The sequence below is a fragment of the Pseudophryne corroboree genome, chromosome 1 (genome assembly GCF_028390025.1).
Source record: "Pseudophryne corroboree isolate aPseCor3 chromosome 1, aPseCor3.hap2, whole genome shotgun sequence".
NCBI classification, from domain to species: Eukaryota; Metazoa; Chordata; class Amphibia; order Anura; family Myobatrachidae; genus Pseudophryne; species Pseudophryne corroboree.
The window spans coordinates 207,343,165-207,415,253 of NC_086444.1; the positions used below are offsets into that span (position 1 = coordinate 207,343,165).

At 45.0% G+C, this 72,089-nt stretch overlaps 1 protein-coding gene and 2 pseudogenes across 1 annotated transcript in view; all 3 read right to left on the reverse strand.

Moving 5' to 3' along the window:
* Window positions 1-28,183: 28,183 nt before the first annotated feature.
* Window positions 28,184-28,302, reverse strand: LOC134945869 (5S ribosomal RNA; annotated as a pseudogene).
* A 14,073-nt stretch (window positions 28,303-42,375) lies between these two features.
* On the reverse strand, window positions 42,376-42,494 carry LOC134940133 (5S ribosomal RNA; annotated as a pseudogene).
* Window positions 42,495-71,879: 29,385 nt separating this feature from the next.
* Window positions 71,880-72,089, reverse strand: part of GIN1 (gypsy retrotransposon integrase 1) — a 3,189-nt gene continuing 2,979 nt past the window's right edge. Inside the window, exon 1 of the mRNA XM_063914515.1 lies at window positions 71,880-72,089. This exon is cut by the window's right edge and continues 2,979 nt beyond it. Within this exon, the coding sequence (XP_063770585.1) occupies window positions 71,880-72,089 (210 nt within the window).

The following is a 72,089-nucleotide window of genomic DNA, read 5'->3' on the forward strand; positions in this document are numbered from 1 at the left end:
AGCCGGCTGCTCAGCTTGTGCCTGTCCAAGCGTCTCACATGTCATCAGGGGCTCTAAAACGCCCGCTACCTCAGATGGCAGACACAGATGTTGACACGGATACCGACTCCAGTGTTGTCGACGACGATGAGACTAGTGTACCTTCCAATAGGGCCACCCGTTACATGTTTGAGGCAATTAAAAATGTATTACACATTTCTGATAATACCCCAGATACCACACAAAAAAAAAAAAAAAAAGGGTATTATGTTTGGTGACAGAAAACTACCAGTAGTTTTCCTGCATCTGAGGAATTGATATGAGGTGTGTGAGGAAGCGTGGACTTCCCCCGATAAGAAATTGATAATTTCTAAGCAGCGTACCCTTTTCCGCCAGAGGATAGGTCACGTTGGGAAATAACCCCTAGGGTAGATAAAGCGGTTACACGCTTATTAAAAAAGGTGGCACTACCGTCACGGATACGGCCGCCCTGAAGGACCTGCTGATAGAAAGCAGAAAACTACCCTTAAAGCTATATACACACACACGGGCATTATATTGAGACCTGCTATTGCCTCGGCATGGATGTGCAGTGCGGCAGCTGCGTGGTCAGATTACCTGTCGGATAATATTTATACTATAGATAGGGACAATATTTTGCTGAAAATAGAGCATATAAAAGACGCTGTCTTATACATGCGTGATGCACAGAGGGATATTTGCCGACTGGCATCACTAATAAGCGCTATGTAAAACCATTGCCGCCAGACGGGGGTTATGGACTCGGCAATGGTCGGGCGATGCCGATTCAAAACGGCACATGGAAGTTTGCCCTAGAAGGGGGTGGAACTGTTTGGGGATGGTCTTTCAGACCTCGTTTCCACAGCTACGGCTGGGAAATCAAAACTTTCGCCACAAGCTACCCCACAGCAAAAGTAAGCACTGTATTATCAGGTACAGTCTCTTCGGCCCCAGAAAAGTGGAGGGCTAGAGGCTCATCTTTTCTGCCAAGAGGAAAAGGTAGAGGGAAAAAGCTGCAGCACACAGCTAGTTCCCGGGAGCAGAAGTCCTCCCCTGCGTCCGGTAAGTCCACAGCATGACGCTGGGGCTGCTCAGGCGGACCCGGGTACGGTGGGGGCCCGTCTCAGAAATTTTCAGCGCACAGTGGGCTCTCTCACAGGTGGATCCCTGGGTTCTTCAAACATTGTCTCAGAGGTACAGGCTGGAATTCGAGACGTCTCCCCCCCGCCGTTTCCTAAAATCTGCCTTACCGGCAACTCCCTCTGCCAGGGAGGCAGTGTTGGTGGCTATCCAAAAAACTGTATTCACAGCAAGTGATTATCAAGGTACCCCTCCTTCAACAGGAAAAGGGTTACTTTTCCACAATGTTTGTGGTACCGAAACCGGACGGTTCGGTGAGACCCATCTTAAATTTAAAATCCTTGAACACATATAACAAAAGATTCAAGTTCAAGATGGAATCGCTCAGGGCGATTATTGCGATCCTGGACGAGGGGGATTACAGGGTCTCTCTGGACATCAAGGATACTTACCTGCATGTCCCCATTTACCCTCCTCACCAGGAGTACCTCAAGATTGTGGTACCGGACTGTCACTATCAGTTCCAGACGCTGCCGTTTGGATTATCCACGGCACCGAGGGTCTTTACCATGGGTAATGACCGAAATGATGATACTCCTTCGCAAGAAAGGAGTTTTAATTATCCCGTACTTGGACGATCTCCGGATAAAGGCGAGGTCCAAGGAACAGTTGGTAAGGGTGTAGCACTTTCTCGGGAAGTGCTGCAACAGCAGGACTGGATTCTCAATTCCAAAGTCACAGCTGGTCCCGACGACACGTCTTCTGTTCCTGGGAATGATTCTGGAAACAGACCAGAAAAAAAGTGTTTCTTCCAATGGAAAAAGCCGAGGAGTTGTCATCTCTAGTCAGAAACCTCCTAAGACCGGCACAGGTGTCGGTACATCAATGCACACGAGTCCTGGGAAAAATGGTAGCTTCGTACGAATAAATTCCATTCGGAAAGTTCCACGCAAGGATTTTCCAGTGGGACCTGTTGGACAAATGGTCCGGGTCCCATCTCCAGATACAGCAGCGGATAACCTGGTCGGCAAGAACCAGGGTGTCGCTGCGGTGGTGGCTGCAGAGGGCTCATCTACTAGAGGGCCGCAGATTCGGAATACAGGACTGGGTCCTGGTAAACACGGATGCCAGCCTTCGGGGCTGGGGTGCAGTCACACAGGGAGTAAAATTCCAAGGACTGTGGTCCAAACAGGAGATTTCACTTCACATAAATTTTCTGGAGCTAAGAGCCCTTTACAAGGCCATAAGCCAAACAAGGCCCCTGCTTCAAAACCAGCCGTACTGATCCAATCAGACAACATCACGGCGCTCGCCCATGTAAACAGGCAGGGCGGCACAAGAAGCAGGAGGGCAATGGCAGAAGCCACAAGGATTCCCCGTTGGGCGGAAAATCATGTGGTAGCACTGGCAGCAGTGTTCATTCCGGGAGTGGACAACTGGGAAGCAGACTTCCGCAGCAGACTCCACCCGGGAGAATAGGGACTTCATCCAGAAGTCTTTCCAAATGCTGATAAACCGTTGGGAAAGACCACAGGTGGACATGATGGCGTTCCGCCTCAATAAAAAAGATATTGCGCCAGGTCAAGGGAACCTCAGGCGATCGCTGTGGACGCTCTAGTGAAACCGCGGGCATACCAGTCGGTTTATGTGTTCCCTCCTCTCCCTCTCATACCCAAGGTACTGAGGATAATAAGGAAAAGAGGAGTAAGAACTATACTCATTGCTCCGGATTGGCCAAGAAGGGCTTGGTACCTGGAACTTCAGGAGTTGATCTCAGAGGACCCATGGCCTCTGCCACTCAGACAGGATCTGCTGCAGCAGGGGCCCTGTCTGTTCAAAGACTTACCGCGGCTGCATTGACGGCATGGCGGTTGAACACCGGATCCTGAGTGAAAAAGGCATTCCGGAGGAAGTCATTCTTATCCTGATCAAAGCCAGGAAGGATGTCAGCCTGAAGTGCAGACGTTGTAAGGGAGTGCTGCATATTCAGCCCCTTATTTGTGCCCCAGTGGCACCTTGGGATCTCAATGTGGTTTTGAAGTTCCTGGAATCACATTGGTTTGAGCCACTTAAAACCGTGGATTTGAAATATCTCACATGAAAAGTGGTCATGTGTTGGCTCTGGCTTCGGCCAGGCATGTGTCAGAATTGGCGGCTTTGTCATAAAAAAGCCCTTACCTGACTTTCCATATGGATAGGGCAGAGTTGAGGACTCGTCCTCACTTTCTCCCGAAGGTGGTATCAGGTTTTCACTTGTACCAACCTATTGTGGTGCCTGCGGCTACTAGGGACTTGGAGGATTCCAAGTTACTGGACGTAGTCAGGGCCCTGAAAAATTATATTTCCAGGATGGCTGGAGTCAGGAAAACTGACTCGCTGTTTATCCTAGATGCACCCAACATGCTGGGTGCTCCTGCTTCTAAGCAGACTATAGCGCGCTGGATTTGTAGCACTATTCAGCTTGCGCATTCTGCGGTGGAACTACCGCAGCCTAAATCTGTAAAAGCCCATTCCACATCTTGGGCGGCTGCCCGAGGGGTCTCGGCTTTACAACTTGGCCGAGCTGCTACTTGGTCAGGGGCAAACACTTTGCAAAATTCTACAAATTTGATACCCTGGCTGAGAAGGACCTTGAGTTCTCTCATTCGGTGCTGCAGAGTCATCCGCACTCTCCCGCCCGTTTGGGAGCTTTGGTATAATCCCCATGGTCCTTGCGGAGTCCCCAGCATCTACTAGGACGTCAGAGAAAATAAGATTTTACTCACCGGTAAATCTATTTCTCGTAGTCCGTAGTGGATGCTGGGCGCCCATCCCTAGTGCGGATTGTCTGCAATACTTGTAAATAGTTATTGTTACACAAATCGGGTTGTTATTGCGAACCATCTATTCAGAGGTTTAATTGTTATCATACTGTTAACCGGGGTTCCTATCACGAGTTATATGGTGTGATTGGTGTGGCTGGTATGAGTCTTACCCGGGATTCAAAATCCTTCCTTATTGTGTCAGCTCTTCCGGGCACAGTGTCCTAACTGAGGCTTGGAGGAGGGTCATAGGGGGAGGAGCCAGTGCACACCAGATAGTCCTAAAGCTTTCTTTAGATGTGCCCAGTCTCCTGCGGAGCCGTCTATTCCCCATGGTCCTTACGGAGTCCCCAGCATCCACTACGGACTACGAGAAATAGATTTACCGGTGAGTAAAATCTTATTTTTCAAATCATGTAAATAATAGCTTTTTAGAGCTAATTTGCTATGAATTTAGTGTTGTGTTCTTCCAAAAAAAGCAGTTACTAGATATAGGCAATGCTGTGACAGGCTGAGCTGGTGACAATGTAACAGAAAAAAACTGCAGCAAAAAAGAAACTTGATATGTACCAAAGAGATTTCTCAGTCTTCTGCATATTGGTGGTCATTCCGAGTTGATCGCTAGCTGCCGTTGTTCGCAGCGCAGCGATCAGGCTAAAAATTGGCACTTCTGCGCATGCGTATGCGGCACAATGCGCACGCGTGACGTACTTTCACAAAAGCCGATGCAGTTTCACACAAGGGCTAGCGACGTTTTTCAGTCGCACTGCTGGCCGCAGAGTGATTGACAGGAAGTGGGTGTTTCTGGGAGGTAACTGACCAATTTCGGGGAGTGTGTGTAAAAACGCAGGCGTGTCAGATACAAACGTAGGCGTGCCTGGGGAAACGCAGGCGTGGCTGGCCGAACGCAGGGCGTGTTCGTGACGTCAAAAGAGGAACTAAATAGTCTGCAGTGATCGCAAGGTAGGAGTAGGTCTGGAGCTACTCTAAAGCTGCACAGAATTGTTTTGTAGCCGCTGTGCGATCCTTTCGTTCGCACTTCTGCTAAGCTAAGATACACTCCCGGAGGGCGGCGGCTTAGCGTTTGCACGGCTGCTAAAAGCAGCTAGCAAGCGAACAACTCGGAATGAGGGCCATTAGGTGCTAATAATAATAGTGCTAAGTGACCCAGCTGCTACTAAGAAGAAATGCCACTTACCGTTGAGTTTCTTCTCCAGTGCAGATTTGGACGAGATGCATCATCGCTTGGAAAGTGATTAAATTGGAAAGTGAAAAAGTACCAGCCAATCAGGTCCTAACTGTCATGTCACAGGCTGTGTTTGCAAAAATGTCAGTTAGGAGCTGATTGGTTGGCACTTTTTCACTCTATTTTTATCAATTTCCAAGCCAAGATGCATCTGGCCCTTGGTCACCCTCAGCAGCTTCTGTGGGCTCGGTTGAAATGGAAGACACATATTGTGCATACATGGTTTACACATACCGCACATGTGCAGAAGTCATTCAAGATGCACTATGTGTCTCTGCTGACATTGCTGAGGGGGAGACTTTACCCTCTTTTGCACAAAGTCCCTAGTAAACAGCGCGGTAACAGCTACTGGTGAAGCAGGAGAGGCTTTTTCTTCACCGTTGGTGGAGTCTTAAGCTGGCTCCACACTAGAACGCTCTCAGCCCAATATGTAGTTTCCGGCCGAATTGGAACCAAATATCAGCAGGATCATTCAGTATGTATGCCCAATATGCCCCCACCCCGCTGTCATTAGTGATATCTTCTGGTTGGCCCTGCTGCAGGGTCAACCAGAAGATATCGCAAGCGATGCCATGATGCCGAATGCAGCATGGCATCCCGCTTCGCTCCATCACCCCCTGCACTGACAAGTGTGTATGCACTTGCCAATGCAGGTTCTTGTCCCCCACGATATGGGCTGGGTTCACATTGCTCTAGAGCACAGGTTCTCAAACTCGGTCCTCAGGACCCCACACAGTGCATGTTTTGCAGGTCTCACAGAATCACAAGTGAAATAATTAGTTCCACCTGTGGACCTTTTAAAATGTGTCAGTGAGTAATTAATACACCTGTGCACCTGCTGGGTTACCTGCAAAACATGCACTGTGTGGGGTCCTGAGGACCGAGTTTGAGAACCTATGCTCTAGAGCAGTGGTTCTCAAACTCGGTCCTCAGGACCCCACACAGTGCATGTTTTGCAGGTAACCCAGCAGGTGCACAGGTGTATTAATTAATCACTGACACATTTTAAAAGGTCCACAGGTGGAGTTAATTATGTCACTTGTGATTCTGTGAGGAGACCTGCAAAACATGCACTGTGTGGGGTCCTGAGGAACGAGTTTGAGAACCTGTGCTCTAGAGTGTACCCAACTTTAGGGCCTGATTCAGGGATTTCAACAATGCTGCTGTTTGTGCAGTTTAGCTACTGTCAGTACACTGCGCATGTGTTGCAGATGCAGTCACAGTGTTCATGTGCCAAGGTCCCTTTGCAAAGTCACTTTCAGTAAGGATTTCTTTGCACAGTGATTGTCAGGGACCATTTGAGGGAGGTAATGGTGAGTGGCAGCAAAAACACAGGTGTGTTGCGACCGATTTCAGGGCATGTCTCAGCCTACATCTGCGGATCATGCACAGAAAACATGGCACCAGGATGTTAGTTCCCGAGGACGTTCTGCGTAACCATAAGGTTACTCAGATTTTCTATTACACTGGGGAACAGTCAATCTGTTGCCAGGGATTTAGTGAATTTCTGATCATGAATATTCCATGCTGATTTTTCAATTGGCTCTAGTTTTTGAGATACAGTACGCATGTGTCTTTAATATTTATTAAAAATTAAATGAAACAATGTTAAAAATAGTTAAAAAGATTTTTTTTTAATTCTGATTAAACTTGATTTATAAAATGTTATAAAAAGACACAGGACAATTACATGCATAAGTGTTAGGAAGCTATGAGAACCATTTTTTTGTAGGATTTTTGTAGGATTTTCTTTGGTATTCTTGTTGCGGGCAGTCCCTCTGAAGACTCCAACAGTAATTGGCCATCATGTGACGATCCCACCTTCCTTGATGTCTTAAGTTCATTACCTGAATATCCTGGTGGAACCGATCACCCTGTTCTTCGCTTAAATCTTCTAGATTGGGTGGGAAGTGATCTGAATGGCTGTACAAAAAATGTACTTTAATACTCACGTTGGCACCTACTTTGTCGAAACATTTTAGCATGTTGTGAACTAATTCCTGATAGTTTTCTTCCTTGTGTTTGCCTAAAAAAAATTGACTAACAGATACATAACTCAGCCATGCTTCAGATTCGGTTTCAGTCATAGATGCGGAAAAAATTGGATCCTTCACCCATTTCCGTATCTGTGGGCCATCAAAAATTACTGCTTTTAATTTTTCAATACTAAGAGATGGAAATGTTTGCGCATATATATGTGAAACAATCGCCTGTCTTGTCCAATGCTTTTTCAAATTGTTTTATTAAACCCAGTTTGATATGAAGAGGCTGCAGTATGATTTTTTTTTCTGTTGATTAAGGACTCATGAATGATGTTGGCTTCTCTTACAGTTATAACATCTCTTGGAGACCATACGGTTTGCTGCCAGTGGTTTTGTTTTGCACGACTATCCCATAAGCATATGTGACAAGGATACTTAGTATATCCACTTTGCTGCCAAGAAGAAAATTTACCATTTTAAATCGACACAAACAGACCACTGATGCGAAGAATAAGCTATTTTATCTAAGACTAATTGATATTTTCATACTATTCTTTAAGTTTTGTTGAATGACCGATCAACACAAATTTATTCCCATTGTGCAGTAATACGCATTTTAAGCTCCTTTTTTTTTATTCAGTAATTTTTATTGATATTTTGTATTTTGCAAAACCACACATAAACAAAAATAAAACAAAACCCAAAATGGATACATTGAATGCAGGTATAATAGGCAGATTATAAGATTATAGAGTACTCAGCAGTGTATATAGAACAAGAAGCAGGGACGGATTGGGAACAAAAAGTGGCCCTGGAAAAAATTTGTACTAGTGGCCCCACATGGGCAGCACCAGAGGTGTAAGATCTAGCCATGGGCCATGGCAGCAGCCTCCCCCCAAGACTTTCCAGATAGTGGGCATGTCCAGCATCAAGGGGGAAGTTAAAAGGAAATAAAATTCAATATTATGAGCACATTATATGATACACCTTTAGAATTTAGGAAACTATATCATTCTTTAGAAAGATATATTTTCTTGCTTATTACACCAACCGCGTATCCCAATCACTATTCACTCAATCTTATATGTCAGCTAAGTAGGCAGACAGAGCATACACTAGATCATCTGCAATCACAGGCTAAGTGGCAAAGAAATTTTCATATATGCAAATTATTTTGCATCTTATTCATTATATCTATAAATAGGACCACATGTCTTCAAACAAAACAGGCCCCACGGGTGCGTCGGCCGACCGGGGATCTTCCCTGTAAGCCCTATGGCCAATCCGCCTCTGACAAGAAGGTACAGAATATACGGACAATCATAAATACAGTATCTCCCAGTATCGTAGGGCCTAATTCAGTAAGGTTAGCAAATTCTAATCAGCAGAATTTGCTAAACCATTAGCACGCATGCTGGGGGCCGCCCAGCATGCTGACCGGCGCCTCCCCCCCCTGCTTCAAGCAGAAATTTCAAACAGCACGCAATTTCTGCTTGTTAGCAGAAATTAAGGATGACTCCTGCCGGCGTAGCTTAGCTGTGGCCGCAGTAGTCCCGACTCCATTTTTGCTGTTGCAGCGGCTGTGTGTGATGTCACGCAGCTGCTGCGGCCGCACCCCCGACACGCCCCTGTTCGCACGTACCAGCCCACCGTTTGGGCTGGCACGCCCCCGCAGCGCTCCGTTTCCACCCAGAAAACAGAGTGTTGCCGCCCTCCTCCCGCGACCCCCTCTGCCTGATTGACAGGCAGAGGCAATTGTATTTTCTGCGGCCGCATGCGCAGTAGGGCCCCTCAGCAAAAATTTCGTACGAATCGCTACTTGTGATTCATACTGAATTTGCCCAAGAATTTGCAAACCTTTTGGTAGCATGCTGGGGGCTGCCCATCACAGGGCAAGGCCGCCGGGCATGCTGACTGCCGCCCCCCTCCCCTTCAACAAGCAGATATTGTGAATGCATCGCAATTTCTGCTTGTTAGCAGAAATTGAGGATGCCTCTAGAGCTGCGCCGGCAGGAGGCCCACCGCCATGTTCCTGATCGCAGCCCCACCCACCGCCATGTTTGCGATCATACCCCCATCATGCCCCCATTCACGCTGCACCGCCCCCCATTTGGCCACCCCCGCAATGTTCCGTCTCCGCCCTGGAAACAGAGCATTGCCACCCCCCACCCCCACCCCGACCCGTGACCGCCTCTGCCTGATTGACAGGCAGAGGCTATCGCATTTTCTGCGACCTCCCCGCAGAAAATGTGGGCGCATGCGCAGGACGGGTGCTGCGCATGCACCCGCATCGTTTTCTCAGTTTTTGTGGTTGGATCGCACACTGTGATCCAACCTGAATTACGTAGAGGCCCACAGGCATCCATGTGAGCCCATGCATCGTATCCAACCTGAATTATGTAGAGGCCCACAGGCGCCATGTGAGCCCATGCATCGTCGCTAAGGAATAAAGAGGAGAGTGCCTATACTCATAGAACTGTCAGAGTAAATACACATCATTGTCAAGTATAAACCAATAAAATACAAGACATCTGCCAAAGCATCCATATAAAATTAAAAAAAAACCCTCAAAAACAAACCCAATAACCCCCCACCCTGTATAACCTAACCCTAACCTAGGCATACCTTGATCCCCAGTACCCACTTCCCCTAAGCTAAAACCTAACTACCCATCTTCCCCTGCCAGTCCACATACAGGATAATATCCAACCCATCCAATCACCCATCCCCACCCCCATATCAAATAGAAACAAAGGGTAAGTTGCAGAGGTGATATACTAATGGCCAATAGCTAGAAAATACACAGCTCTCCCATTATAAGGCTATATTAATGTCACAAAATATGCGTATCGAGGATAATATCCAACCCATCCAATCACCCATCCCCACCCCCATATCAAATAGAAAGGATAAGTTGCAGGGGCAATATACTAATGGCCTATGGCCAGAAAATACCAGTCTCTCCCATTATAAGGATATATCAATTTAAAAAAATATGCGTGCTATATCTTCACTGTAATAAATTCACAAACAAAATATCGGGTACAGAGATGTTATATAGAGTACTTTAAATATCAGTCTGGTCGGTCCTCAATCTCAGGCAGGAAAACGAGAATAGTCCAGGGCCGTCTTTTCGTATGGGCTCAATGGGCTCTTGCCCAAGGGCCCCAGGAGTATAAGGGCCCTAGGATGATAGCTGAGGGTCCCCTATTTCCAGTGGTACCAGATTTTTGAAAATCGGCCCTGGGGAACCGGAGATATCCGACTTGAAAGTAGTGGTCCCCATCCAAGCCTGTTAATTGATCTTCCCAGCCTGATATCTTGGGTTCTGTCTGACTTAGAGTTTATCTGAGGGTGTACTCCGAAAGCTGTGACTCTCCCCTTTTGGTGGACACTGGCAGCTTGTCTCTACTATGGCCAGAACCAGAGATATCAGCCTTCAAGCAGCTGGTCCCTGCTCCAGCTCCACACGCCCAATATGCAGTTTTAGATTTTCGTTGGTGGATTGCTCTGGCTCCTGAACTCTGATCCCCAAGTTCCCAAAACCTTCTGAAAGATGGGACTCTCCATTTTTTTATCCCATTCAAACCTAAGAAATATATTTTCAGGAACTTGAGATATCTGCAGTCAAGCAAGCTGTCCTCCCACCAGAAAATGATAAATATTAAGCACACTCCACTATCCACCCCTCCCCTGTGTATTAAACACCCCCTACCACCCTGGAAGTCATGTACCAGGGCTTCTTCATTCAGCCCAATGCCCCCTTCTACAGTTTAGCCCCATCTGTGCAGTAAAGGAGTACTTAGCAGAAATTACTGCTCCAGGTCCTACATTCTGAGCGGAAGATAGAACACCCCCTACCACTCGCGGGACATCAAAGCTGCCGCTGATAGCACCCCCCACCCCTACCATTGGAGGATGGGTAGGGGGCCCAGTGCATTGCTTTGCCCAGGGGCCTACACTGCTGTTAAGACGGCCCTGGAATAGTCCCAGTTCCAGACCCCCATGTCCTAGCATAGGAGGAGGTGAAAAACTTGAAAGCTAAATAGTAAATCTTCCTAGCCAGTCATGGACATGCAGAGTAACACTGGAAAAACTTGGATGAGAGAACATAGTACCACAGTTCCGACCCCACAAATACGTAGTTAGCTTGCAGGAGATCAATGCTGGAGTCAGGGCATCCATTCGTAGAAAGGAGAACAGGATCAGAAGAAGACACATCCTCCGCATCGGATAAATTTGAGAGTGACTCTGGTGGCAGAGACTGCAAGTTATATCCGCAGACCCTGAGGATACAGCCGCCACGTTGTTGTCGGTCAAGGAGCCTCTGGGTAGATGCATACAGGGCTAAAAGGAGTTGCTGCAAAGGAGCATCCATCTTTGAAGCAAGATGAGGCAAGGAAAAAGGAAGCCGGTGGTAATATGGCAGCGGCTGGCACAGCTCCAAATCCACCAGCAACCGCAATGGGCTTCACCACAGGGAAGGTCAGACCAGCAGAGCACAAAAGGAGCAGCACCAAACAACCGCAGAAGCAGCAAGTATACCTGAAACTTCTGGAGAAGGCTTACATCCCACAGGATAAAATGGCGCCAAGCCGCAGACACCACACCCAAACATCACCGAAGCCAGGAGCCAGAAGGCAACCAGGGTCTCTTACTTGGTATGACCACTAGAAGAATGAAGTCTGAATGGTGAGTATACATCTGCTGATCAGCCACAGGAGCCGGGGATAAAGGCACCAAACACCAGGAGTAGAGGACACGGCAGAGTTCCGGGGATCGCACAAAAAGCTGACGCAGGAAAGTCCTACACAGAGCCACAAGTAAGCAGGCTCCCGGTGACCAGCATACTGGCGCCGGAAGCCCGACCGCCGGCATACCGACAGTGTGGCGAGCGCAAATGAGCCCCTTGTGGGCTCGCTGCGCTCGCCACACTGCAAGCACGGTATTATTCTCCCTCCAGGGGGGTCGTGGACCTCCACGAGGGAGAAAAACTGTCGGTATGCCGGCTGTCGGGATTCCGGCGCCGGTGTACTGAAGACCACCCGTAAGCAGGAACTATTCCCTTGGAAAACCAGCCATTTGGTGAAGTAAAAGAGTAGGAAAAAACGGATATAGTTATGATATTATCAGAAGAGCCGAGCACATGCTCCCATCTACTAGCTATGCCAGGCCATGCCCCCCCTTTAAGCTACTTTTAGAACTATCCAAGAAGAGCCGCCAGTCTTCTGCTCGATATTCTAGTAAAACCATCATCTGGAGAAGTTAAGGAATATTGTTGCAATACACAAGATTTCGATACGATGTTATAGTAACATCCGGCTCAAGACAGTGCTTTTCTTGAAGTCTGGATGCTAAAGGATCAGCTCCTTTTTTCGATAAATTCAAGTCACAAATTAAATTGTATAGTTCCTTTTGAGAAAATTTGGAGTAGAGGAACTTTCTTCAATCTCACTTTCATCTGTTTTGTCCCTTGCACTGGATGAAATTAGCATTTCCACATCATCACATTCAACTTCACACAAAGAACTGAATGATGGTACAGGTAAATCTTTGCTATGTGGCATCAGTTGCTTTGCAGAATTTATACTTGGGTATTCCCATTTGCATTTCTTAAATCGATTCATACCATTCACATTTACAGCACAAAAATAGCAGTTACTCAAGTGATCTTTTGGCTCACACCACACTATAGGTATGCCAAAATGAGTCCTTTTTGATCACATTTAGTCCAATTGAGTGATTCCACGCAGGTTTTACAAACTTTGTGAGGCACCCATATCTTGTCTTGCTGGCTTATGTGACATCCAAAATAAGCCTGATACGCTTGTTTTACGAATACATTTATATCTTTTCTTTCTTTTGCAACACTATATTTGCCACACATATAACAAAAAACATCAGGGTTGTTAGTACACCGTCTCTGAGAAGAACTAATTTTTACGATGAAAATATTTTGTTTCACACATTCAGTGGTATCTCCCAACAAAAGCCGAGGACGTACTGAACAAAACAAGCCCAACCTGCGGGAAATCGGTTGTGGTGGGACAGAGAGAGGGCTAAACAAAGGAACAGGAGGTGTGCTAACTGCATCACTTGGTCCTCTCTGTATGCTGTGAGGAGGCGTGGCTGTGATCTGAAGATGTCCCAGCAGGCTTAGCAGTGCACTGCCACACCTCCTCCCAGCGTTAGTGAGGAGATATGGATGTATTATGTGTCTCAAACGTGACTACCAGCTACGTTATCACAAATAAAAAAATTCTTGTTATTGTTGAAAGAGGGTAGTTGTTGAAAAAGCAAAACTAAGTCGATTCTGTTAAGTAAAGTGGCCTAGACTACTAGTAAGGTGCTTGGAGAAAATAATTTTATAATTCTTCATTAATTTGAAAACTGGAGCCAATTCAGCTATAGCGAAGATTTAATGCGAAAACAGGATCCGTGAGTACTCGCAAACCGATCTTAAATCCTTGGCAACAAAAAAAAAATGTTTTTCGTTCTCCAGTGTTATCTGAGGATCTGCAGCCACTGCTGCATAGGGATGGCCATCGGTGGGTTATCATTGATGGTTACCATCAATGGTACCATCGATTGATAACATCGCTGGTTGGAAACCATCTGTAAGGGTACCATCAATGGTTTTGATCATCAATGGTCCCCTTACTTTAATATTGAGTTAGTCGCGGCTAATCAGGACCCGGATGCGTGGCTTTGCGGGTGTTGAAGTGGACGGAGCTATGCTTTGTGTCCCTGACACCCTGAAAGATAAAAAATATATATTCGATAACTCTTTAACATCGATGGCGGGAAACCATCTGGTTCTCCCCCAAGGATGGCAACAGTAGTTAACATCGGTCATAGACCATCGATGGTCAATGGCCATGCCTACTGCTGCGTGTTTGTAAGCAGCTGCTGATAATTGCAAGGCTGCTGGTGGGCGTCTCAATCCATTTTCAAGGCAGCTACAGCATTAGCATATTTTTGCACAGTAGCTGCGTACAGGATCACAGCTGTGAATGCATTAGCATACATCTCTGAATCAGGCCCTTAATACATGCAGCCCATAGGTAATTGATGTAAAGCAGGCATGTCCAAACTGCGGCCCTCTAGCTGTTGAGAAACTACACATCCCAGCATGCCCTGACACAGCTTTAGCATTCACTGACAGCAAAACTGTGTTAGGGCATGCTGGGATATGTAGTTTCACAACAGCTGGAGGGCCGCAGTTTGGACATGCCTGATGTAAAGTATCCTCTTAGGCTTTATATGTATCCACCTGTGGACATATTTTTTATTTGCACTTATTGTACAAGTTTATCTCCACTTATGTTGCAGCTGCGCTTTTTATACACATGTATTCAGCTGTAAGTGAGCCTTACCATATCCATGTGAGCAACATTGATCACTCTGTACCCACCATGAAGTAATTCAAATGCCAAGAGCACACCATTTAAGATGTTGTCTTGAAAATGATAATGTCTGTAGCATGGCACAGTGAGGACAGAGTGCATTAATGCATTGAAGAATGATAGTGATTGAGATGTTCAAGAAGAAATGTCTGAGTCTCAAACCTAATGCACACGGTAATGGAATTATTACAACTAACATTACAGGAATATTGTTACATCATCTACAGTACATTAAAACTGTTAATGTTACTTTTAAAACAATAATCAATATATGTTTTACTGCATTCTTTCCGCCTGTCATGTTTTGTAATGATTACTGTAAAATCTTCATTCCATGCCAAATAAACACAAAAGTCATGGGCTTCTTATGTTTTCGTTGGCATGTAATGGAGTCCGACGATTTCGGACTCCATTACATTCCGCCACTGATCTTCGATAGAACTGGGAGGGTAGGTCTAGGTGGGAGAGGTGGTGGCTTGTCGCTATGTATCACATAGTTTTCACCCCTCCACTCTCAAAGTAATGTGTTTCATTGCACCATATTAAATTGAAAGGGAAGGGCTGCAATAACACTATTTATGGCAAACTGTATCATTACTTCCCCTCAGGCTTGGACTGGCCCACAGGGGTACGTACAGGGGAAACCACCGGTGGGTCCTATTGCCAGGGGCCCCACCTCCTGCTCTGAGGATCAGGTTCTAGACTCTGCATTTGAATTATACATTATACATATGATATCTTATACTGGACTATGGTGTATTTTCTACAGTGCATTGCTGTTATTAATCTGTTATTAATCTGGTACATTATCATGCATGCAGCAGCTGAATTTAATGTATATATTATTTATGAAGGGGCCCAGACGTTGCACTCTCTAATGGTTAGTCAAACCAATGAAGTGGAAGGCCACACCGCCTCTGCAAACTGGCCACACCCCTAACATAGGCCCCTACCACTGCATTCCACCGGTGGACCCTACATGCCCCAGTCCGACACTGCTTCCCCTCCCCCCTTCCCATATCCCACTGGAGAAATAGAATATATCAATCACATTTTATAACCATCTGCATAAATCAGTTTAAAAAAATATAAATATGTTATTTGAACAAATTAGAGCTGATGTATCTTCCTTGAAAAAAAATCGCTCAAATTCCCTGAAAAGTGGCCACAAGTGTTCGTGCCCATGGAGAGTTACGTTTTTTTGTCTGCTTTGGCATACTTTAGTCTGATAGGTGAAACAGGGCCAAACTGGGGTTCTAACCAAGATTGAGTATAGTAAGGGCATGCAATTGAGAACAGATGCAGACTGGGACAAAGATGCATATGCCCCTGATAAATCTGGATTATTTGTGGGTGGTCAAGGGCAGGTGCAAATACTGGATGAAGATGACAATTCTCATCGCTTATGAACTACTTGTGATTTGCAACAGCTCAGCCTGTGATAATTAGTGATTTTTTCATTGAATTTGTGCTCCCTTCCCCCATATTCAAAATAAGGATAGCGCATGCTGAAGGCGCACACAAAAATAGAGGGGCATAGCTTCACAGGGAAGAGGTGGGTCCACAGAATAGTACCAGTTCCCATTTGCACTGCACAGTAGTATTCGTTATTCACATTACACCACATAGTAGTGCCTCTTATACACATAACACCAAACAATAGTATCCCTTATGCACAATACGCAACACAGCAAAGCCCCTTATACACATTACGCCACAGTAGAGCCGCTACTCCTCATCATCATCATTCTTCCGCTTCATTCCTCCTCCTTCTTGTCATCATCATGCTTCCTCCTCCTCATTCCTCCTCATCATCATCATACATTTTTTTATTAAAAACATTTGCATATCATTTTTTTTATTAATAACATATGCAGGCTGCTGCAGCACTCACCCCCAATCTGTGACTGAGCGCAGGGCAGGGGGTACTCACTAGTGCTGCACTGCTGCTGTGCTGTTCTCAGTCTAACACCAGGTTGTAGGCTGTCATACACCTCCTCGCCACAGTGCTGTCCAGGGACAGATTAAAGGAGGGGTGACAGAGGCAGTCGTCCTGGGGCCCCCACACAGTGCTTTTTGAACTGGAGGAGTGAGCCCTCGGCGGCTCAGCTGTTATTAACAGCTGCCGCCGAGGAACTCAAGCTCCGTATACATGCAGTCTTGTGGGTTAGTGAAGTTAAATCCTGCGAGACACAGACACTGAGGGGTACACTTACTAAGCAGTGATAAGAGCAGAGAAGTGAGCCAGTGGAGAAGTTGCCCATGGCAACCAATCAGCACTGAAGTAACATCTATAATTTGCATACTATAAAATGATACAGAGCTGCTGATTGGTTGATGGGGAAATATCTCCACAGGCTCACTTCTCCGCTCTTATCACTGCTTAGTAAATGTACCCCTGAGTCTGTCTCATTTTCTGTCGCTACTGCTGCTGTTCCAGGATGGTCATCCAAGTAGAGATGTGTGTGTGTCTGCATATGTCTGCCATGGGTTTGGGGGGCCTCAGGGGTATTTTACAGCATGTTTGGTAGTGGGGCCCGTCACAACTTCATTGCCTTAGGGGTCTATTTACTAAGCCTTGGATGGGGATAAAGTGTCAGAGATAAAGTACCAGCCAATCAGCTCCTAATTGTCATTTTTAAAATGCAGTCTGTAACATGGCAGTTAGGAGCTGATACTGGCTGGTACTTTATCTCCATCCTCTTAATCTCCATCCAAGGCTTAGTAAATAGAATCCGGTACTGGTGCCGCCTCTAATGCTGCTGACAGAACAGCTCCTCATCACAGGCCACTGTGGGACTGGACAATGGAAAGATAACATGACGTCTCTCCTAGTCCCTGCGGCGCACACAGGGCGGGTAGCAGCAGCATTGCCTGCTGTAATGTATATTAGTAGCGCTGCTGGTGGTATTATTTGTATAGCAATCAAATAGTTCTTTTAAACATAAGATACTGTAGAAGTCTGTAATATGAAGTCGCAGCTTTTGAAAGTAACGCCCACTTTTATGAATAGCACATAAATCGCCCCTTTCAGCTTTCATGCTGTACTGCCTTCTCGCTGTGCCTATAATGAGGAAGTGAAGCGACCGTATCCACTGGCACTTTAACAGGGTGTAAATTGGACAGACACTGCAGGAGATGGAGGAGGGGGTGGTGCACACAGGGCAGGCAGCAGCAGCACTGGCCGCTGTAATGTATATTAGTAGTGGTGTACCCGGAAGAGAAGGGCATCTGACATTGGCGTTTCTATCATGGGTGCAATGTGTGTGGTGCACACGGTCCCCTGTGTCCAGGGGGGGGCCCACACTGCACACATTGCACCCATATTTTAGTACTCACCTCTCCGGAGTCCAGCGTCAGGCGCTATAGCCGCTGCTGTCGCGCAAAAAAATCCCTTCCAAAATGGCCACCATGCATGCGCAGTTTGAATTTTGTCTCCAGAACATGGCAGGCGCCGTGTTTCCGGAGACCTGCACATGCGCAGTAGGCTCCGGCATTGTGTTGGAGCCTACTGCGCCGTGGAGAGGAGGGGACCCACCCGGAGTCTGCACACGGGCCCCCTCCTCGCTTAAGATGCCCCTGGCATCTGACCTCTGTGTGGGCACACCAGCCACAACATCCTAGTAATGGTTGTGAGGACATATACAGTATTACATTATGCTTTTGTGTGTGTGCTATTTTTTTTATACAGTAATAGACTGGGAATTATTATTGCTGTAGCAGTTTTACTGATGCCTAATAGCGAATGTGTTTGCAGGAAAAAATGACTGCAAACATGGGTATAACGGTACGTGTCAGTTACCTGCTATAAGCTAGGCACGTATGCTAATATTACCAACTGGCACACCTCTTACCATATGCATACTGTAGATTTTCAGTTGCAGCTTTTTTCAATCAATGTAAAATGTGCCTGCGATTTGGGGCACATTTGTGGGCAACTCTACATAAGACCCCTTATCAGTAGTTGCTTATAAATTAATTCAACACATCTCTAGTAAAAACAATAATAATAAAAAAATAATAATGATTTTCACAGTAAGTTAAAAAGTTTTTGTTTTATTCCAAATCTGCCTAAGTGTTATTCTTTATTTTAATGCATTGTGTCTGTCATTACATGTGGGATAATTAGGGCTTAATCTACAGTATAACTTTCTGCTGCCTTTAAATGCATAGTATTCAGTTTCAGTTGTCCCTGACACTAATAGCACACCTGAAGCTTATCTTAGACAGAGTATGTTTGATCTCTCCTACTGTCTCCTCAGCTGCAGATATGGTGAAATTAACTTAAAACCACTTATTCCTCAGAGGCTTTATGCTAAGCAGCCTCTTAATGAGTGTAATTATGCTGGTGCCAACAGTCTATTTAACCAATCAAATTGCCACTTGTCTTGCATATATTTTAGTATATTTAAGCTGTTAGTTTTAATCATTTCTCCATAAGAATACATTTGTCTCATTAGAGAGAGTTGTCTACGTGTCACCCTGTAGATTTTTTTTGCATATCAAATTTCGGGCTAATAACACTAATTGTTATTGTGTGATATGCATTGTCATGGACTATTATGTACATTATAAAGTACTGTAGGGGCTAATTCGAATAATATCACAGATTGTGCTCAATGCAGCAGTATGTAGCCAGAAATCTCATGCAGATTATATTTACTATAAGATTCTGATAAATGCAGAGAAATAAGCCTTAGGAAAATGTTTTTTATATATATATATATATATATATATATATATGAACAAGGGGGGGATGAGGGATGAATAGCGACCAAGGTGTCAATAAAAGTGGGTTGCCAGTTAAAATATTAAAAAGTATTTATTAAATTAGCATAAAAGATACACATAAAAAAATGGGAACAACAATATATACACACAACTGAACTAAAAGCACTTAAATGAATATATGCACTTAAAAAATAGAATTTTTCCTTATCTTAGAATGAGGTAGGTACAGGTCACCCAACACGTTTCGTCTGATGAGACTTCTTCAAGGGGTATGAACAGAATGAGACAGTACATGTTTTTATAGCCAAAGGTGATCAGTGGGAGGGTCATGACATCACATACAGTCATGTGATGCAATTATATATTAAAGCCAATAAGGCTATTTGTATATACACAAGCACTGCTTAACATGTTGATCTGGACTTAAAATAAGTAAAAACGAGTGAATATGCACTTAAAAATGGATAAAACACACAAAAAAACGGCTCTGGAGTGAAATAAGCTGAACTTCCGCCACACTTCCGGTGGCTGCGGACCCGTCGCGTCACTTCCGCCCCACTTCCGGTGCTTATTGCGCATGTGCCCGCGGTGATTTCATGTCTTTATCCAGTACTCAGTGGCTGTAGTTCACAGGGGGAAGGAGCCAGTCTCTAGTTCAGTCCCAAAGGTGAAGGCCATTTTGGGTGTGCTTGTGTCCATAGATCTCCTGGTAGCGGCGGCCATTTTCTTGTAGTTTGTCTGATACTTGTCAAATGCCCCGGTATCCATGGTGATAGTTAAACATAGAAAGAGAGAATAGGAGTATCAGGAGTATGTCATTGTTCTGTAAACACCTAGTTTTAACTAGAGATGTGCACCGGAAATTTTTCGGGTTTTGTGTTTTGGTTTTGGGTTCGGTTCCGTGGCCGTGTTTTGGGTTCGAACGCGTTTTGGCAAAACCTCACCGAATTTTTTTTGTCGGATTCGGGTGTGTTTTGGATTCGGGTGTTTTTTTCAAAAAACCCTAAAAAACAGCTTAAATCATAGAATTTGGGGGTCATTTTGATCCCAAAGTATTATTAACCTCAATAACCATAATTTCCACTCATTTTCAGTCTATTCTGAACACCTCACACCTCACAATATTATTTTTAGTCCTAAAATTTGCACCGAGGTCGCTGGATGACTAAGCTCAGCGACCCAAGTGGCCGACACAAACACCTGGCCCATCTAGGAGTGGCACTGCAGTGTCACGCAGGATGGCCCTTCCAAAAAACACTCCCCAAACAGCACATGACGCAAAGAAAAAAAGAGGCGCAATGAGGTAGCTGTGTGACTAAGCTCAGCGACCCTAGTGGCCGACACAAACACCTGGCCCATCTAGGAGTGGCACTGCAGTGTCACGCAGGATGGCCCTTCCAAAAAACACTCCCCAAACAGCACATGACGCAAAGAAAAAAAGAGGCGCAATGAGGTAGCTGTGTGAGTAAGCTAAGCGACCCTAGTGGCCGACACAAACACCAGGCCCATCTAGGAGTGGCACTGCAGTGTCAGGCCGGATGGCCCTTCCAAAAAATACTCCCCAAACAGCACATGACGCAAAGAAGAAAAAAAAGAGGCACAATGAGGTAGCTGTGTGACTAAGATAAGCGACCCTAGTGGCCGACACAAACACCTGGCCCATCTAGGAGTGGCACTGCAGTGTCACGCAGGATGGCCCTTCCAAAAAAACACTCCCCAAACAGCACATGACGCAAAGAAAAAAAGAGGCGCAATGAGGTAGCTGTGTGAGTAAGCTAAGCGACCCTAGTGGCCGACACAAACACCTGGCCCATCTAGGAGTGGCACTGTAGTGTCAGGCCGGATGGCCCTTCCAAAAAATACTCCCCAAACAGCACATGACGCAAAGAAGAAAAAAAAAAAGAGGCGCAATGAGGTAGCTGTGTGACTAAGATAAGCGACCCTAGTGGCCGACACAAACACCTGGCCCATCTAGGAGTGGCACTGCAGTGTCACGCAGGATGGCCCTTCCAAAAAACACTCCCCAAACAGCACATGACGCAAAGAAAAAAAGAGGTGCAATGAGGTAGCTGTGTGAGTAAGCTAAGCGACCCTAGTGGCCGACACAAACACCTGGCCCATCTAGGAGTGGCACTGCAGTGTCAGGCCGGATGGCCCTTCCAAAAAATACTCCCCAAACAGCACATGATGCAAAGAAGAAAAAAATGAGGCGCAATGAGGTAGCTGTGTGACTAAGATAAGTGACCCTAGTGGCCGACACAAACACCTGGCCCATCTAGGAGTGGCACTGCAGTGTCACGCAGGATGGCCCTTCCAAAAAACACTCCCCAAACAGCACATGACGCAAAGAAAAATGAAAGAAAAAAGAGGTGCAAGATGGAATTGTCCTTGGGCCCTCCCACGCACCCTTATGTTGTATAAACAGGACATGCACACTTTAACCAACCCATTATTTCAGTGACATGGTCTGCCACACGACTGTGACTGAAATGACGGGTTGGTTTGGACCCCCACCAAAAAAGAAGCAATTAATCTCTCCTTGCACAAACTGGCTCTACAGAGGCAAGATGTCCACCTCATCATCATCCTCCGATATATCACCGTGTACATCCCCCTCCTCACAGATTATCAATTCGTCCCCACTGGAATCCACCATCACAGCTCCCTGTGTACTTTGTGGAGGCAATTGCTGCTGGTGAATGTCTCCATGGAGGAATTGATTATAATTCATTTTAATGAACATCATCTTCTCCACATTTTCTGGAAGTAACCTCGTACGCTGATTGCTGACAAGGTGAGCGGCGGCACTAAACACTCTTTCGGAGTACACACTTGTGGGAGGGCAACTTAGGTAGAATAAAGCCAGTTTGTGCAAGGGCCTCCAAATTGCCTCTTTTTCCTGCCAGTATACGTACGGACTGTCTGACGTGCCTACTTGGATGCGGTCACTCATATAATCCTCCACCATTCTTTCAATGGTGAGAGAATCATATGCAGTGACAGTAGACGACATGTCCGTAATCGTTGTCAGGTCCTTCAGTCCGGACCAGATGTCAGCATCAGCAGTCGCTCCAGACTGCCCTGCATCACCGCCAGCGGGTGGGCTCGGAATTCTGAGCCTTTTCCTCGCACCCCCAGTTGCGGGAGAATGTGAAGGAGGAGATGTTGACAGGTCGCGTTCCGCTTGACTTGACAATTTTCTCACCAGCAGTTCTTTGAACCCCTGCAGACTTGTGTCTGCCGGAAAGAGAGATACAACGTAGGTTTTAAATCTAGGATCGAGCACGGTGGCCAAAATGTAGTGCTCTGATTTCAACCGATTGACCACCCGTGAATCCTTGTTAAGCGAATTAAGGGCTCCATCCACAAGTCCCACATGCCTAGCGGAATCGCTCAGTGTTAGCTCCTCCTTCAATGTCTCCAGCTTCTTCTGCAAAAGCCTGATGAGGGGAATGACCTGACTCAGGCTGGCAGTGTCTGAACTGACTTCACGTGTGGCAAGTTCAAAAGGTTGCAGAACCTTGCACAACGTTGAAATCATTCTCCACTGCGCTTGAGACAGGTGCATTCCACCTCCTATATCGTGGTCAGTTGTATAGGCTTGAATGGCCTTTTGCTGCTCCTCCAACCTCTGAAGCATATAGAGGGTTGAATTCCACCTCGTTACCACTTCTTGCTTCAGATGATGGCAGGGCAGGTTCAGGCGTTTTTGGTGTTGCTCCAGTCTTCTGTACGTGGTGCCTGTACGCCGAAAGTGTCCCGCAATTCTTCTGGCCACCGACAGCATCTCTTGCACACCCCTCTCGTTTTTTAAATAATTCTGCACCACCAAATTCAAGGTATGTGCAAAACATAAGACGTGCTGGAATTTGCCCATATTTAATGCACACACAATATTGCTGGCGTTGTCCGATGCCACAAATCCACAGGAGAGTCCAATTGGGGTAAGCCATTCTGCGATGATCTTCCTCAGTTGCCGTAAGAGGTTTTTTAGCTGTGTGCGTATTCTGGAAAGCGGTGATACAAAGCGTAGCCTGCCTAGGAAAGAGTTGGCGTTTGCGAGATGCTGCTACTGGTGCCGCCGCTGCTGTTCTTGCGGCGGGAGTCAATACATCTACCCAGTGGGCTGTCACAGTCATATAGTCCTCAGTCTGCCCTGCTCCACTTGTCCACATGTCCGTGGTTAAGTGGACATTGGGTACAACTGCATTTTTTAGGACACTGGTGAGTCTTTTTCTGAGGTCTGTGTACATTTTCGGTATCGCCTGCCTAGAGAAATGGAACCTAGATGGTATTTGGTACCGGGGACACAGTACCTCAATCAAGTCTATAGTTGGCTCTGCAGTAATGATGGATACCGGAACCACGTTTCTCACCGCCCAGGATGCCAAGGCCTCAGTTATCCGCTTTGCAGCAGGATGACTGCTGTGATATTTCATCTTCCTCGCAAAGGACTGTTGGACAGTCAATTGCTTGGTGGAAGTAGTAAAAGTGGTCTTACGACTTCCCCTCTGGGATGACCATCGACTCCCAGCAGCAACAACAGCAGCGCCAGCAGCAGTAGGCGTTACACTCAAGGATGCATCGGAGGAATCCCAGGCAGGAGAGTACTGGTCAGAATTGCCAGTGACATGGCCTGCAGGACTATTGGCATTCCTGGGGAAGGAGGAAATTGACACTGAGGGAGTTGGTGGGGTGGTTTGCGTGAGCTTGGTTACAAGAGGAAGGGATTTACTGGTCAGTGGACTGCTTCCGCTGTCGCCCAAAGTTTTTGAACTTGTCACTGACTTATGATGAATGCGCTGCAGGTGACGTATAAGGGAGGATGTTCCGAGGTGGTTAACGTCCTTACCCCTACTTATTACAGCTTGACAAAGGCAACACACGGCTTGACACCTGTTGTCCGCATTTCTGTTGAAATACTTCCACACCGAAGAGCCGATTTTTTTGGTATTTTCACCAGGCATGTCAATGGCCATATTCCTCCCACGGACAACAGGTGTCTCCCCGGGTGCCTGACTTAAACAAACCACCTCACCATCAGAATCCTCCTTGTCAATTTCCTCCCAAGCGCCAGCAACACCCATATCCTCCTCATCCTGGTGTACTTTAACACTGACATCTTCAATCTGACTATCAGGAACTGGACTGCGGGTGCTCCTTCCAGCACTTGCAGGGGGCGTGCAAATGGTGGAAGGTGCATGCTCTTCACGTCCAGTGTTGGGAAGGTCAGGCATCGCAACCGACACAATTGGACTCTCCTTGTGGATTTGTGATTTCGAAGAACGCACAGTTCTTTGCTGTGCTTTTGCCAGCTTAAGTCTTTTCATTTTTCTAGCGAGAGGCTGAGTGCTTCCATCCTCATGTGAAGCTGAACCACTAGCCATGAACATAGGCCAGGGCCTCAGACGTTCCTTGCCACTCCGTGTGGTAAATGGCATATTGGCAAGTTTACGCTTCTCCTCCGACGATTTTATTTTAGATTTTTGAGTCCTATTTTACTGATATTTTGTGTTTTGGATTTTACATGCTCTGTACTATGACATTGGGCATCGGCCTTGGCAGACGACGTTGATGGAATTTCATTGTCTCGGCCATGACTAGTGGCAGCAGCTTCAGCACGAGGTGGAAGTGGATCTTGATCTTTCCCTATTTTTGGAACCTCAACATTTTTGTTCTCCATATTTTAATAGGCACAACTAAAAGGCACCTCAGGTAAACAATGGAGATGGATGGATACTAGTATACTTATGGATGACGAGTGACTGACGACACAGAGGTAGCTACAGCCGTGGACTACCGTACTGCGTCTGCTAGTATAGAGATGATAATGATATAAAAAATATATATATATATCACTGCTGCAGGTATATATAATATAATGACGGACCTGCTGGACACTGTCAGCAGACTCCTAAACTACTAGTATGAAGAAGATAGAAAAAAAAACCCCACCACAGGTAGGTATACAATTATGGACGAGCACTGACGACACAGAGGTAGCCACAGCCGTGGACTACCGTACTGCGTCTGCTAGTATAGAGATGATAATGATATAAAAAATATATATATATCACTACTGCAGGTATATATAATATAATGACGGACCTGCTGGACACTGTCAGCAGACTCCTAAACTACTAGTATGAAGAAGATAGCAAAAAAAAACACCACAGGTAGGTATACAATTATGGACGAGCACTGACGACACAGAGGTAGCTACAGCCGCGGACTACCGTACTGCGTCTGCTAGTATAGAGATGATAATGATATAAAAAATATATATATATCACTACTGCAGGTATATATAATATAATGACGGACCTGCTGGACACTGTCAGCAGACTCCTAAACTACTAGTATGAAGAAGATAGAGAAAAAAACCCCACCACAGGTAGGTATACAATTATGGACGAGCACTGACGACACAGAGGTAGCCACAGCCGTGGACTACCGCACTGCGTCTGCTAGTATAGAGATGATAATGATATAAAAAAAATATATATATCACTACTGCAGTTATATATAATATAATGACGGACCTGCTGGACACTGTCAGCAGACTCCTAAACTACTAGTATGAAGAAGATAGAAGAAAAAAAACCACCACAGGTAGGTATACAATTATGGACGAGCACTGACGACACAGAGGTAGCTACAGCCGTGGACTACCGTACTGCGTCTGCTAGTATAGAGATGATAATGATATACAAAATATATATATATCACTACTGCAGGTATATATAATATAATGACGGACCTGCTGGACACTGTCAGCAGACTCCTAAACTACTAGTATGAAGAAGATAGAAAAAAAAACCCCACCACAGGTAGGTATACAATTATGGACGAGCACTGACGACACAGAGGTAGCCACAGCCGTGGACTACCGTACTGCGTCTGCTAGTATAGAGATGATAATGATATAAAAAATATATATATATCACTACTGCAGGTATATATAATATAATGACGGACCTGCTGGACACTGTCAGTAGACTCCTAAACTACTAGTATGAAGAAGATAGAAAAAAAAACCCACCACAGGTAGGTATACAATTATGGACGAGCACTGACGACACAGAGGTAGCCACAGCCGTGGACTACCGTACTGCGTCTGCTAGTATAGAGATGATAATGATATAAAAAATATATATATATCACTACTGCAGGTATATATAATATAATGACGGACCTGCTGGACACTGTCAGCAGACTCCTAAACTACTAGTATGAAGAAGATAGAAAAAAAAAACCCACCACAGGTAGGTATACAATTATGGACGAGCACTGACGACACAGAGGTAGCCACAGCCGTGGACTACCGTACTGCGTCTGCTAGTATAGAGATGATAATGATATAAAAAATATATATATATATCACTACTGCAGGTATATATAATATAATGACGGACCTGCTGGACACTGTCAGCAGACTCCTAAACTACTAGCATGAAGAAGATAGAAAAAAAAACCCCACCACAGGTAGGTATACAATTATGGACGAGCATTGACGACACAGAGGTAGCCACAGCCGTGGACTACCGTACTGCGTCTGCTAATATAGAGATGATAAAGATGATAGAGATGAACAAAAAAAATATAACACTACTGCAGGTAAATATTTATATAATATAATGAATGACGGACCTGCTGGACACTGTCAGCAGAATGCGTTTATAGAATAAAAAAAAAAAAACACCACAGGAGTGTTTAACTTTTTCAGGCAGACAATATACTGGTGGTCACTGGTCAGTCACACTGGCAGCAAAAGTGTGCACTGTACTCCTGCTATAACTGCACCCCAGTCTCCCCCACAATTCAGCTGTGTGAGCAGTGAGCACTCAGCACAGTCAGATATACATAGATGATATTATCATGCAGCACACTGAGGCTGAGCACAGATATGGTATGTGACTGTGTATCGTTTTTTTTCAGGCAGAGAACGGATTATATTAAATAATAAATAAAACTGGTGGTGGTCAGTCACTAGTAACTAACTATCAGCAAAACTCTGCACTCTGAGTACTCCTAATGCTCCCCAAAATTACTATTTAATCAACTCAAGTGTCTCTATCTATTCTAACGGAGAGGACGCCAGCCACGTCCTCTCCCTATCAATCTCAATGCACGTGTGAAAATGGCGGCGACGCGCGGCTCCTTATATAGAATCCGAGTCTCGCGATAGAATACGAGCCTCGCGAGAATCCCACAGCGGGATGATGACATTCGGGCGCGCTCGGGTTAGCCGAGCAAGGCGGGAAGATCCGAGTCTGCCTCGGACCCGTGTAAAAAGGCTGAAGTTCGGGGGGTTCGGATTCCGAGGAACCGAACCCGCTCATCTCTAGTTTTAACATTATTTAAGAGGACATAGCTAAACTAGGTTGAAAGATGAAATAAAAAGAAAGAAAAAGAAACTATATATTCATAAATGCTTATGATTGCGGACATCATTATGGGAACATCATGGGAATATGATGTTGAGGTCATGCTTGGTACATATTTTAGTGCTACATAGCTTATTAGTGCGGACATCATTATGAGAGTGTTATTACGGACATCATTATGGGAACACTACTAACGGACACCACTATGGTGTTAGACAGTGTAGTAACATTGAGTGAAGAATTTAACGGCTCGTGCACATATGCAAATAATTAAGACCATTACATACATTAATATTGATAGATATAAGTGAGTTTGGCGTGAGTGGGACAAATGTATAATAGTTTGACGTGAGTGGAATTACCTCAAAAAAAGGGGGGGGTTACTTAATTTCCGTATCTATATATGTTAAACACCCTTATAGGTATAGGGGATAGTATATACAGTGAAATGGTGTACTTTGTCTAACATAATAATGTGCGTAAGATGTGACTCAGTGGGTCCGTACGTGTGTGGAGTGTGTTCCATTCTCGGGCCCCTATTCAAATTCGTTCTATATAGTACCTGATCTTCCCAGGTGGTCCCCCCTAGTGGTACTGATCAGGCCCAACGCTGCTTGGCTTCCAAGATCGGACGTATTTGGGCATTTCCAGCGTGGTTTGACTGTAGCGACGTTGTGCCTTCTAGGTCATCACTCCAGAAATATAAAAAGGACCCACTATGTGTATGAGTGTTCACGAAAATAAAGTAAAACGAAAATAAAGTGATATTATATGCGGTAGTACCGTGCTGGTAAGGATTTGGAGGGAAGGGGGGTGGTGGATGGGGGTGGTGGGGAAGGGTGGGGGAGGGGATGGGGGAGGTGGGCAGGGGAGAGTGGGGATGAGGGAAGGGGGGGGGGAGGGGGGGGCAGTGGGTGAGGAGTGTACGTTTACTAACAAGGCTGAGCCGGAAAATAATTTTAGTACCGTGTCATAAAAAGGGGGCGATCTCGTAGTTGTCGTTGAATCCTTTCGGCTGTAATGTCTGTAATTGTAATATCCAATACATCTCACGATGTGACAATTTGTTGGTGAGATCCCCTCCTCTATCTCCTAGTTTCACCAGTTCGATAGCCTTGAAAGTCAAGGCTTCCAGATTTGAGTTGTGCGTAGACATAAAGTGTTTGGAGACAGCATGGCTCTCTACTTTGTTCCTGATGTTTCGCACATGTTCCTGTATCCTCATCTTCAGAGGTCTCTTCGTTTTCCAAATATATTGTTTGCCGCAATCGCACTCCAGGAGGTATATGACCGACTGGGTGTTACAGTTCATGTAATCCTTGATCTTGTATTCCTTTTTCTTTTCCATATCTGTAAAGGACTTCCTGTTGGGGTGTAAGTATCTGCAGACATTGCATCGCCCACATTTGTAGGAGCCTACACATTTAGGCCATGTCTGGTCCTTCTCTTGATTGTTCCTCAGCATGCTCGGGGCTAAAAGATCTTTCAGGTTCTGTGATTTCTTAAAAATTATTTATGGGCGAGGAGGGAGAATTTCTTTAAGGATGGGATCCATGAGTAAAATCCTCCAATGATTTCTGAATGATTCCCGGATGGATTTCTCATGTCGGTTAAAAGTTGTTATGAATGCTGTGGATTCTTTTGGATTTTCCCTTGTTCGGTATTCCAGCAGCTCCCTTCTTTCAACTTCATTCATTCTGGTGATGGCTTCTCTCAGGATGAAGTCCGGGTATTCCTTCTGTTTGAATCTGTCCTTATACATCTCAAGCTGTAGTTGGCAGTCCTCCGGTTTGCTACAATTTCTTTTGATTCTACTGACAATGCTAAATTCCTTTGTCGTATAACAACCCTTTATGAAGCTAAGAACACTGTACGCTGTTTGCTTAAGAAGTACCGTAATGGTACGCTATTAGCGTAGCGATCGCTCAGCCGTAGGCGAGACGCTCAAGCGTCACGTTCGCTCACGGCCCAGTGATCACAGGACACGTTATTGGCTATGACTAGAGTAATGATTCGCTATGGCGTAGCGGACGCTCGAGACCACGAGGAGATCACCAGCGGCGCAGACGCTCACAACGCTATACCTTAATGTTTAAACCTTATACCAAAGAAATACAAAGAATACCTTAATGTGAGTACAGGGTGTAAGTGCAACCTTGTGTAACCTGACTAACTACAAAGCTGCTTGAGCGTCACCGACGCTCAAGTGAACACTTAACACTATAGAAAATACACAGATACTGGTTTAGGTTCCAAGGCCTATTAACTGTATTATATCTAATATACTTGTAAAAGGGGATAACAGTACAAATGATACACTACAATATAACAGAGACTTCCTAATCACAGAACTAAAATACAAAAAGACAATACTACTCTGACCTAAATGCAATACAATACAATGCTATAATACTATGAGAGATATAAGAGAAAAGAGGAGAGAGAGAGAGATAGAGAGAGAGAGAGAGAGATTGGCTCACAGAAAGACAATGATTACGGAGAGAAACTTACGCACAAAGGGTATGATCGCCTGCGCCTCGATATCCAGCTCCCGGCTATCAGCAGATAACCGTTGATGAGAGAGTGAGCTGGATGTGGTCGGCCTGCCTATTTATGCCCCACACACAATGCAATCTCCTGGTCCTACAATCCCATTGTCCATTGGCCGAAGGAATTCGGCCCTGCATCATAACAAAAGGTCATAGGGTGATTCATACAGGTGGGCTGTGACGATTTCCAACAGCTCAGGTGGGTGGGAAACTGGGTTTCCCGCCGCATACCTGAGTATGTGTAAATAATAGAAATGGACATAAACTTCTTATGTCCATAACTATTCGCACGAGCGATTAATACGCTCCAAACCAACACCGGAATATTGCTAATTAAATACTCTTCCGATGGGTACCAAACACTGCTGTATGATTCCTGCTAGACCCTTCGTACGATATAAAGAGGGATTCCTCAGCTCTGGGACATTGTATTTTAGCCAAACTTTCAGAATCTATCAAAGGGACCATGATCTATAAACTACATTAATTGTGAACATTTGTAACGAATGAGTCGCACGCTACGACTACATAAACTCTACCGTAAATACGCATACCGCGCCTGCGAGTGCACGCTATTGCGGGTATGCGCCTCCACGGGAGAGCGCACGCATGCGCAGCACGGACCAGTGTGCGGTGCAAATATGGCAACGTGCATAGAGACATTTTTCTGACTTCGACAGTCCACCCTTTGGCAGTCAATAATAACTGCCACAAAACGTTTAAGGAGAAAAATGTAAGTCAGGGGTTAATTGATTTCCATGGTGGGGTAAGGAAGAAGAGAGGAGTAGGTGTGAAAAGGGTATGACCTAGTGAGAGAGTAGAAGCATGTGTGTATGAGTCCATGTTTGGAGGGTCATGTATCATCGTGCCGTACGTGTGGTAAATCAAGCTTCGAGGTATTGCGAAGTATACATTTGAATTCCTTCTTATCCTGTGGTACAGGTCTGTGGATGGGCTGTCAAACTCTACCGAGCTCATTTCGGCTGTGGTTGTAACAAAATGGGGATGCACATTTTAGTTGATGATACATGAATGGGGGAGGTATGTGGTTGCTGATATCTGTGCCTGTATTCCCTATCGTCTATGTGTGTCGTTACCTGAGGGTTGTAGAGATGAAGATAAAGAACACTTACGAAAAATGCAATGATATTCTATGTCAGGGAAATGTACATCTGTTGTTGAAGTTGTGTTCGGTATCTGTTGAGAGTCGTCTTCTTTGCGCTGTATTGCTCCTTGGGCATGAGCAAATAGCTTTGTCTGAGCCATCAGATTTACAAAAATGTTGGGCTAGCGTAAGTTTAAAAATACTAGGGAAACTGGGGATCCATGGCAAAGTTCATCAAGTGTCCATATTTAAAGTTGTCAAATCTTCTTCTTTGGTGCTTGTCTGTTGTCTGTATAGCGTCTCGTCAACTTCCTCGTCCAAGGGGGTCTTTGTATCTTGGAGAAAAGCAGAAAAACAGGTGAAAGAAACGGACCGTATAATCGCATTTTTCATCACATTCTGGTTTCTATCATTGGGTCATAAATCAAATCCAGGTTAATTACAGTTTCCTCACTCCTCAAGCTCATCACTTTTGTACTTTGTTTGCACCTCATTAAAGCCTGCCCGCATCTAAATATCAATCCAATTGATATAACGACACCCAAGATACATAGTAGAAACTTTCCAACATCCATTATGACTCCTTGAGCCCAGTCTCCTAAACCGGAGAACCAATTTCGCGGGTTCAACCATGACACCCAACCAGTCAGCTCATTACCTACAGCAGCAAGGGTGAGATTGTGTTTTTGACGAAATTCCCACTTCAATTGGAGAATATCATCCATCTTTTGGTCTATGACCTCTACCGGATCCTCGGTGCTATTTGTGATATACGTGCAACACTTTATGCCGTACTGTGTTGCCAATGTAACACAATATCCGCCTGTTACTGCTGTAAGATAATTAAGAACCATCCTATGCTGAACTAGTTCTGTTTTGTAAGCTTGAAGTTCTCTTCCAGTGTATCTAAACGTGTCATCATACATTTCAGTGATATTATCTAACAAATTGGCGAGTGCGGAAATGTATCTATAATTCATCACTCCTCGAGCGGTGCGAGTGAAATCTAACGCTACCAGAACCTGAATCCCGGTGGATTCATGGATAAGATCAGAGGCCGGATGCTCTAACCTTTCTGACAGTTGTCTTTTAACTCGGTGCTCGTAATGAGTGTGAGTATAAGGAGCTTGGGCACCACGGTGTATGTCCTTCATTTTGTCATGTGTAACAGTCATCACTTCAGGCAATACTTTTCCAATATAACACAATCCTTCAGAGTTTGGGGCAAGCCACTTGTACGCCTTTCTCCCGCATATGAAATATGCGTCATCGGGGAGAACATAAGGGACGGAGAAGGACATGACCATGTTACAAACCTTCCAGGTGAAATCTCCTGACCCTAATTCTTCCAACTGCTTAATGCACGTATCAGTTTGTACGATATGTGCACAGTATCCTGGTGATACCTCTCCAACTCTAGTAATCCTATTTCCTAAGGTATATCGATACCGGAAAGATTTTCCTCTACTGGCTATGTGGCGTACCAGCTCTGTATCTGTAGGCATTCTATCTGCTCTGTGTGAAAAGGTCATGGTAAGGTTGCTCCATGACACTTCCCAATTTCCCGGTTTTCTGGGATTGGAGATGTTAAAACATATGAGGGACCTATCCACATGGTATTGGTGGAGCTTCAAACTAGGAGGGCTGGAGATATTAAACCTCCGGTCCACCGGTCTCCCACCACTTAGCTCAAGTACCTCCCCTAACGTTAAAGGAAATGGTACTAGCCCTGATTTACTGTGACCCTGAGGTACTTGAGAGCATACCCAACAATCGGTCTTGTTTAACACATTACCCACTAGAGAGTGATAGTCACTCAATGGATGCCGGTCCATATGGATATTAAAACTAGATTGGCATTTCTTTATGCATCCATCTTCAACCAGATTATCACAGAGCCTACAGATACAATTTTCTTCAGCTAACAATCCATCACAATTTCTTCTATCGGATCGTTTTCTGATACTCGCCTTTGCTTGTTGGTTTGGTTGATCTTGGAAAACTACGCCTCCATCATCATAATCGGAACCCATTCCAGAACCTCTCTCGACCTCTATGGTACTCTCGCCGGAACAGACTGCTCTGGTCAACATCATGGTTAACATCAAAATCCGGATCGCAGTCTCTTGGGGCAAGTCCATCTTACAGGAGGAGAAAAGAAGAAATTTGTAAAGGGGGTATAAGAAAACAGTTTGAGGGGGAGAGAACTTGTTACGATAATAAGTTCTCTCGTCTTGTTGTTCTTCTTGTTCTGCTGTCCTCTCAAAGGTGCTGTCTCTCAGTCTTCCAAACGAACATTCTGGTGATGCAATATTCCTTCCCAACCGACGATCTTTCTGTAAGGAGCAAAAATCTGGCATTACCATTGGTCCAACTGAGGGGTGACATAGCATCTTTAAACCATGGAAACATGAGTAGGAAGAGAGAGACAACAAAAAAAAAAAAACAAAAGAGATAGAGAACAATTCATGTGCATATATACATTACATAACTCGACAATAACCATCAATAAGAAAAGAGAAACAAAGCATTTTTAAACATTGTCAACATTAAGAAAACATTGTTAGCATTAGAAAAACATTGTCAGACTTATTAGGCTGTCATATCTATGTGTCTAATGGTCTCCTTGAGCAGTCCCTCCCCACCAGCACCTGCATTACTCCACTGTCTGTATCTGGCCAGAAATACATTGTGGCGGAGGTCATGCTGGGGTTTGGTAGACTTCTGCAAGGACCAAGTGGGTATGCAATGTGTGAATTCTTACCAATACTCGTCAGAGATGGGGATAGAGAGAGAGAGAAAAAAACATTTCACTGATACATTTACAACGTTTCACCTGGTCATTCCTGTGTCTTTCAGTGAATGACCTCCCAATTTATTAACCGTTACTTCAGGCTTGCCTCCATTCCTAATAATCACCTTTCCTGCCTATGTGATCCTTGATTATAATGGTGTGTATTGTAATTTTGCTCATTTCTTGGTCTAGGGGGTCTAACTTTATGTGGGTTATTACAGTTGCTAGCACAATGCCCTTCTCTTTTGCACAGATCACAAATCCTTAAGTTCCTCCATGTGCCAATGGCCTGGGGTTTTGGTTGATTTGATGCCTCCTCAAACGCTTGGATGCTCATCACCATCAACCGCTTTCCCTGTACCTACCTGATTCCTTGGATACCATGATTATGTCGTTGTCTAGGGAGTTGATATACCTTCTGTGAATCTTTGATCATACAGTTAGATCTTTCCTAGGATCTGGGTAATCAGACATGATTGATCTCAATTCTGTCCGGGACCAGGGATGGCGCATTGCACTGTCCTTGACGGGAATGGTTCCCTGATCGTCAGTCTTCCCATTGGGGACTGTGATCACCCTGACAGGACTAAACTCAATTACATCACCTTGTTTTGGTCTTATAATATGGGGTACATTTGTTTGTGCGTGATATAAAACATTGTACGTACCTGTGGACACGACCTCACCTGACCCTCCGTTAGGGGGTTTGATTATTGCCTTTACCAATTTGGTCGCGTCCACCTGGATGTCTTGTAGGATGGCTTCTTTAAGAGGTGCCGACATCGTTCTGGGCTCACTTTCTTGTTGGTAATCCTGAGGGAAGTTTAACATGGGGTGCAGCTTGCACAGGTTAATAGTTGTACATTCAACAGTATTACAATAATCATTGTTACATTTATTACACTTATTCTTATAATCTATATTACAGTTGCTAAGAGCGTTTTTATTGTTCACCCTTGTGTCTTTCTCTCCGCAATCAACCCCTCTCCTGATGCCACTGTCTCTCCTCTCAAGATAAGAGTCAGAAAAGTCAATAGACTCTTTTTGTAATTCACTTTCCTGTTGCCATAACTGTAAATATTCATAATGTTTATTTTGTCTCTTCGTTGGTTCAATGAGACTTATCCTCCTCCTTAAATTTTGTAACACTACTGGACTGAAGCTACCTATTCTTGGGAATTTGTCCCTGTCTTGTACAGTCATTCTCTCCCATTCATCACATAAAACCTCTGTGTGACTACCGTATTTTTCACACATTACATATCGTGCCGACCCAACTGGTCGTTTCTCTGAATCAACCCGAACCGAGGTTGATCGCCCCCTACCTGAACAAATGGCCCCCATAATCTGCAGGCGTTGCTTATTCCTCCTTGGATCTTTATCTCAAGGTTTTCAGCGAACCCTTACAAACAAACCAAGATGTCCTTGGGCAGGCCGGCGGTGGTGGTTTATCAAGTACCCCACTTACTTCTCGCCCACGTTGGCCTGTGCTGCAATCACTGTAACCAGAGCTGCTGTACCCAACCCAGGGCCCCTGTGAACCTTTATTTACTGGGGCGCGTTCCCCAGCAAGTATCGGTTGTTGGATAGTTCCTGAGTGACCAGCGAACTTCCCTTCCAAAAATAAAAAATTACACAAATCACGTCAGAATGTACAAATAGCGTTTGTGACCACTTTACTCTAATGGTATTAGGTCAGATTACTAACTACTGCACACAATTACGTGCGGTCCAATCGTTCAGTACACGAGCACTACTTGTCATGTACTGAAAGATCAATGGAATCGATGTTTCCGGCCGCGATTCCTTCAGCAAGAGCTTGTATGGCCTATATGGGTTCTGCACCAACACCCCAGGCGTTGTGCCACTGGACTTTTATAGCGGACCTCTTTGTCTATTTTACCTGTTACCTTATGACCTCCTGGTCTGTTACCTTATGACCTCCTGGTCTGTTACCTTATGACCTCCTGGTCTGTTACCTTATGACCTCCTGGTCTGTTACCTTATGACCTCCTGGTCTTGTTACCTTATGGTCCGCTATACTCTAATGCTCAAATATTATTTAACCAGGGATGCCTCCCTAGCCACCGTATATGTCACTTACACGTATGTCCCTTGACGAGTACCCGGCTTTCCTTTTGGTTCCACCTTACAGTTATATAAACTTTTGTATACAAAACACACTCACTCAACACATGTACACTTTTGTTTCTATATCTATTTCTGCGCAGAAATTGTCTTTAGGCCAAAAGTGTTACCAATTAGGAGCAGGATCTGTTAAACTAAATTTCAGATTTTCCAAAAATAGATTTGCGTTATTTACCGCTTCGCGTTATCTACCGCTGTGCGTTAATTATCGCCTTTGCGTTACTTCACTTTATCACAACTTGAGCTACGTGGGCGTAACCGGACGCTACGTTGCGTAATGAACGCTGCGTGCGTCTGCCTTTTGGATTGCGTACGCTAGTCTTTGTTAGCGACACGTGTACGCAATGCAAAGGATCCACCGTAACACAATATATACTTTTATCAATGTAAATGATCCCTGATCATCTACCGCAATCCACACTGACTGCCTTGTATCTCAGACAAACCGTGTGTTTGTTCTATACTTTAACTATCACCTCTACTATGAAATAACAGCAAATCTCTTTTTAGCACTTTCTATCAACTATAAAATTTGGCAAACAGGAATAGTGATATACGAAAATGAAACAGAAATGCAGATATATGCGTGCGTACGCAAGACAAAAGAAAAATAAACAGTTTTAAAAGGACACAAGCGTTTTGTTCTTACTTCCGGTTACCGGGTTCCTTCAGCACTCTTTATCTAAGCGAAGCAGACGCTTATCCCGCCAGCACTATGAGACAATCTCCCACCCTTTGCTGGGGGATAATGTCTGCTTATCTACCTAGTGCAGATGTGAGAAGTATAGGACGAGTCCCCAATTGACAATGCTAAATTCCTTTGTCGTATAACAACCCTTTATGAAGCTAAGAACACTGTACGCTGTTTGCTTAAGAAGTACCGTAATGGTACGCTATTAGCGTAGCGATCGCTCAGCCGTAGGCGAGACGCTCAAGCGTCACGTTCGCTCACGGCCCAGTGATCACAGGACACGTTATTGGCTATGACTAGAGTAATGATTCGCTATGGCGTAGCGGACGCTCGAGACCACGAGGAGATCACCAGCGGCGCAGACGCTCACAACGCTATACCTTAATGTTTAAACCTTATACCAAAGAAATACAAAGAATACCTTAATGTGAGTACAGGGTGTAAGTGCAACCTTGTGTAACCTGACTAACTACAAAGCTGCTTGAGCGTCACCGACGCTCAAGTGAACACTTAACACTATAGAAAATACACAGATACTGGTTTAGGTTCCAAGGCCTATTAACTGTATTATATCTAATATACTTGTAAAAGGGGATAACAGTACAAATGATACACTACAATATAACAGAGACTTCCTAATCACAGAACTAAAATACAAAAAGACAATACTACTCTGACCTAAATGCAATACAATACAATGCTATAATACTATGAGAGATATAAGAGAAAAGAGGAGAGAGAGAGAGATAGAGAGAGAGAGAGAGAGAGATTGGCTCACAGAAAGACAATGATTACGGAGAGAAACTTACGCACAAAGGGTATGATCGCCTGCGCCTCGATATCCAGCTCCCGGCTACCAGCAGATAACCGTTGATGAGAGAGTGAGCTGGATGTGGTCGGCCTGCCTATTTATGCCCCACACACAATGCAATCTCCTGGTCCTACAATCCCATTGTCCATTGGCCGAAGGAATTCGGCCCTGCATCATAACAAAAGGTCATAGGGTGATTCATACAGGTGGGCTGTGACGATTTCCAACAGCTCAGGTGGGTGGGAAACTGGGTTTCCCGCCGCATACCTGAGTATGTGTAAATAATAGAAATGGACATAAACTTCTTATGTCCATAACTATTCGCACGAGCGATTAATACGCTCCAAACCAACACCGGAATATTGCTAATTAAATACTCTTCCGATGGGTACCAAACACTGCTGTATGATTCCTGCTAGACCCTTCGTACGATATAAAGAGGGATTCCTCAGCTCTGGGACATTGTATTTTAGCCAAACTTTCAGAATCTATCAAAGGGACCATGATCTATAAACTACATTAATTGTGAACATTTGTAACGAATGAGTCGCACGCTACGACTACATAAACTCTACCGTAAATACGCATACCGCGCCTGCGAGTGCACGCTATTGCGGGTATGCGCCTCCACGGGAGAGCGCACGCATGCGCAGCACGGACCAGTGTGCGGTGCAAATATGGCAACGTGCATAGAGACATTTTTCTGACTTCGACACTACTGAACTGGGAAAAAGGGATATTGTTCTTCCAACTTTTGAGATGGTTGCTCTTATAGTGGAGGTAGCTGTTAGTATCTACCTGCTTGACAAAGTTCTTTGTTGTGATTCTCCCGTTCTCTCCTGTGAGAACCAAATCCAAGAATTCAATGTGCTCTCTACTTGAGTTAGATGTAAAAGCGAGATTCATTGTATTGGTGCTAATGTGTTTTAAAAATTGATTAAAACATTCCATATCACCATCCCAGATTATTAAAATATCATCGATGTACCTCCGATAAAAGATGATATTGCTGTTAAAAGCACGATGGTCATAAATAAAACATTTTTCCCAACAACCCATAAAAAGATTTGCGAAACTTGGCGCGAAAATCGTACCCATCGCGGTGCCACACTGTTGTAGGTAAAACTGATCCAGAAATTTCAAATAGTTAGGATGGAGAATAAAATACATGATGTCACAAATAAAATCCCTGTGGTTTTCTGTTAGTGTGCTGTCATCATCCAGATATTCCTTACAGGCTGTTACTCCCTTTTTATGTTCAATACATGTGTAAAGTGATTGGACATCAATTGTAACCCACATGTATGAGTCCTTCCATTCAATATTTTTTAGGAGGTTTAATACCGACGTTGTATCCTTGAGGTATGACGGGAGATTCTTAACATAAGGTTTTAAAAAGACATCAACGTATTCGGATAAGTTAGAGGTAAGTGAGTCTATACCCGCCACTATTGGTCTTCCGGGCGGGTTATCCAAGCTTTTATGAATTTTTGGTAGGAAATAAAAATGGGGTTCGTGGGGTCTGATTTCATTAAAAATTGATACTCTTCTTTGGTAATAATGTCTGTTCTCAGACCATGTAATAGGAGTGTCCGTAATTCTTCGATATAGGTATCCTTGGGGTCCTCTGTCAGTCTTTTGTAGGATACTCCATCCGATAGCAGTCTTTCTGCCTCTGCGATGTATTTATCCCGATCCATGACAACCAGCCCCCCCCCTTGTCAGCTTGTTTTATGATGATCCCTTTATTTTTCTGTAAGTTTTTCAAGGCCTCACTTTCTCTATTGGTTATATTCTTTTCCTTTATCTTCTCTTGGTCCATGTCACAGAGGTCTTTCTTCACTAGTTCGTAGAACATACTTATGTTACTCCCTTTCGACTCCAAGGGATAGTACTTGGAGGTGGGTTTCAATTCCGATTTTGAGCGGCTCTCACAGTTGGCTATGATTGCATCTTCTTTTTTCAAAAAATGCCTTTTTAACGTTAGTTTCCTGACAAATTTGTTAAGGTCAATAAACATTTCGAACTTATTCAGGCCTCCTGTTGGTGCAAAAGAAAGTCCTTTGTTTAATAGAGATATTTCTGGTTCTGTTAGGGTATGTTGGGATAAGTTAAAAATGCCTTTTGTTCTTGGATCTGTATTTACTAGTGTATTGTTCTTTTTTTGTATTCTCTCCCTCCTGCCTCCTCGGGATCCTCTTCTTCTGTATACCTTCTTTTTAGGGGCGATGCATGTCGTATGTCTTCTTTCACTGAGTATCTCAACACGTTCTTCGGTTTTGCGCCCGTTCTTTGGGATAAAAAATCCTGGTCGCTAGTAGAGCCTCTTCTCTGTAAGGGTGTTAATCTATTCGACGTTTTTATGTTGTTGGTTGGGGTGTCTCTAGTTCTGTTTTGTGTAGTGGTATTCCTCGTAACTTCAGACTTCCACGTACCCCCACCTGATTTCTGATTGAAATGTCCATTCGGTCTAAACCTGCTCCAACTTTTCACTCTCCCTCGTTCATAATCATTCTTGTCCCTAAGGAATTTATTTTCCTTCCCTTTTACCTCCTCTTCCTCGATATGTGCCATTTTCTTATTCAAGACCTTTTCATTGACTTTATAGTCCTCCTTGTCCTTGAAAGGTTCCAACTCTCTTTCCTTAGCTTTAATTTCCGTTTCTATGGATGAGAGGGATTTTTTCTTTTCATCGACAAGGAGTTTCATCAAGTCTATAGAACAGGTGTGTAATATTTTGTCCCATTTTTCTATGAAAGTCTCTTCCTGGTTACCAAATGTGGGCTGTTTCAGTAATCATAAACCTCTTGGAACTCTATCCATTGATATATAGTGTTCAAGGCCCTTAATATCCCACCATGTCTTGACCTCTTTAGTAAGAAGTCTTTCTATTCCCCAGAAAAGATCATCTAGATCACGTGGTTGGGTAGGTTCGTTCACAATCAGGTTTTCGTTAAAGATTTTCTGACACCACACATTCCTTTTACTGGTATGTTCTATATTCCTCAACATTCTGTCGGGTTTACCCCTTCACCAGGCCGCAGCAAAAAATGAATACCAGAAGTAAATGTGAAAACAAGGATTGTTACTGCGCCACATGCGATAAAAACAGATATGTTGTGTAATAACTGGCTCATAAGACACTCCCCTACACTACTAGTGGGGCGTCAGCTGTTTCCCTCAAATGGATACAGGGGTGGTAATTCCCTGAAATTAATGTAAGAACAAGGGGGGGGGGTGGGATGAGGGATGAATAGCGACCAAGGTGTCAATAAAAGTGGGTTGCCAGTTAAAATATTAAAAAGTATTTATTAAATTAGCATAAAAGATACACATAAAAAAATGGGAACAACAATATATACACACAACTGAACTAAAAGCACTTAAATGAATATATGCACTTAAAAAATAGAATTTTTCCTTATCTTAGAATGAGGTAGGTACAGGTCACCCAACGCATTTCGTCTGATGAGACTTCTTCAAGGGGTATGGACAGAATGAGACGGTACATGTTTTTATAGCCAAAGGTGATCAGTGGGAGGGTCATGACATCACATACAGTCATGTGATGCAATTATATATTAAAGCCAATAAGGCTATTTGTATATACACAAGCACTGCTTAACATGTTGATCTGGACTTAAAATAAGTAAAAACGAGTGAATATGCACTTAAAAACGGATAAAACACACTAAAAAATGGCTCTGGAGTGAAATAAGCTGAACTTCCGCCACACTTCCGGTGGCTGCGGACCCGTCGCGTCACTTCCGCCCCACTTCCGGTGCTTATTGCGCATGCGCCCGCGGCGATTTCATGTCTTTGTCCAGTACTCAGTGGCTGTAGTTCACAGGGGGAAGGAGCCAGTCTCTAGTTCAGTCCCAAAGTTGGAGGCCATTTTGGGTGTGCTTGTGTCCATAGATCTCCTGGTAGCGGCGGCCATTTTCTTGTAGTTTGTCTGATACTTGTCAAATGCCCCGGTATCCATGGTGATAGTTAAACATAGAAAGAGAGAATAGGAGTATCAGGAGTATGTCATTGTTCTGTAAACACCTAGTTTTAACATTATTTAAGAGGACATAGCTAAACTAGGTTGAAAGATGAAATAAAAAGAAAGAAAAAGAAACTATATATTCATAAATGCTTATGATTGCAGACATTATTATGGGAACATCATGGGAATATGATGTAGAGGTCAAGCTTGGTACATATTTTAGTGCTACATAGCTTATTAGTGCGGACATCATTATGAGAGTGTTATTACAGACATCATTATGAAAACACTACTAACGGACACCACTATGGTGTTAGACAGTGTAGTAACATTGAGTGAAGAATTTAACGGCTCGTGCACATATGCAAATAATTAAGACCATTACATACATTAATATTGATAGATATAAGTGAGTTTGGCGTGAGTGGGACAAATGTATAATAGTTTGACGTGAGTGGAATTACCTCAAAAAGGGGGGGGGGGTTACTTAATTGCCGTATCTATATATGTTAAACACCCTTATAGGTATAGGGGATAGTATATACAGTGAAATGGTATACTTTGTCTAACATAATAATGTGCGTAAGATGTGACTCAGTGGGTCCGTACGTGTGTGGAGTGTGTTCCATTCTCAGGCCCCTATTCAAATTCGTTCTATACAGTACCTGATCTTCCCAGGTGGTCCCCCCTAGTGGTACTGATCAGGCCCAACGCTGCTTGGCTTCCAAGATCGGACGTATTTGGGCATTTCCAGCGTGGTTTGACTGTAGCGACGTTGTGCCTTCTAGGTCATCACTCCAGAAATATAAAAAGGACCCACTATGTGTATGAGTGTTCACGAAAATAAAGTAAAACAAAAATAAAGTGATATTATATGCGGTAGTACCGTGCTGGTAAGAATTTGGAGGGAAGGGGGGGGTGGATGGGGGTGGTGGGGAAGGGTGGGGGAGGGGATGGGGGAGGTGGGCAGGGGAGAGTGGGGATGAGGGAAGGGGGGGGAGGGGGCGGGCAGTGGGTGAGGAGTGTACGTTTACTAACAAGGCTGAGCCGGAAAATAATTTTAGTACCGTGTCATAAAAAGGGGGCGATCTCGTAGTTGTCGTTGAATCCTTTCGGCTGTAATGTCTGTAATTGGAATATCCAATACATCTCACGATGTGACAATTTGTTGGCGAGATCCCCTCCTCTATCTCCTAGTTTCACCAGTTCGATAGCCTTGAAAGTCAAGGCTTCCAGATTTGAGTTTTGCGTAGACATAAAGTGTTTGGAGACAGCATGGCTCTCTACTTTGTTCCTGATGTTTCGCACATGTTTCTGTATCCTCATCTTCAGAGGTCTCTTCGTTTTCCGAATATATTGTTTGCCGCAATCGCACTCCAGGAGGTATATGACCGACTGGGTGTTACAGTTCATGTAATCCTTGATCTTGTATTCCTTTTTCTTTTCCATATCTGTAAAGGACTTCCTGTTGGGGTGTAAGTATCTGCAGACATTGCATCGCCCACATTTGTAGGAGCCAACACATTTAGGCCATGTCTGGTCCTTCTCTTGATTGTTCCTCAGCATGCTCGGGGCTAAAAGATCTTTCAGGTTCTGTGATTTCTTAAAAATTATTTCTGGGCGAGGAGGGAGAATTTCTTTAAGGATGGGATCCATGAGTAAAATCCTCCAATGATTTCTGAATGATTCCCGGATGGATTTCTCATGTCGGTTAAAAGTTGTTATGAATGCTGTGGATTCTTTTGGATTTTCCCTTGTTCTGTATTCCAGCAGCTCCCTTCTTTCAACTTCATTCGTTCTGGTGATGGCATCTCTCAGGATGGAGTCCGGTTATTCCTTCTGTTTGAATCTGTCCTTATACATCTCAAGCTGTAGTTGGCAGTCCTCTGGTTTGCTACAATTTCTTTTGATTCTACTGAACTGGGAAAAAGGGATATTGTTCTTCCAACTTTTGAGATGGTTGCTCTTATAGTGGAGGTAGCTGTTAGTATCTACCTGCTTGACAAAGTTCTTTGTTGTGATTCTCCCGTTCTCTCCTGTGAGAACCAAATCCAAGAATTCAATGTGCTCTCTACTTGTGTTAGATGTAAAAGCAAGATTCATTGTATTGGTGCTAATGTGTTTTAAAAATTGATTAAAACATTCCATATCACCATCCCAGATTATTAAAATATCATCGATGTACCTCCGATAAAAGATGATATTGCTGTTAAAAGCACGATGGTCATAAATAAAACATTTTTCCCAACAACCCATAAAAAGATTCGCGAAACTTGGCGCGAAAATCGTACCCATCGCGGTGCCACACTGTTGTAGGTAAAACTGATCCAGAAATGTAAAGTAGTTATGATGGAGAATAAAATACATGATGCCACAAATAAAATCCCTGTGGTTATCTGTTAGTGTGCTGTCATCATCCAGATATTCCTTACAGGCTGTTACTCCCTTTTTATGTTCAATACATGTGTAAAGTGATTGGACATCAATTGTAACCCACATGTATGAGTCCTTCCATTCAATATCTTTTAGGAGGTTTAATACCGACGTTGCATCCTTGAGGTATGACGGGAGATTCTTAACATAAGGTTTTAAAAAGACATCAACGTATTCGGATAAGTTAGGGGTAAGTGAGTCTATACCCGCCACTATTGGTCTTCCGGGCGGGTTATCCAAGCTTTTATGAATTTTTGGTAGGAAATAAAAAATGGGGGTCGTGGGGTCTGATTTCATTAAAAATTGATACTCTTCTTTGGTAATAATGTCTGTTCTCAGACCATGTAATAGGAGTGTCCGTAATTCTTCGATATAGGTATCCTTGGGGTCCTCTGTCAGTCTTTTGTAGGATACTCCATCCGATAGCAGTCTTTCTGCCTCTGCGATGTATTTATCCCGATCATATTCCCATGATGTTCCCATAATGATGTCCGCAATCATAAGCATTTATGAATATATAGTTTCTTTTTCTTTTTCTTTCTTTTTATTTCATCTTTCAACCTAGTTTAGCTATGTCCTCTTAAATAATGTTAAAACTAGGTGTTTACAGAACAATGACATACTCCTGATACTCCTATTCTCTCTTTCTATGTTTAACTATCACCATGGATACCGGGGCATTTGACAAGTATCAGACAAACTACAAGAAAATGGCCGCAGCTACCAGGAGATCTATGGACACAAGCACACCCAAAATGGCCTCCACCTTTGGGACTGAACTAGAGACTGGCTCCTTCCCCCTGTGAACTACAGCAACTGAGTACTGGATAAAGACATGAAATCGCCACGGGCGCATGCGCAATAAGCACCGGAAGTGGGGCGGAAGTGACGCGACGGGTCCGCAGCCACCGGAAGTGTGGCGGAAGTTCAGCTTATTTCACTCCAGAGCTGTTTTTTTAGTGTGTTTTATCCGTTTTTAAGTGCATATTCACTCGTGTTTACTTATTTTAAGTCCAGATCAACATGTTAAGCAGTGCTTGTGTATATACAAATAGCCTTATTGGATTTAATATATAACTGCATCACATGACTGTATGTGATGTCATGACCCTCCCACTGATCACCTTTGGCTATAAAAACATGTACTGTCTCATTCTGTCCATACCCCTTGAAGAAGTCTCATCAGACGAAATGCGTTGGGTGACCTGTACCTACCTCATTCTAAGATAAGGAAAAATTCTATTTTTTAAGTGCATATATTTATTTAAGTGCTTTTAGTTCAGTTGTGTGTATATATTGTTGTTCCCATTTTTTTATGTGTATCTTTTATGCTAATTTAATAAATACTTTTTAATATTTTAACTGGCAACCCACTTTTATTGACACCTTGGTCGCTATTCATCCCTCATCCCCCCCTTGTTCTTACATTAATTTCAGGAAATTACCACCCCTGTATCCATTTGAGGGAAACAGCTGACGCCCCACTAGTAGTGTAGGGGAGTGTCTTATGAGCCAGTTATTACACAACATATCTGTTTTTATCGCATGTGGCGCAGTAACAATCCTTGTTTTCATATATATATATATATATATATATATATTAGAGATATGCGGCGGGCACTTTTCGTGTTTTGTGTTTTGGTTTTGGTTCTAATTCCATTTTCGTGTTTTGGTTTTGGCTTGGTTTTGCCAAAACCACCCTTTCGTGTTTGAGTTTTGGCTCTGGATGATTTTGGAAAATAAACATAAAAACAGCTAAAATCACAGAATTTGGGGGTCATTTTGCTCCTACAGTATTATTAACCTCAATAACAATAATTTCCACTCATTTCGAGTTTATTCTGAACACCTCACGCCTCACTATATTGTTTTTAGGCCTAAAAGTTGCACCGAGGTGGCTGTATGACTAAGCTAAGCGACACAAGTGTGCGGCACAAACACCTGGCCCATCTAGGAGTGGCACTGCAGTTGCAGACAAGATGACACTATTCAAAAACTAGTCCCCAAACAGCACATGATGCAAAGAAAAAAAAGAGGTGCAATTAGGTAGCTGGATGGCCAAGCTGAGCGACACAAGTGTGCGGCACAAACACCTGGCCCATCTAGGAGTGGAACTGCAGTTACAGACAGGATGGCAGATTTAAAAAATAGGCCCCAAACAGCATATAATGCAAAGAAGAAAAAGAGGTGCAATGAGGTAGCTTTATGACTAAGCTAAGCGACACAAGTGTGCGGCACAAATACCTGGCCCATCTAGGAGTTGGTTGTTGTTATAGGTTGTTGTTATAATTGTTATACTGGAGCAGTGGAAATATAGCAGCAGCGTATATCGTCACTGGCATTACTGATGACACAGGACACTACCACTGGTCTGATGCAGCCCAACAGGTTGTTATAATTGTTATACTGCAGCAGTGGACATATAGCAGCAGCGTATATCGTCACTGGAATTACTGATGTAACCCTCCCTTACCACTTTTATATGAGGTTCTTGTTTACTTTGATAAGGAATGGTTATTCAATATCAGTGCCTCCACCCAAGCTATTTTATTTGGGCTCGCCTGGGTAAGCCTTCTATATAATGAATAGTAACTACAAATTTATCTGTGTCTTGAGCATGTACATGTATACATTCATTTCAGTATAATGATATACCTGTTCTTCTATTCTCATTTCAGGGACTCCGGATGGAATTTCACATCAAGTCAACATACATGGTAAGTATAATTACATGCATTTATTAACAACATGCGGAAGTAAAATTACATTTCAATCCTACCCCAATATTCCTCCCTCTAGAGCCTATACAAGTTGTTATGCATGCAATATACAAAAAAAAGTTTACAGTAATATTAGTACAAGAGTGACCCGGGTACTCAAAATAAAGTGCAATATCTGGGCCCTTAAATTAGTGTACAATAGTGAATACCTTACATAACATCTCAAACCTCACTGAAACTTAGTCACAGGATGCGTTGCATAAGTAGCATAATGTGCTCCTCCTTAATTATGCTATGGTATCCTCATTAAAGATTAGCAGGTAATGTCTATGAAACAACCAGCATGAATTACTCTGCTACAATTGCATTTCCTCTTCCTGTGATACTATGTAGTCTAACAACTTTCATTTAGTAACTGTATCCATCTTGATGGCTGCTAATGTGATGTTTCAATTATTTGCCACTCTGTAAGCAGATGCCTTTTAACTGCAGAAGTCCTGGCTGTCCTTTCCCTTTTGGTACAGTTATATTAGCTTCGTAGCTTTAAAACTGCAGAAGTAGTAAGCAATGCATTTATCTCGTGGTTCAAATATATTAGTCCTTTCCACTGGGCTTAAAAGGTATAGGGCAATATAATATTGTATAGAGGCCCACCTTAGTGTTTATTAAGGTTGTACTTTTAAATGAAGATCCACTAATGGTGCATTATGTCTCCATATTTACTTTTACCACTATATGCTGCTGACCTTTAAATGGATTCACACTGCATCCTATTACAGTACACTTGCAGTTTTATTTTATTTACCCCTAAGGTCTTCACCTAAATCTCAGTCTTTTTTCCTTAGGGGTTGATATGTATACCTAGATATATACGCAATAGAGTGGAGATATCCTGATGAGTAAGGGATGACACCCAAAGGGATTATGTCTCTATTCAGCTGAGCTAACTCAATACTCCCAAATCAGTTTCTCTGTTAATGTGTCACCCAGCTCTACATAGGAGGAGATAGGATTCATAGTCAATACCCCTCAGCTACTGCTTCTTCTATTTTCACAACGATGTAGGCACTTCTAACTTTATACTGCAGCTGTATATGATTTAAGCTCCTGCAGTGTAACATCCTCCTCATAAAAGGGAGTTTGCGTAGTAGGCTGAGAAGTCTATGGGAAGTGCTTTGCCCCTCTGTGTGCTAGTAATGCAATAAGTTTAGACATGCACTTACGTTCCACTGAACGCTGATCACAGATGAACACTCCCCCGATTCCTCCCTCTGGCTGGCTGACAGACTCTGGTGATGAGGCTGATGCTCACTGCTCTGGGTGGCGCTTTGCTTTTTTACATTTGCTGAAGGCAACCTGGCTCTGGCGTCCCTCCGTTGCTATGGAGCAGTTGTTCTAGCTCCAACGTCTGCCGCCCCCTTCGTCATCATTGTAGGCTGGAACGGAGCCTCCCATGTACCGCCTCTCGCCGCCCCGGATCTCAGCGTGGACTGCGGCGCTGCGTCTCTGGCTTCCGATTCTGCCACCAGCAGCCTCTGTCTGCCCCCTCAATCAGGTATGCCCGGTGCCGGTGTGATACACTTCTCCCAGCAGCGCTACTACAGCTCTTTAGCAGCGCTCTGGACACAGTGTACACACTCCACCCGGGGGAACAGCATTCTACCTGTCTGCCGGCGGGGAGCTCTATTTATTCTCCCCCGACCTCCGGCTCGAGCCACCCGCTTCCCGCCGGAGCCGTGCGCTATCCCCCCTGCCACGGCCAATCAGTACTTATCTTTCCCTTAAGCTCGCGGTCAGACTTGCCTTTAGCTCGGGGACCCGCTTTTCCCGCCCTGCAGGTTGTTACTCCTGCAGCGCGGGGACAGCACCAGAGACCCTTAGGCCACCATCTACGGCTCTGCAGACTATTGCCGGCTCCCAATGTCTCGCTCCCATCCCAATTGGCACACCACATCTGCTGAACCACTAAATCTATATTGTGTAACCTCTGTCCCTTTTCTACGTTGTATTAATTATATGATTCAATAAATCAACAATATTTAACTATCCCTTCTAAATCCTTTCATATACACATCTATTAAATATTATACATACATTACATACCAATACATGAATAAATATAAATATATACTATACACATAACCTTTCATATAGTACAACATAACATTCATGTTACACTGATGACACAGGACACTACCACTGGTCTGATGCAGCCCAACAGGTTGTTATAATTGTTATACTGCAGCAGTGGATATATAGCAGCAGCGTATATCGTCACTGGAATTACTGATGACACAGAACACTACCACTGGTCTGATGCAGCCCAACAGGTTGTTATTATTGTTATACTGCAGCAGTGGATATATAGCAGCAGCGTATATCATCACTGGAATTACTGATGACACAGGACACTACCACTGGTCTGATGCAGCCCAGTAGGTTGTTATAATTGTTATACTGCAGCAGTGGATATATAGCAGCAGCGTATATCGTCACTGGAATTACTGATGACACAGGACACTACCACTGGTCTGATGCAGCCCAACAGGTTGTTATAATTGTTATACTGCAGCAGTGGATATATAACAGCAGCGTACATTGTCACTGGAATTACTGATGACACAGGACATTACCACTGGTCTGATGCAGCCCAACAGGTTGTTATAATTGTTATACTGCAGCAGTGGATATATAGCAGTAGCGTATATCGTCACTGGAATTCAGTGGCGTGCGGTGAGGTCAGTGGCTAGTGAGGCACTGCAGCTAGGGAAGCTCAGTTGCTGGTGCGGTGAGATAGGGGAGTGGGGATATGGTCCCACATGTCTGCTGTAAATACACAATGTCCTCCTAAAGTTGTTATGCCGAATGCTATAGCAAATGCACATCCCACTCATATTTGGGGTAAATCAGTCATTGACGTTAGTAAACAGAAGTGCTGGTATGTAAAATGAAAGTAGAGAGGAGAAATAGCGGGAGACAGGAGAGCAGGAGAGAGGAGGAATAGTGGAGACGGGAGAGAGGAGGAATAGTGGGAGATGGGAGGGGTAGAGAGGAGGAATAGTGGGAGATGGGAGAGGTAGAGAGGAGGAATAGTGGGAGATGGGAGAGGTAGAGAGGAGGAATAGTGGGAGATGGGAAAGGTAGAGAGGAGGAATAGTGGGAGATGGGAGTGGTAGAGAGGAGGAATAGTGGGAGAGGTAGAGAGGAGGAATAGTGGGAGATGGGAACGGTAGAGAGGAGGAATAGTGGGAGATGGGAGTGGTAGAGAAGAGGAATAGTGGGAGAGGTAGAGAGGAAGAATAGTGGAGATGGGAGAGGTAGAGAGGAGGAATAGTGGGAGATGGGAGAGGTAGAGAGGAGGAATAGTGGGAGATGGGAGAGGTAGAAAGGAGGAATAGTGGGAGATGGGAGAGGTAGAGAGGAGGAATAGTGGGAGATGGGAGAGGTGGAGAGGAGGAATAGTCGGAGAGGTAGAGAGGAGGAATAGTGTGAGAGGTATAGAGGGGGAATAGTGGAGATGGGAGAGGTAGAGAGGAGGAATAGTGGGAGATGGGAGAGGTAGAGAGGAGGAATAGTGGAAGAGGTCGAGAGGAGGAATAGTGGGAGATGAGAGTGGTAGAGATGAGGAATAGTGGGAGAGGTAGAGAGGAGGAATAGTGGGAGATGGGAGACGTAGAAAGGAGGAATAGTGGCAGATGGGAGAGGTAGAGAGGAAGAATAGTGGGAGATGGGAGAGGTAGAGAGGAGGAATAGTGGGAGATGGGAGAGGTAGAGAGGAGGAATAGTGGGAGATGAGAGAGGTAGAGAGGAGGAATAGTGGGAGATGGGAGAGGTCGAGAGGAGGAATAGTGGGAGATGGGAGAGGTGGACTAGGGGGAGATGGGAGAGGTAGAGAGGAGGAATAGTGGGAGATGGGAGAGGTTGAGAGGAGGAATAGTGGGAGATGGGAGAGGTAGAGAGGAGGAATAGTGGGAGATGGGAGAGGTAGAGAGGAGGAATAGTGGGAGATGGGAGAGGTGGACTAGTGGGAGACTGGAGAGGTAGAGAGGAGGAATAGTGGGAGATGGGAGAGGTGGACTAGTGGGAGATGGGAGAGGTAGAGAGGAGGAATAGTGGGAGATGGGAGAGGTAGAGAGGAGGATAGTGGGAGATGGGAGAGGTAGAGAGGAGGAATAGTGGGAGATGGGAGAGGTAGAGAGGAGGAATAGTGGGAGATGGGAGAGGTAGAGAGGAGGACTAGTGGGAGATGGGAGAGGTAGAGAGGGTGACTAGTGGGAGAGGTAGAGAGGAGGAATAATGGGAGACGGGAGAGCAGGAGAAGGCAGCACCAGGAAAGCTGTAATGCCACTCACAACTCCTCAGCTCCTCGTCCCAGTGTGTCACCAAATATGTTGCTGTGCAAAGTGACATCATGACACAGCCAAATTATACAAAACCCGCACCCACAGAGCGCATCGACTGTCAGATGACCAGTGTGGCCCTGCTGGTAGACATAGGTGATAGGGCAATGGGCACAGGGCAATTATGCCCACTCTGCAGAACACTATGTGGGTATATAGGACTGGCCCTGCTGCAGCAGCTGGGATGGGGGTTGCAGGTTACATGGATTGCCGGCAGTCTCAGGCACCACCACTGCTGCCTCTCCATCTATGGGCTGCTGATGCTCAGTGATAAATTGCTAAGGGTGGGCTGCCTGATCACCGAGTCGACACTGTAAGCTACATGCACCATGGAGGACCCTGTGGAACCCAGGCCGCTGTCGTAGATGGTGTCCTCACTGCGGGTGATCAGGCTGCCGCCCTCAGAGTCCCTATCATATTATGTCTACGGCTCCCTGGAGTTGTGGTCTAGTTTAATGACATGGAAGTGGGAAGCACGGAAATAAACATGGCAGGCACGATTTGCGGGGTACATGGGGGCAGTGGGACAAGGGAGGGTGGCCTCTATGAAACCATGTGCCATCTTGTAAGTAGTGATGAGCGGGTTCGGTTCCTCGGAATCCGAACCCCCCCGAACTTCACACATTTCACACGGGTCCGAGGCATACTCGGATACTCCAGTATTGCTCGGTTAACCCGAGCGCGCCCGAACGTCATCATCCCGCTGTCGGATTTTTGCGAGATTCGGATTCTATATAAGGAGCTGCGCGTCGCCGTCATTTTTTACTCGTGCATTGGAAATGATAGTGAGAGGACGTGACTGGCGTCCTCTCACTTTGTTTCAGAACTTTCAGGGGGCTTCAAATATCTTTATTCTGGGGACCAGCAGTATTATAGGAGGAGTACAGTGCAGAGTTTTGCTGACCAGTGACCACCAGTATTATACGTTCTCTGCCTGTAAAACGCTCCATATCTGTGCTCAGTGTGCTGCATATATCTGTGCTCACACTGCTTTATTGTGGGGACTGGGGACCAGCAGTATTATATAGGAGGAGTACAGTGCAGAGTTTTGCTGACCAGTGACCACCAGTATTATACGTTCTCTGCCTGAAAAACGCTCCATATCTGTGCTCAGTGTTCTGCATATATCTGTGCTCCATTGCTTTATTGTGGGGACTGGGGACCAGCAGTATTATATAGGAGGAGTACAGTGCAGAGTTTTGCTGACCAGTGACCACCAGTATTATACGTTCTCTGCCTGAAAAACGCTCCATATCTGTGCTCAGTGTGCTGCATATATCTGTGCTCACACTGCTTTATTGTGGGGACTGGGGACCAGCAGTATTATATAGGAGGAGTACAGTGCAGAGTTTTGCTGACCAGTGACCACCAGTATTTTACGTTCTCTGCCTGAAAAACGCTCCATATCTGTTCTCAGTGTGCTGCATATATCTATGCACACACTGCTTTATTGTGAGGATTGGGGACCAGCAGTATTATATAGGAGTACAGTGCAGAGTTTTGCTGACCAGTGACCACCAGTATTATACGTTCTCTGCCTGAAAAACGCTCCATATCTGTGCTGCATTGTAGTATATAGTAGGAGTACAGTGCATAATTTTGCTGACCACCAGTATATAATATATAGGAGTACGGTACAGAAGGCCACTGCTCTACCTACCTCTGTGTCGTCAAGTATACTATCCATCCATACCTGTGGTGCATTTCAGTTTTGCACAGTTTGCTGACCACCAGTATATAATATATAGCAGTACGGTACAGAAGGCCACTGCTCTACCTACCTCTGTGTCGTCAAGTATACTATCCATCCATACCTGTGGTGCATTTCAGTTTTGCACAGTTTGCTGACCACCAGTATATAATATATAGCAGTACGGTACAGTAGGCCACTGCTCTACCTACCTCTGTGTCGTCAAGTATACTATCCATCCATACCTGTGGTGCATTTCAGTTTTGCACAGTTTGCTGACCACCAGTATATAATATATAGCAGTACGGTACAGTAGGCCACTGCTCTACCTACCTCTGTGTCGTCAAGTATACTATCCATCCATACCTGTGGTGCATTTCAGTTTTGCACAGTTTGCTGACCACCAGTATATAATATATAGCAGTACGGTACAGTAGGCCACTGCTCTACCTACCTCTGTGTCGTCAAGTATACTATCCATCCATACCTGTGGTGCATTTCAGTTTTGCACAGTTTGCTGACCACCAGTATATAATATATAGCAGTACGGTACAGTAGGCCACTGCTCTACCTACCTCTGTGTCGTCAAGTATACTATCCATCCATACCTGTGGTGCATTTCAGTTGTGCGCAGTATATATAGTAGTAGGCCATTGCTATTGATACTGGCATATAATTCCACACATTAAAAAATGGAGAACAAAAATGTGGAGGGTAAAATAGGGAAAGATCAAGATCCACTTCCACCTCGTGCTGAAGCTGCTGCCACTAGTCATGGCCGAGACGATGAAATGCCATCAACGTCGTCTGCCAAGGCCGATGCCCAATGTCATAGTAGAAAGCATGTAAAATCCAAAACACAAGAGTTCAGTAAAATGACCCAAAAATCAAAATTAAAAGCATCTGAGGAGAAGCGTAAACTTGCCAATATGCCATTTACGACACGGAGTGGCAAGGAACGGCTGAGGCCCTGGCCTATGTTTATAGCTAGTGGTTCAGCTTCACATGAGGATGGAAGCACTCATCCTCTCGCTAGAAAACTGCAGTGCCACTCCTAGATGGGCCAGGTGTTTGTGTCGGCCACTTGGGTCGCTTAGCTTAGTCACACAGCTACCTCATTGCGCCTCTTTTTTTCTTTGCATCATGTGCTGTTTGGGGACTATTTTTTTGAAGTGCCATCCTGTCTGACACTGCAGTGCCACTCCTAGATGGGCCAGTTGTTTGTGTCGGCCACTTGGGTCGCTTAGCTTAGTCACACAGCTACCTCATTGCGCCTCTTTTTTTCTTTGCTTCATGTGCTGTTTGGGGACTATTTTTTTGAAGTGCCATCCTGTCTGAAACTGCAGTGCCACTCCTAGATGGACCAGGTGTTTGTGTCGGCCACTTGGGTCGCTTAGCTTAGTCACACAGCTACCTCCTCATTGCGCCTCTTTTTTTCTTTGCATCATGTGCTGTTTGGGGACTATTTTTTTGAAGTGCCATCCTGTCTGACACTGCAGTGCCACTCCTAGATGGGCCAGGTGTTTGTGTCGGCCACTTGGGTCGCTTAGCTTAGTCACACAGCTACCTCATTGCGCCTCTTTTTTTCTTTGCTTCATTTGCTGTTTGGGGACTATTTTTTTGAAGTGCCATCCTGTCTGACACTGCAGTGCCACTCCTAGATGGGCCAGGTGTTTGTGTCGGCCACTTGGGTCGCTTAGCTTAGTCACACAGCTACCTCATTGCGCCTCTTTTTTTCTTTGCATCATGTGCTGTTTGGGGACTATTTTTTTGAAGTGCCATCCTGTCTGACACTGCAGTGCCACTCCTAGATGGGCCAGATGTTTGTGTCGGCCACTTGGGTCGCTTAGCTTAGTCACACAGCTACCTCATTGCACCTCTTTTTTTCTTTGCATCATGTGCTGTTTGGGGACTATTTTTTTGAAGTGCCATCCTGTCTGACACTGCAGTGCCACTCCTAGATGGGCCAGGTGTTTGTGTCGGCCACTTGGGTCGCTTAGCTTAGTCATCCAGCGACCTCGGTGCAAATTTTAGGACTAAAAATAATATTGTGAGGTGTGAGGTGTTCAGAATAGACTGAAAATGAGTGGAAATTATGGTTATTGAAGTTAATAATACTATGGGATCAAAATGACCCCCAAATTCTATGATTTAAGCTGTTTTTGAGGGGTTTTTGTAAAAAAACACCCGAATCCAAAACACACCCGAATCCGACAAAAAATTTTCAGGGAGGTTTTGCCAAAACGCGTCCGAATCCAAAACACGGCCGCGGAACCGAATCCAAAACCAAAACACAAAACCCAAAAATGTCCGGTGCACATCACTACTTGTAAGGCCAGGCCAGATGGAGCACACCATCACAGCTGCTGTCATTGTAACAGGCAGGGGAGGGCAAAGTGTGCACCCACAGTAACAACTTACACAAACACACTGTAGAGGGCCAGAAGCTAGTGCCTTACCAGTCAGTGCCCCCTGTTGTGATGTGGAGGTTCATGCCCTCAGCCACCATCTTCATATTACCGAAGCTGCAGTCAGCCAGCAGCCTGGGCTGGGCTAGAAGAGTATGTAGCAGAGCCCCCAGGCATGGGAGTAGAGTGCCGAGCACATTCATCCCCACTCAACCTGCTTTAAATCCGGCACTGGTGCTGCAGCTGAAGTCTGATGCTAAGAGCCGGAGGACGCACACCTACCCACTGTCTCTGATCCCCAGCCGCCTGCTGCAGACTGGGGGAGCTAGGATCTCAGAGCCGGGCACATCTGCCCCAGGGAGGCTGAGAGGCTGCTGCTGCTTCTGTGCTTCGGGTCACTGGGGGAGTACAGCGCAGACATCCCGGCACCCAGTGTGGTCCTCTTCTGTCACCGCAGCTCAGGTATGGCTATTGCAGTTGTATGTGAGAGGAGAGGGAATCGCAACCGTTCTTCCCCCTCAGGTCAGACTTCACTTGGCAGCCGCTATGCGTTACTGGGGGACGGGCAGGCGCATAGTAAAGGAATGTAAATAATAATAATTAGTGCTCCTCCCCCCGTGCTGCCCCCGGAATCGTCCAATCACATCAGATCAGTGACAGGGGCGTGCTTGCATGATAAGGGCTGTCAGCACGCCCCTGTCAAAGCGGCACTTCTAGAGGTGCCGCTCGCTTACAGGTTTTTTTTTCAATGGGCTATGACTGACCGATGCTTGGCCCCACACCCCGCTTCCAGCCCCTCATCACTGATAGCGGGAGGCACCGAGAGCGGTGCCTCCAAAACACATTGACACTGGTTTTTAGTTGGTAAAAAATGATTAAAATAATACAAAGGCTAAAGCAGATACTTATGGCACAGAATATGTGTCATAAGTATCTTCTTTGTATTATTTGAATCATTGATGACAGGGGAGGCACTGCCTCCCCTGCCTGCACGTCCCTGCTGGAATTACTGATGACACAGGACACTACCACTGGTCTGATGCAGCCCAACAGGTTGTTATAACTGTTATACTGCAGCAGTGGATATATAGCAGCAGCGTATATCGTCACTAGAATTACTGATGACACAGGACACTACCACTGGTTTGATGCAGCCCAACAGGTTGTTATAATTGTTATACTGCAGCAGTGGATATATAGCAGCAGCGTATATTGTCACTGGAATTACTGATGACACTACCACTGGTCTGCACAACACAGCAGCGGCTGGACTGATACAGCACAATACACTGACTACACTGGACTGATCTGCACAACACAGCACCCCTTTACAGCTACACTGGATATATGGCAGCAGAGAACACAAACACTGTGACTGGCTGGACTGATGCAGCACAACAATACACTGAGTGACTACACTGGACTGGACTGAGCAGCACAACACTTGCCACCCCACTTTCCCGCCCCAACACACAGACACTGAACACTGAGGACTCGTCCTCTCTATACACTCTCCGAGACTGGAGTGAAAATGGCGGGGCCGCGCGGCTCCTTATATGGAATCCAAATCCCGCGAGAATCCGACAGCGGGATGATGACGTTTTGCCGCGTTTGAGTTTCTGAGTCAAGAGGGAAAATCCGAGCCTGGCTCGGATCTGGACTTGAAACAAGGCAAAGTTTGGTAGGGTTCGGTTCTCTGAGAGCCGAACATGCTCATCTCTAATATATATAAAATAAATATATATATATATATATATATATATATGAATAAGTGGAGAAAAGGGCGCCTGCTAGTGTCTAATAAAATTATATAAGGTGTATACCAAGTGTCAGTATGTTTATGTGTTTTCCAAGCACATATTTTATTGTTTAAGGTTGCAGCCACTCTCACCCTAGAGGAAGTATCACTTTTTGTCTTTATTACGTGCACTGGTAGTGCATTGTGATATCTGAGCGCCCCCGTTTCTATTTGTTCGAGATATATATATATATATATATATATATATGTATGTATTTAATTATTATTTATTTATTTGTTCATTCATTTTTGCATAATAAGTTCATAGAATCCTGCAACTAGAGTGTCTCTTCTGTGTTAAATTAAATAAATGATACTGCTTTGCTGTGTAGGACTTGGTTGTGATCTTATTTTGTAGGATATGGGATTGATTGTCTCACAGGCACTGTGGTGCTCAGTATAATAAGGTAGACTTAATGGGAGTCATTCCGATCCAATCGCTCGCTGCAGTTTCTCGCTGCGCAGCGATCGGGTCGGAACTGCGCATGCGCCGCCGTTTAGGGGACGCGGTCTGGCCAACGCAGGCGTGGCCGGATCGTTGATGAAGTGGGCCGCGGCGACTGCGTGACATCACATGCAGCCGCTGCGGGCCAGGGAGCAACGAGTAGCTCCCGGCCAGCACTCTAAAGCTGCGCTGGTCGGGAGCTACTCTTGAAGCGCAAAGGCATCGCTGCTGTGCGATACCTTTGCACTTCTGTGGGGGGGGGGGTGGCGGTACCAACATGCGGGGCGGACCCCCGCATGCCAGTGTGAATGATCATAGCTGTGCTAAATTTAGCACAGCTACGATCAATTCGGAATGACCCCCAATATTCTCATACTCTCCGGTTTGGCTATGTGCCTATGGCCTTCCAGAATGTAACTCAAAAGGCTCATTTGACACAGTGGACATGTGAAAATACACAACTGTCACAGCAGCTGGGAGTTGTATAGAATAGAGACGTCCATAATTGGCATCTCTAACCCGTCACTTGCATGCAAGGACACAACCATTGGCGCTGGAAGTAAGATGCTGGAGTGATCAATAGAATCAGAAATAGCACACTTGGGATCATCAAAACCACCAGACCCTCCCAGTCAGCCAGGGCCCCTTACAGGCAAAGTGCTGGCTGCATCCCCCTGGAGCAGTCCTGCTGCACAATGGGCCTAAATCAGATGTGGTTGGAAGCAGCAATGGCTTTTAAGGGTAATCCAGCAGAAGGTATCAGGCCTTCTGTATGCATTACTGATCCGAGCGTGTCCTAGGATGCAGCATCGGATCAATTGCGACACCATCAACTGCATCTGCAAGCTGGTCCGCCGCAAGTATGAGCAAGAGGCAAGGAAATCTCCTTCCTCAGACAGAGATCCTGCCTTGTCCCTCCCCAACAATGGCAGCAACACGCCTCCATTTTGAGAAATGGAGGTCATAGCCCCCCCCCCAAATGGCATAAGACTGTCAATCACTGTCAATCACTGACAGTCTGATGCCGTAGTGTGACCGACACTGCAGACCCACACAGTGCATGAGCAGTATGGGTTCGGTGCATGCGACAATCTGTACTTTGCGGCATGCGCCACAGAAGCGTCAGGATCTGATTCAGGTCCAAAGTCTTGACAGCCCTGGATGTCAAGCAGCTTAAGGGCTTTTAAAGTCTAAGGGGTCCATTTAATAAGCCTTGTTTGGAATAAAAGTGGACAGAGATAAAGTACCAGCCAATCAGCTCCTAACTGCCATGTCACAGGCTGTGTTTGAAAAATGACAGTTAGGAGCTGATTGGCTGGTACTTTATCCCCGTGTACTTTATCACAATGCAAGACTTAGTAAATATACCCCTAATTCACTGGCTATGGCAGAGAGAACTCCAGAGAGTAATCAGGTCCAAAACAAGCAATAAGACAGGCAGCATCCAGAGAGTAGTTGGGTCCAAAGTAAGGAGCAGGTCAGACAGCAATTTGGAGTAATCTAAGTCCAAAGCAGAGGCCAGAACCAAACTGAAGACACTACACTGACAGAAGGCACAGTGGGATTGTACAGTATAATATTGGAAACAAAACATTTAGCTGCACCATTGGTGGGCATGAAACTTATTAGTAGTCATTTTTTATATTGTTTGGCAATTGCATTCTTTTTGGGATATATATACTGTATATTGCTGAGCAGTAAACTGAGTGTATTACATCTTGCTTAGCATGTTACCTTTCTACTGGCCTAGGGTTGCTATAATATCCATTTAATCAGGAACACAAAGGAATTAAATTTCTGTGGCTGATCAAAACCAGGTGAAATACAGACTTTTAGTCAGCCAGGTGGGGATCATTAGGTCATCCAGAATCATACCTCCCAACTTTGCTGTTTTGTGGAGCGGGACACTCGCGCGGCGAAGCCGCTCCCGAAAGGGGGCGTGGCCTGTGAAAAGGGGGCGTGGCTTCGCTGGAGGACCCGCGATCGCGAGCCATGCCCCCGTTTTCGTCACTGAGGGGGCATGCCCAGCACTCTGTGAGCTGCTGGCATGCTCCCTCTCCCTCTGACTCCACTGAATAGACGCTGTGCGCATGCGCACAGCGTCTTTTCACCGCTGCTCTGCTAGCCTCCCAACTGACCCCCCCACCGCGGGACACTGTGGCCCGCGGGTGGGACAGCGGGACAGTCCCCAAAAAACGGGACTGCCCCGCGAAAATCGGGACAGTTGGGAGGTATGCAGAATTAAGTTGACAGTCAATAGGTCAACCCCATATTGTCAACATGCAATAGGTCAACACAATTGTCTTTGTTTTTTGGGTGTCTTTTTCTATGTTAAAGCACATGTGACCCCAACTAGTATGCCAGGGCCAGATTAACAATGGGGCAGATGGAGCTCCAGCTCCAAGCCTCCATATAAAAATAGGCCTATCATCATGACAGTACGATGATGAGCAGCCGTCCAGCTAAAGCATAAGTATTAAAATTGTATTTCTATTTTCCAAACAAAATTATGTCATTTTTGTTCTTTTATATATTTAGGTATACATTGGGGCTTATAGTGTACAGGGTCTACATGCATAGATGGCATTGGTGTCACCTCCTCCACTTCTCATAATTGGCCCTTGAACATTTTCAGCCCCAGGCCCGCCGCTGTGAATGCTGGGATGAGGGAAGCGCATCCCAGCATTCACAGCAGCGCCGGGCAGCCAATACGGAAGGAGAGGGGGGCTGCTGCAGCGGCGCTACTACCAATGACATAGCGCTGCTGCGACTCCAATCCCCCTCCCTCCTCCTTCCCTGCCTCCGGCGCTGCTGCTCTCCTCCAGCGCGGCGCACGGCCCAGAACAGGCGGCTTGTAATGAGTCAATTTGACTCATTACAAGCCGCTGGCCGTGCGCCCTCAGGGCAACAGGTAGTTACGGCGCTGGTGGGGGCATTTGTGTATCTGGCACTGTGGGGCAATGTATATATGACACTGGGGAAATTTGTATCTGACACTGGGGCATTTGTGTATCTGGCTCTGTGGGGCAATGTGTATCTGGCACTGTGGGGGCATTTGTGTATCTGGCACTCTGGGGCAATGTGTATCTGGCACTCTGGGGCAATGTATATCTGGCACTCTGGGGCAATGTGTATCTGGCACTCTGGGGCAATGTATATCTGGCACTGTGGGGCAGTGTATATCTGGCACTGTGGGGCAACGTGTATCTGGCACTATTGGGGTCATATGTGTATCTGCCCCCCCAACCATATGTGTATCCCGCCCCCATTTTAATTGGCATTGCCCCATGTGGCATTTGGCCACACCCAGTACCTATAAGACCTTTATCTGCTTGCACCATTGCTAATCGTCACACTAATTGATCGTCGCACTTACTGATCCTCACACTAACTGATCATTACACTAACTGATCCTCACACTACCTGATCATCACACTAACAGATCTTCACACTAACTGATCATCACACTAACATGTGACCCCAACTAGTATGCCAGGGCCAGATTAACAATGGGGCAGATGGAGCTCCAGCTCCAAGCCTCCATATAAAAATAGGCCTATCTATCATCATGACAGCACGATGATGAGCAGCCGTCCAGCTAAAGCATAAGTATTAAAATTGTATTTCTATTTTCCAAACAAAATTATGTCATTTTTGTTCTTTTATATATTTAGGTATACATTGGGGCTTATAGTGTACAGGGTCTACATGCATAGATGGCATTGGTGTCACCTCCTCCACTTCTCATAATTGGCCCTTGAACATTTTCAGCCCCAGGCCCGCCGCTGTGAATGCTGGGATGAGGGAAGCGCATCCCAGCATTCACAGCAGCGCCGGGCAGCCAATACGGAAGGAGAGGGGGGCTGCTGCAGCGGCGCTACTACCAATGACATAGCGCTGCTGCGACTCCAATCCCCCTCCCTCCTCCTTCCCTGCCTCCGGCGCTGCTGCTCTCCTCCAGCACGGCGCACGGCCCAGAACAGGCAGCTTGTAATGAGTCAATTTGACTCATTACAAGCCGCTGGCCGTGCGCCCTCAGGGCAACAGGTAGTTACGGCGCTGGTGGGGGCATTTGTGTATCTGGCACTGTGGGGCAATGTATATATGACACTGGGGAAATTTGTATCTGACACTGGGGCATTTGTGTATCTGGCTCTGTGGGGCAATGTGTATCTGGCACTGTGGGGGCATTTGTGTATCTGGCACTCTGGGGCAGTGTGTATCTGGCACTCTGGGGCAATGTATATCTGGCACTCTGGGGCAATGTGTATCTGGCACTCTGGGGCAATGTATATCTGGCACTGTGGGGCAGTGTATATCTGGCACTGTGGGGCAACGTGTATCTGGCACTATTGGGGTCATATGTGTATCTGCCCCCCCAACCATATGTGTATCCCGCCCCCATTTTAATTGGCATTGCCCCATGTGGCATTTGGCCACACCCAGTACCTATAAGACCTTTATCTGCTTGCACCATTGCTGATCGTCACACTAATTGATCGTCGCACTTACTGATCCTCACACTAACTGATCATTACACTAACTGATCCTCACACTACCTGATCATCACACTAACAGATCTTCACACTAACTGATCATCACACTAACTGATCGTCACACTGATCTTCACACTAAGGGGGTCATTCCGACGAGTTCACACGCAGTGGTTCTTTGCTGCGGTTCAAACGGGTCTGGAATGCGCATGCGCGGCATTGCCTGGCGACAGGGGTCGCCGGGCAACGACGCTGCTTAAGAAGACCGCAAGAAGATTGACAGGAGGAAGGCGTTCCGGGGCGTCACCTGTCTGTTGACGGCCATTTTCGGGGAGTGGTAAGGAAAACGCAAGCGTGTCCAGGAGAACGGAGGGCGGATGTCTGACGTCAAAACCAGCCCCATCATAGCTGAGATCGTCGCACAGGGTAAGTATGTCCAGGGCTGATCTTCTTTTACACAAAACTTTTTTAGCATAGCAGGGCTGCACAAGCGTTCGCAGCCCTGCTATGCTAAAATACACTCCCCCCATAGACGGAGATTAGTTGATCGCACGGGCTGCAAAAAGTTGCTTGGTGCGATCAACTTGGAATGACCCCTAAGTTCCATATATCTAGGAACAGCCCTTTATATTGCAGCTAAACAAGGCAGCAGTTTCTCTTCTGGAATGTCATTTTCAATGTTTGCTGTAGATTTAGCTAAAATCAAACTTTCAGTTGTGAGTGACTATTTGATTAAGCACTTTCTTGCAGGCTGACAAATGAAAACCTATAAATAAGCTATATTAGATCAGATTTAGGTTTTTGGGAAGAACAATATTTATACAGAATAGTGTGCATTTTACTATTTCATGTATTTACTATATGAAACCAAGACTGTGTGCTGACGTGAGTTGTTACAGATGGAGCCATGCTCATCTATCTCTTTAATAGGATTAATTGAACCAGAGCAGTCAGATTTAATTCCCTGCTGTAATGACTAGGGGGTCATTCCGAGTTGATCGCTAGCTGCCGTTGTTCGCAGCGCAGTGATCAGGCTAAAAATCGGCATATCTGCGCATGCGTATGCACCGCAATGTGGAGGCGCATCGTACAGGTACAATGAGCATCGTTGGTTTGCACAGAGTTTAACGAAGATTCCAGTCGCACGACCGAACGCAGGAAGATTGACATGAAGTGCGCATTTCTGGGTGGCAAATTACCGTCTTCAGGGAGTGCTTAGAAAAACGCAGGCGTGGCAGAAAAAACGCAGGCTTGGCTGAGCGTTCACTGAGCAAGTGTGTGACGTCAAAAGCCGTCCCTCCGTCGTTAGAATCAACGCACACGAAGAGTAACTACAGGGCTGGTCTTGTTTTGCACAAAAAGATTTTGCAGGCGCTCTGCTGGACAAGCGTTCACACTTCTGCAAAGCGAAAATACCGACCCCAGTGGGCGGCGACAATGCGTTTGCACGGCTGCTAAAAACTGTTAGCGAGCGATCAACTCGGAATGACCCCCTTAATCCCCTGCTGTATTGTTCTCTCTGTATTGTATTGCAGCTGAGAACAATAGATGAAAGGCTTATGCTAATAAACCTTGGTGCACCTAGACGCAGCAGAGAAGCCTAGATGAGCGAGGCTTCATCTGTACCTACAGTATACTGTATATGGGTGGTCATTCTGTGCCAAACTTTGATTTATTCATTAATGACACATCTAATGTGGATAAAGTATATGGCTTATTATATAGTGTATATATACACTTTAATATATATTTAAATTATCTCTGAATAAAGTCGGAATTAATTTATTACTTAATTACTTTAGAGGCTCTATATAAGTATATAGTTATAGCGGCCCCCATTCCAAGTTGTTCGCTCGCTAGCTGCTTTTAGCAGCATTGCACACGCTAGGCCGCCGCCCTCTGGGAGTGTATCTTAGCTTAGCAGAAGTGCGAACGAAAGATTAGCAGAATTGCTACTAAATATTTTCTTGCAGTTTCTGAGTAGCCCCGGACCTACTCACAAATTGCGATCAGTTCAGTCCGTTTAGTTCCTGGTTTGACGTCACAAACACGCCCTGCGTTCGGCCAGCCACTCCCCCGTTTCTCCAGACACTCCCGCGTTTTTCCCTGACACGCCTGCATTTTTTTGCAAACGCCGGGAAAACGCTGAGTTACCACCCAGAAACGCCCCTTTCCTGTCAATCATTTACCGAACAGCAGTGCGACTGAAAAGCGCCGCAGAATCCACAGCAAATCTGCTAAGTTTTTAGTTAAATAACTAATCACATGCGCCCTGCATGCCTTGCGCATGCGCAGTTTGCAATAAATCGCAGCATAGCAAAAATCGGCAACGAGCGAACAACTTGGAATGACCCCCAGCATACATCTATTTTTCTGTTGATTAAGTTGAAAATGTAATTGTCTTTTAATTATTATTGCTAAGGTGACTTTGGTTAGTCTGTTATTATTCTTCCTCTCCTGCCAATATGTAACCAGTCTGAGAGAGAACTGGAGTAGAACAACCTGGAACCAGTTAGATTATCAGAATGTGAGCTCTAAATATTTCTTATTTATTTAGTAACCGTTTTTCATATACTGTAGCAGGAAGAATCTGTGAATGGATGCAGTGAAGTACCAATGCGTCTAGGAACAGGATTTGGAAATAGCAAGTAAATAATGGAAACACAGATATTTTGGTGGACACAGGAACCTCTGTTGGTGACTTTTCCTGGTCCACTTCCGGTGAGCTGCAGACTCGCTAGCTACTACTAGAGATGAGTGAGTGCATTTCTCGGAGGACCAGACAGACCCACCCGAACTTTGGAATCCGAAGCAGGATCAGAGTCCGTACTAGACGGAAGTGTTCATCTGAGTATTGTGTTGTCTAATGCAAGGCGGCTGTATCAGTCCAGGGGTGCCCTGTCTGCTGTATCAGTCCAGGGGTGCCCTGTCTGCTGTATTATTTCAGGAGTGCCCTGTCTGCTGTATCAGTCCAGGGGTGCCCTGTCTGCTATATCAGTCCAGGGATGCCCTGTCTGCCGTATAAGTCATGGGGTGCCCTGTCTGCTGTATCAGTCCAGGGGTGCCCTGTCTGCTGTATCAGTCTAGGGTTGCTCTGTCTGCTATATCTGAAAGGAGTAATCTGTCCATCTATCAAGGAGCTCCGTCTCAGTGTAAAATGAAATAATAAAAGCTAAAAGCAAAAAGCCTAAAAATATAATTAAAAAAATATATATTTTTTTGTGTTGTACCCCAAGATACTATACAATTTTTATTTTATTTTCATTAGTACTGTGAAACTGCTGGTCAGACTACAGTATATTATTATTTTGTACTCATACATGTATTATGCAACACTGTTGGTGAAGGTCAACTTCAGTGTTTGAATACTATTTCTGATGCACACACGTATTGTGTGACGCTGTGGGTGAAGGTGGTGCCACAGTAATATATTTTATTTCCTACTCATACACGTATTGTGTGACACTGTTGGCGAAGGTCAACCACAGTGTTATTTTACTATTTCTGACACACATACAGTACGTATTGTGTGATGCTGTGGGTGAAAGTGGTACTATAGTAATATTTTATCTCCTACAGTACTCATACACATATTGTGCAACACAGTTGGTGAAGCTTAACTGAAGTGTTTGATTACTATTTGTGATGCATACACATATTGTGTGACACTTTGGGTGAAGGTGGTACCAGATTAACATTTTATTTCCTACTCATACACATATTGTGTGACACTATTGGTGAAGGTCAACCGCAGAGCTCTATTTCTATTTCTGACTCATACACATTGTGTGACACTATTGGAGAAATTAAACCACAGTGTTTTATTATTATTTTGTACTCATACACATATTTTTGCGACACTGTTGGTGAAATTAAACCGCAGTGTTTGATCATTATTTCATACTCATAAACATATTGTGCGACACTGTTGGTGAAGGTCAACCGCAGTGTTTGATTACTATTTCTGACTCATACATGTATTGTGCGACACTGAAGGTGATACATTTTTTGGACAAATTGGGTGTGTGCTGTATCCCACTTAATTCATGTTTGTGGATAGATATGGAGGATGAACAATTGAGAGGAGAGCAGGAAGCACATACTAGTGGTGCAGGTGCTGCCACTAGTCATAATGATACAAGTCTGTCAACGTCATCTACTAAGGCCGATGCCCAGGGGCATAGAGGGCTTAAGTCAGGGCATGTAAAATCATTTCATTTTACAGTGGTAAAGAAAAAAACATCAAAAGGAAAGTTAGCTGCAGAGGGAGTAAGAAAAAATGTGTATTCAGAATAAGAACCATCAGACATTCTTGAGGAACGTTTAGTGGTGTCCACATCAGCTGTGTGTGAGTCTGACATTTCTCACACTGTCATCATAGAGAAGCCTCTTTCACCTCCTTCCACCAGTTCTGCACCATCTGCACATGTGGGGAGCAGTACAAATAAAGATGGTGATGATGATGATGATGACGACGAGGGCATAATAGAAATTGAGGATTCATGTGTGAAAGTGAACATGATGAGGTGGATATGTGTGTACTACTACTATCTGACACTGAGGATGTTGATGTTGTTTGTTTAAGTCAGCCACCAGTGGCTGCAGTTGTTGACCATGAGAAAAAGAAAGCCATTTCAATGTCTGGGCAGAAGACCAAAAAAGCTATTGGGTGTGGGATTATTTTTACCCCAATCCTGACAATGTTTGTGAAAGCATCTGCTCCATTTGAGAGGCCAAAGTTAGTAGAGGTACTGTAGGAACGTTAGCCATCTAGGCACCTCCTCCATGTTACGTCATTTGTGGTTAAGACATTACATTTATTGTAAAAGATTATAATGTAATTAACACCCTTATCATCAACATCCTCAGAGTCATTACTGATCAGAAGTAGTCTTTCTTAAAAATAGTTTTGTGGGGGCCCAAACAAACCAATAATTTCAGCCTCAAGTGACAGTCTTGCACCTCTTTCTTTACATCATGTGCTGGTTGGAGCATTGCTGACTGTCTTCTTATGTAGATGACAAACATTTGTATAGTTTATTAAACTGCCACCCTGTCTGCCACTGCAGTGCCATTCTGCTTCCTAGATGTGCCATGTTGGCAGTTTAAGTGCCACATGTTTGTGCCGGCCACTGCTGTAGCTTAGTTTAGTCATCCAGCTACCTCGGGGCAACCTTTTGGCCTAAACTGGATGAAAACAATATTGTGAACTGTGAGGAGGTCAAAATTTACTGGAAATTAGTGGAAATGAATGTTTGTGAGATTAGTAATACTGCCGGAACAAAAACATGCCCAAATTCTGTGATTTTAGCTGTTTTTATGATTAAAAAATATATATATAGATCCAAAACACGAAAGGAGATACAGATCCAAAACAAAAGCCCAAAATCAGAGATTTGGGCCGGCGCATGCACATCTCTAGCTATTACATTTGTTACCTTGAACCTTTTGCATTACAAATATTGGGAAGGCGAATTGCAGCCAAGCATGAGTCATTCTAGCGAGCTTCTCGCGATTTTGAGGCAATTTGCATTCAATTACATCTGGCAATTTGCAACTCGCCAAAAAATCAGAGGCAATTACATCCTGAACAGAATATTTCCCAACATTCCCACCAGAACAACTGGGGGAAATTAGAACACATTCACCTTGCCCAATTCACACTGATTCCCTTTGCAGGATGGATATAGACTTGGGCACCCATTATTTATTTTTTGTTTTGTTTCATGTTTAGAAACCAGGGTGCTCATTGTTTCAGTTTATACTCTTATATGTCATTCAAAGTAAAATATTTTTCTCTAATGTCCTAGAGGATGCTGGGGACTCCGAAAGGACCATGGGGATAGACGGGCTCCGCAGGAGACATGGGCACTTTAAGAAAGACTTTAGGTCTGGGTGTGCACTGGCTCCTCCCTCTATGCCCCTCCTCTAGACCTAAGTTTGATACTGTGCCCAGAGGAGATGGGTGCACTTCAGGGAGCTCTCCTGAGCTTCCTGACAGAAAGTATATTTGTTAGGTTTTTTATTTTCAGGGAGTCTGCTGGCAACAGACTCCCTGCATCGAGGGACTGAGGGGAGAGAAGCAGACCTACTTCTGTGAGTTTCAAGGCTCTGCTTCTTAGGCTACTGGACACCATTAGCTCCAGAGGGATCGGTACGCAGGTCTCACCCTCGCCGTCCGTCCCAGAGCCGCGCCGCCGTCCCCCTCGCAGAGCCGGAAGATTGAAGCCGGGTGAGTATGAGAAGAAAAGAAGACTTCAGAGGCGGCAGAAGACTTCATGATCTTCACTGAGGTAACGCACAGCAGTAAAGCTGTGCGCCATTGCTCCCATACACCTCACACACGGCAGTCACTGTAAGGGTGCAGGGCGAAGGGGGGGCGCCCTGGGCAGCATATAGACCTCTTTTTTTGGCACAAATAAGTATATATATAGCTGGGCACTGTATATATATATAAGAGCCCCCGACAAATTTTACTGTTTTAAGCGGGACAGAAGCCCGCCGCCGAGGGGGCGGGGCTTCTCCCTCAGCACTCACCAGCGCCATTTTTCTCCACAGCACCGCTGAGAGGAAGCTCCCCGGACTCTCCCCTGCTTATACCACGGTAGAAAGAGGGTTTTAAAGAAGAGGGGGGGCCACAAAATTAGGCGCATATTGTATATGTAAACAGCGCTATCTGGGTAAACATAAAATTATTGTGTTTTTTTTCCTGGGTCATATAGTGCTGGGGTGTGTGCTGGCATACTCTCTCTCTGTCTCTCCAAAGGGCCTGGTGGGGAAACTGTCTTCAGATAAGAGGTTCCCTGTGTGTGTGTGGTGTGTCGGTAGGCGTGTGTCGACATATCTGAGGTAGAAGGCTCACCTAGGGAGGAGGGGGAGCGTATGAATGTGAGGTCTCCGTCGGCGGTGCCGACACCTGACTGGATGGATATGTGGAATGTTTTAAGTGCTAGTGTGAACTTATTGCACAAGAGATTAGACAAAGCTGAAGCTAAGGAACAGTCAGGGAGTGAACCCACGCCTGTCCCTATGTCGCCGGGACCTTCAGGGTCTCAGAAGCGCCCACTATCCCAAATAGCACACACTGATACCAACACGGATTCGGACTCCAGTGTCGACTACGATGATGCAAAGTTACAGCCAAAAGTGGCTAAATGTATTCGATATATGATTATTGCAATAAAAGAAGTGTTGCATATCACAGAGGAACCCCCTGTCCCTGACACGAGGGTACACATGTGTAATAAACAGTTAATACGGTAACCGGCCTCTTGTCTTGTTCCTTACACTTTGTGAGAAACGAATAGTACGGTATGTTAGGCTCTAAGAATCGTACCTTCTTTATTATCTGATCTTCGTCCTCTTCACAGGAATAAGGGGTCAATCAATGAATTACAATAAAAAAAAAACATGTACTTTATTTCCCAATAACAGGACTCTCATATACTTTTACTATATATAAAAATAGAAGGCAATGGATGGCAATGACTACGGTTCTATTGTATACAGTACATTTCACACTACCATGTAATGGCATCCCATCATACGCTTAAAGAAATGAATACAAGTTCTTGCTTTATTTTACTGCATATTAGGGATCCCAGTAGATCTCGGTCCTGGAGGGTTAAAGGGTTAGGATATAAACAACAAATAAGCCCACATATACTTCACATGAATATCCTTGCAGTGTGTAAGATATAAAACAATGGCCCTCATTCCGAGTTGTTCGCTCGCAAGCTGCTTTTAGCAGATTTGCTCACGCTAAGTCGCCGCCTACTGGGAGTGAATCTTAGCTTCTTAAAATTGCGAACGACGTATTCGCAATATTGCGATTAGACCTCTCTTAGCAGTTTCTGAGTAGCTCCAGACTTACTCGGCATCTGCGATCAGTTCAGTGCTTGTCGTTCCTGGTTTGACGTCACAAACACACCCAGCGTTCGCCCAGATACTCCTCCGTTTCTCCAGCCACTCCCGCTTTTTTCCCAGAAACGGTAGCGTTTTTTCACACACACCCATAAAACGGCCAGTTTCCGCCCAGAAACACCCACTTCCTGTCAATCACATTACGATCACCAGAACGATGAAAAAGCCGTGAGTAAAATTCCTAACTGCATAGCAAATTTACTTGGCGCAGTCGCAGTGCGAACATTGCGCATGCGCACTAAGCGGAAAAACGCTGCGATGCGAAGAAATTTACAGAGCGAACAACTCGGAATGACCCCCAATACTGTAACCAGCAAGACCTCTCAGTATGTGGAATCGGATCTAGTCTACAATCTATACTAAATAGTCTATTAACCCTTCAGTATTTATACTGCGCAGTGAACTATGGCCATTCAGTTGGTGCACATGAAGTCTATAAGGAGGGATATCCTTCCGACAAAACTAATAAGAATAACATAGTTATCTCCGGTAGAACTGATAGAGAATAGATATTTAGTTATCCTGTGCAAATATCATGTATTTAAATCCGGTCTCCCTTAATGCTAAGAAAACTGACTGCCTCTTAAAATAGGAATAAACATCCTTAGTAGCTGGGTTAAAACTTCTGTAGCCACTGTGGATTTATTGTAGTAAGTTCTGAAAAAGGGTACTGTAGGAATATTTCTTTAATGGATCGGAGAACTGATATTAAGAATCTCATCCACTTTAGCTGGCTAATGGGAGAGTAGTTCTTTGATATTAACTCCAGCTGTCACGTTAGCAGGGTGAACAATGTCACTGTCTACCACTCTCTGTATCTGCACTGCAGCTGCGGGACATCTATTTCTGTATAAAGCTGGATAACTTCTCTATTATCTGGCTCTTATTTAATAAGTCTCCGGTACACATCATTGAAGGGTTAATTATGTGTAGTATTGAGTGGTACTTTAGTACATCCCCTTCAGCGGGAGGCCGCAGTGTAACACTCTCTGTAAAGGTACTGGGATAAATCCCCTTCAATGAGAGGCCCTTCTATGATGAGGTCTAGATAAATCCACCCCTGACCTAATACGGGCATCCGGGGCCACCCCACAGTACCGTCACTCAGTGCTTCAGCCTCCTCTTTCTTCTGACCGGGTTGGCTGGACGGGTCACCACCGCCTCCTGGGGGACGTTACTCGGGGCGGTCTCTCCTCACACTCGCAAGCCTTCTCCTGCGTCACCCTCGTCACGGGCCGCTCCTCCTCCAACAAGTCACGGGAACCGGAGCCTCAGGAACCCACCGGGGACAGCATTAGGTTAGTGACCCGATCTCTTCTCTCTTTCTTGACACTGGGGATTCTCCACTATCCGGGAGACACGCAGCTGCCGCAGCACAGCTCCGCCGTGCTCTCTCTTTTCCCTCAGACTCTCCAACCATCGTCCTGCTGCTTGTTTTAAAACCTCCACTCTGGTTCCCGGATCAGTCCCGCCAGAAGCTCCCGACACGCGCCGGCTCTCTCCTTTTCCCCAAGTGTTAAAAGTGGAACAGTCCTAAGTGCACGAGCCCATACCAATACTGACCGTTAACAGTTTGGCTTGCCCTATTTACCCTCCATGAGGGTGGTATTAATGCTATATAAGTCTCTTGCCCTTTGTGAGGGCAACATAACCTTTAGTTATTTATATTTCTATAGTAACTTAAAAATGCCATAAATTTTCCCCAAATTAACTTTCTATGACAATGGGGTATAACATGGGTCCCCTCTTGAACTATGCGTGTCCCCACGCATCCTATAAATTTGTACCTGGATCAACTCAAGTGTATATTTACAAGCACCATAGTTACCAGTACGTCCCAAAGTATATCAATCCCGATACCTTAGAGGTAGTATGCCTCTAGTACTTCGTTTCGATCTTCTATTGGCCGGGGTCGGTACTCCATCCTCAACTTGACAATTCCCAACACAAGAGGAGTCATCGCATTCAAGAAACTTTTCCACCACGGCTTCTGGGGCCATAATTCTTATTGAGCTCGGTGGACCGGTACCGCCCATGAACAACAGGAGCTCTATGGG